This window comes from Monodelphis domestica, chromosome 5, assembly GCF_027887165.1.
Source record: "Monodelphis domestica isolate mMonDom1 chromosome 5, mMonDom1.pri, whole genome shotgun sequence".
Taxonomy (NCBI): Eukaryota; Metazoa; Chordata; class Mammalia; order Didelphimorphia; family Didelphidae; genus Monodelphis; species Monodelphis domestica.
In genome coordinates, this window is record NC_077231.1 from 31,115,713 (window position 1) to 31,176,660 (window position 60,948).

The 60,948-nt window shown below is 45.9% G+C and overlaps 1 protein-coding gene across 12 annotated transcripts; it reads left to right on the plus strand.

Moving 5' to 3' along the window:
* Positions 1-36,991: 36,991 nt before the first annotated feature.
* On the plus strand, positions 36,992-49,999 carry CALCOCO1 (calcium binding and coiled-coil domain 1). Of its 12 annotated transcripts, none has more exons than XM_056798039.1 (16): positions 36,992-37,110; positions 40,233-40,412; positions 40,629-40,731; positions 41,177-41,367; positions 42,231-42,389; positions 42,957-43,105; positions 45,637-45,727; positions 46,321-46,476; positions 46,904-47,158; positions 47,276-47,401; positions 47,614-47,709; positions 48,053-48,155; positions 48,284-48,486; positions 48,588-48,694; positions 48,820-48,891; positions 49,156-49,999. In XM_056798039.1, exons 2-16 carry the CDS (start codon positions 40,257-40,259, stop codon positions 49,187-49,189), a joined length of 2,001 nt encoding a protein of 666 aa, XP_056654017.1. In that variant the 5' UTR covers positions 36,992-37,110; positions 40,233-40,256; the 3' UTR covers positions 49,190-49,999. The 12 variants fall into 12 exon arrangements, with proteins under 12 accessions (XP_056654017.1, XP_056654010.1, XP_056654012.1 ...); XM_056798032.1 differs by having other exon boundaries at positions 49,220-49,999; XM_056798034.1 differs by having other exon boundaries at positions 48,591-48,694; positions 49,220-49,999.
* Positions 50,000-60,948: the final 10,949 nt, after the last annotated feature.

Sequence of the window (60,948 nt, forward strand, 5' to 3'; positions counted from 1 at the left end):
TGACTCTTTTCTCTGGGTGTGTGTCTCTGATTCTGACTCTTATCTCTATCTCTGTCTATCTCTCTCTCCCCTGTGATGAGTAATGACATTTGAGAGGGTTTGGACCTGGTCTCTCTTCCCATCAAGAAGAATTATGACTAAAAATGGTTACCAGAGCAGGGGCTCATCCAGGTGATCATAAACTGACATGTTGGACCTTGGATGACTTTTCTGCTTCTGGTGTTTTCTTTGTCTGAGCATAGATATCTCCTCTCTCCCTCCCTCCCTCCCTCTCTCTCTCTTTTCTTTGTTTCTCTCTCTTCTTTCTTTCTCTTTCTTTTGTCTTTCTTTTTTCCTCCCTCCCTCCCCTTTTCTCTTTCTCTCTTTCGTTCTTTCTTTCCTTCATTCCCTTCCATCTTGGAATCAATTCTAAGCATCAGTTCCAAAGCAGAAGAGCTATATTGGGATTAAGTGGCTTACCCAGGATCACACAGTCAAAAAGTATCTGAGACCAGATTTGAATCCAGGACCTCCATCTCCAGGCCTGGATCTCAGTCCACTGAGGCACCTCACTGCCCCAAGATGGGCATTTTCCTCCTTCAAGTCAAACCTGAGAATTTAAGGGTTGAGAACTCCCGAGCCTCTCAGTTGATGCTGGCTAACATATGGGAGATGCTGCCTACAACTATTATAAATACTTCTAGGTAGAGAAGACTTGCTAGAAGATATGGACCTTCAAGGGTACCATGCAGAGCCCAGGTGAAAGTAAATGCCTAGTTAGCAGATCTGCAAAAAGTTTCATGTTTTAACATCGGGGGTATCGACCTCCCTGGAGACTATAACGAAACAATTATGATGGCCAAGACTTTATTAAGCACCTACTATGTGCCAGGCACTGCTCTGGACAAAAAGAAATACCTGTACAAAGGATGAAATAATCCCTACTCCCAAGAATCTTCTATAATAATAGTTATTAGTTGTTACTTTGTGTTTAAGCCTTTATCGAGAATCTTATGCTTTAAACATTTCTTTTGTGTGGATGAAATAGTTGTCCTAGACTTGTCCATTGAATAACTCCCTATTTTTTCTATATTTCTTTTCTATTTTTAGGGGAGTCCCTGGACATGAGTCAAACCTAAGCTTTAAGTGCTTTCCCCCAGGCCTCTGGGCTGGGTGAATAAAGAACCAGAGAGTGTGATCTGAAAGATTCTTGTGTCCCTTTTTGGGGGGCCAGACACTCCCCCAGGACTGAACTACATATATTGGTGTGGCTCCCATTGCCTAGAGCTGGGGAACTCTTTGAAGGGGAAAGGCAGATCCCCCAGCCCCCTTGGGTCTAATAGTATGATTCTATTACCTGCAGGGATCCCAAGAGAATTACTCCTGAGGGAGGTCCCCTTCACCCAGCCCAGGGCAGATGGAAAGCTGATTTCTTAGAACAAGGCAATAAAAAAAATTGTTAGGAAATGCTAGTCAGGGAAGTAGATTTTTGCTCAGCCCTTTAAAAAATTCAATTTCCCAGTGTTCTGAAAGGAAATAAAATGTCATAAGGAATGGCTCTGGGTTCCCGATCCTGAGGCAAATATGTAAGCAAATGGTGAAATTTCTGGAAATTAGGTGCTAGCTACTGAAGAAATTCAACTCCATTCAACAAACATTTGTCAAGTTCTTGCTGGGTACCGAACATAGACAGTGCTGGACTCAGGGGAAGACACAGAGCTTATGTCATTGTCCATCAGGGGAACCTACCTGATCAACTTCATTAATTTATTAAGAGGGTTAGTGAGCCCTTGGGACTCAGATTATATCTTCCTATGCAGGACATTAGCATCTCCTTGAGAGGATTAAGGACATCTCCTTAAGTCTCAGTAATTGACCAATCAATAAATGGTCAAAGGATGAGCCGGCAATTTCCAATGGAAGAAGTCCAAGTTATCAATAGCCATCTGAAAAAATGCTCCAAACCACTAATAATTAGAGAAACATCAATTAGGAAAACTCTGAGGTACCACCTAACGCCCATCAGGTTGGCAAAGTTGACAAAAAAAGAAAATGACAAATGATGGAAGGGATGTGGGAAAACAGGCACATTAATGCACCATTGGTAGAGCTATGAATTGGTCTGGCCATTCTAGAAAGCAATTTGGAACTATGCCCAAATAGCTGTACATGCCCTATGACCCTGCAATAGCGCTACCAGCCTATATCCCAAAGAGATCAAAGAAAGAGGAGAAGGACCCATATGGACAAAAATATTTATAGCAGCTCTTTTTGTAGTATTTCTACAATAGCTTTCACATCCATCTTTCTCCCCACTTATACAGCTACTACCAGAGTTCAGGCCCCCATCACCTCTTGCCTGGACTATTATAATAACCTCCTAATTAAGTCTCTTTGCCTGAAATCTCTCCCCATTCCAATTCATCCTCTATATACCAGAGGCATCAAATTTGCTGCCCAATTGCAGCTGAACCAGATTAAAATATAACTGGGAAATGTTTAATGAAATAATTGAAAAATACAACATAGATAATGTTAATTTGTGGTTTTCTAACTTCATACAGTTGACACTTCTGTGGTCTACCTAGCTGCCAGAGCAAATTTTCCTAGGGTGTAGTTCTTTTTTTTTTTTTTCAGTTACATGTAGAAATAATTTTTGACAATTGTTTTCTGACGTTTTAGGAGTCAGATTTTCTGCCTTTTCCCCTTCCTCTTCTTCCCAAGGCAGTAAATAGTCTGATATAGGTTATACCAGCACTTTCAGGAAATACACATTTCCATATTGTTCATGTTATGACAGAAGACACGTGTCACACATACACTAAAAATCTCATGAATGAAATAAAGCTGAAGATGGAATGTTTTTAGGCATAGATTTCTAATCATGTTAATCTCGACTAAGTAAACTCCACTGGTTTCCTATTAACCTCAGGATAAGATAGAAACTTGTCTGTTAGGTATTTAAAGCTCTTTACAACTTGGCCCCAACTTACCTTTAAAAAAAAATAACTCTTACCTTCTGCCTTAGTATCAACGCTAAGATAGAAGGAATAAAAAGGCTTAGGCAATTGGGGTTAAGTGACTTGCCCAGGGTCACACAGCTAGGAAGTGTCCGAGATCACATTTGAACCCAGCACCTCCCATCTCTAAATCAGCCTACCTTTCTGGCCTTATTGATTCCCTTAAACACATTCTGAAGTCTGACCCATTTGGACTCTTTGCTGGTCCTCATATGAGGCTCCATCTCCTGCCTTCAAAGTGGCTCTCTTCCATGCTTGGAATGAACCCTTCCTGTCCTTTACCTCTTGGATTCTCTGGTTTCCTTTAAGACTTTGACTCATGGCAACTGGGTAGCTCAGTGGATTTAAAACCAGGCCATGGGTTCAAATTTGACCTCAGACACTTCCTAGCTGGGTGACCCTGGGCAAGTCACTTCACCCCCATTGCCTAGGTCTTACTGCTCTTCTGCCTTGGAACCAATACATAGCATTAATTCTAAGGTGGAAGGCAAGGATTTTTTTAATAAAAAAAAAAAAGACTTTAGATCCAGGGAGCAACTAGGTGGCTCAGTGGAGATGAGAAATCCAGGGAGGTCCTGGATTCAAATCCAACTTCGGATACTTCCTAGCTATGTGACCCTGGGCAAGTCATTTAACCACCATTACCTAGACCTTACCACTCTTCTGCCTTGGAACCAGTACTTGGTATTGATTCCAAGATGGAAGATAAAGGCTTAAAAAAAAAACAGCTTCAGTAGGGAGTAGTCTTTCCCAGAGAGCAGACAAGAATGGTGTAAATAGAGCAGAAAAAGAGAACCTGCAGGAAATTTGTCTACTGGCATGCAGACCCAGGTCAGCTGTTGGGCACAACAACAGTGATTCAACCAGCGAATGCTGCACAAACAGTATTCACTCCTTTGGGGCCTAAAAAAGGCAAAGCAGGAGTCACTCAATCTCCTTTTCCCCCCACAGAGAATCAGAGTTGGTGAAGACTCCCCTATGGAACATGATCGCCCCACCAAAGATGGCGGGGAGTCTGGTGGACTTATCCAATGTGGAATAGGTAGAAAGGCAGAATGCAAGCCCAAGATGATTGGAGGAGAAAGAGAGAGAGGGAAGGAGGGAGGGAAACAGAGAAAGAGAAAGGGAGAAAGAGAGAGAGGGGGAGAGAGAGGGGGAGGAAGGGAGAGAAACAGAGAGAGGGAGAAGGGGAGAGAGAGAGGGAGAGAGAAAGAGAGAGAAGGAGGGAGAGAAACAGAGAGAGAGAGGGAGGAAGGAAGAGAGAGAGGGAGAGAGCGAGAAAGAGAGAGGGAGAAAGGGAGAGAGAGAGGGAAAGAGAAAGAAAGAAAGGGAGGAGCAGAGTTTGACTTTGTCTTTGAATCCCCAGTGTTTGGCATAGAGTAAGTGTTTAATAGACACTTTTTGGTTGATTGATCTATTGATTGAATTCAGGGACTCGCCTAGAGAGGAAGTTCTTAGCTATTGCCAGACCCTTGGAGAGGAGAATAAATCAATTGATCCAACAGCAGAACAAATAAAAATGGCTGAACCATGGTCCTGAGAACAAAAAATTTTAGACTTTGCCCTTGGTAATCCCCACGAGTTGTTTGGACAGCCCAGGTCCAAACCCTGTCACTGGATTTGGGAGTGGAACTCCCCAAAGATCCAAAGGCAGAGCTAAAAAACTTGGGTTAGTCCTCTGAGAGGCCAGTAGGCACTCCTGGGATGAAGTAGGGTGCCACCAGCATCTTCGTTGTAGGTAAGGGAGAGCTGACTCTCTAGCAAGCTCAGGTTCACTTCTTTCTGGGAGAGTCTAAATTCTTAGGGGAGTACCATAAGGCTGGAGACTGGTGGATGTCCTTGGGCTGGAAAGGAATTTTATAACCCAATAAACAAATAAGAACCTGAGGCCAGAGAGCTTGAGATGGCAGAACGAGTTCGATTCAAAACACATAAAGGCTTACCTAACTGGTTATATGGGTCTGCTGCCCAGGGATGAAAAGCTAAGGGGGTGGGGGTGGAGGGGGAGTCCTTCCCCAAGGCCAAAGAAGACTGAAGACCAGCAGAGGGCAGCAGAAAGCAAAGCCACAGAAATGGGGGAAAGGAGGGATGAGAAACATCTGTGTAGACGTCCAGCATTGGTGGATGGATGGCTCAGAGGATGGATGGTCAGTCAACTGTGGGTGCCCTTGTACAGAACAGAGAGAGCTCTGCTCTGGGAGAGAGCAGCTATAATGACAGGAAAAAAAAAGTTTCTGCTTGGAAGGACCCCTGGCAAGGCATAGGAATGGGAGGAAATTTGCTCCCTTTGAACATTGGCACCCTGAACCAAATCCCTATTTGCCTCACCCCAGTTAGAGCTCTGGTTTGTTTCTTTTTGTTTTTTTTTAATTACTAAATTGCATGTTGAAGTCAATATCACAACATACATTTATTATTTGCGGTTATATTTAGAATGATTATTTTATCAGATTGTCACACCTCTGGATGGCAAAAATGTTATTAGAATAAGGGAGACTATCATGGTGCAGTTTCAGCCTAGACATGGAGGGATGGCTGAGATGGATGATTCCTGGAAGCCCCATCTGTGCAGCATCACAATACTAATTCACACATATGTGTCTTCTGTCACGGTAATATGGAATATGTATTTCATGAAAGCACTGGTATAACCTGTAATAGACCATTTACTTTCTGGAGGGGAGAGGGAAAGAGGTAGAGAATCCGAATCACCAAACGTCAGAAGACAATTGTGAAGAATTGTTGCTACATATAATTGAAAAAAATAAAAGAAAGTTCAAATGATAGTAATTCATATGCCAAACTTTCAGCTTTAGTTGAAATATTATTATTCCCATTTTACAGGTAGGAAAACTGAGGTTCTGAGAAGTTAATATTATTAGCAACCATTCAGATTTGCAAAGCACATTTTAAGTAATATCTCATTTGATCCTTACAACAACCCGTGGACATGGGTGTTATTATTTTTATAGATGAGGAAACTGAGGCAATCAGAGGCTAATTGACTTGCCCAAGACCACAACAATAATAACAATAATAATAATGCCTAAAATTCATATTGCACCTACTATGTGCCTGACACTGTGCTAAGTGCTTTACAATGATCTCATCTGATCTTTACAACAACCAGTGGAGGTAGGTGTTATTCAGTCCTTAGTTGTGTCCAACTCTTCTTGACTGCATTTGGGGTTTTCTTGGCAAATATCCTGGAGTAGTTTGTCATCTCCTTCAGCTCATTTTATAGGTGAGGAAACTGAGTCAAACAGGGTTACATGATTTGGCCAGGGTCACCCAGTTACAAATTATCCGAGACCAGATTTGAACACATGAAGATGAGTCTTCCTGACTCCAGGCCTGGCAATCTATCCACTGTACCACCTAGCTGCCCATGGGTGTTATTATCATCTCCATTTTATAGATAAAGAAACTGAGGCAAACAGATTAAGTGACTTATCCAAGGTCATACAACTAATACCAGATTTGAACTCAGAAAGGTGAGTCTTCCTGACTCCAAGCCTGACATTCTGTCCTCTGAACCACCCAACTGCCCTTTGCAAGTAGCAAAGTAGTCTCTAGTTATTTTGATATCCATGCCTGTCTTTCTTACACATTCCTGTCAGCAACACAATCTCCTGACATTAGAAATGGTTTTTAAATTTTATTTCACACAGCAGAAACTTCCCAACAAATACGCATCCCCCACAAGGTACATCCTGTGAAAATAAAACAAAGCTACCTAGAAGAATGATTGCAATTAATGTTTCATCACTTTCAGCTTTGGGAGTCCACGGTTTAACAGAAGAGGAGGCTGTGATGATTGGGATGTGGCCACATCTGTGTCTGGACCAGCCACACCACAAAGCATCATTCTGCTAAAACTCTGCCTCCTTCCTTCTAGGATTCTCCGAGGCATTGGGATGAAAAGGCATTTGGGAAGCATTTCCTGTGCTTCTGGAACTGTGCTAAGCCCTATGGGGAACAAATAAAAGATGGAAGACCGTGTCTGTCCTCCAGGAGTTTACATTCCGTTGGAGACAGAGCCTGGGAAAGAATGGCCAGGAATGGGTATGGAGATTTGGAGAATTACTCTTCAGTGCAATACCCAATCAAACGACTCCAACAAGATGTCGGAGAGCCAGAAAAAGCAGCAAGATTCATCTGGCAGAACAAAAGACCAAGAATATGAAGGGAATGAATGAAAAAAAATGAAGGGAGGAAGCCTAGCTCCACCAGATCGCAAAAGAGGCTCTAAGGCAACAGTCATGAAAACAACCTGCTACCGGCAGATCAGTGGAACAGATTTGGAGAACGAGGGAGAAGGTGAATGGAGAAATGGGAATACTGAGTTAATCGTAGAACCAGAACTGGAAAGCAGGTGGAGGAGGAGGCATAATGGAGCAATAATAATGATAATGATAGTTAACTTTTATATAGTGTTTTCTATGTGCCAGGCACTGCTAAACCCTTTACAATGGTTATCCTCTTTAATCTTCACCACAACCCTGTGCTATGATTACCCTTATTTTATAGAGGAGAAACTGGAGGTGACCAGAGGTCAAGGGACTTGCCCAGGGTCACATAGCTCTCTAAGGCTATATCTGAACTCAAATCTTCCTGACTCCAGGCTTTGTGATCTATGTACTAGAAGGAGAGAATCAAAGGATATTCTAACAATAGCAGGATGGTAGATCCCAGTAAATGGCCTTGGGGACATGTTTAAATATGCCCATGTGGGGCAGTTAGGTGGCTCAGTGGATGGAGAACCAGATCCAGAGTCAGGAGGTCCTGGGTTCAAATCTGACCTCAGACACTTCTTAGCTATGTGATCTTGGGGAATCACTTCATCCCCATTGCCAAGACCTCCCCCTCTTCTGCCTTGGAACCAATAATATCAATTCCAAAACAGAACTCATTATCTTTCCTGTCAAATCCATCCTTGTTCCAAATTTTCCTATTACCACTGAAGGTCCCACCCTCTTTCTTTTTTATTCATTCATTCATTTATTTTTAAAGACCTTAGAATCAGTATTGTGTATTGGTTCCAAGGCAAAAGAGTTGTAAGGGCTAGGCAATGGGGGTTAAGTGACTTGCCCAGGGTCACACAGCTAAGATGTATCTGAAGGTAAGGGAGTAAAAAATTTTTTATTTTAAATGTGCCCAGGTGAGGCACTGAGGAGGACCCCAGAGTGATGTTATTCTTGGTCCTAGAAGATGGCTGGAGAATAAAAGAACAAACCAAAATATCTTCCTCCTTCCACCCCAGGAGGCAAATGATAAATAGAAAAGTTCCACATTCACCAACATATAGAGCAGCCCTTTTGGTAGTAACAAAGAACTGGAAATAAGGTAGATGCCCATCCCCTGGGGAATCGTTTAGCAATCTTTTACTGTGCTAGAAGAAATGACAAATGGGAGGACTCCAGGGAAGCACAGGAAGTCTTAGGTGAACTGATAGGCAAGAAGCACTCAGAACCAGAAAAACGTGCTAGACAATAACCTCAGCCATCTCAATGGAAGGAAGAAAAAAAGATTAGAACAATAGAAAAGAAAGTATAATAACTAAGCTTGTCCCAGAAGAAAAGATATGAAAAGGAACCTTCTGCTCATTTTTTACAGAGGTGGTGCAGTGAGGGTGTGGGACACGGCACACCTCGTTAGGTATCTTCCATGTAGTTGTTAATTCAGCTGACCCCTTTTTAAAATTCTTTCTTCTATGATATAGTTTTCTGGGTTGGGTAGAAAGAAAGATGTATTGGGAATCATCAGTGATGTAAAAACAAAGGATTTCTATTTTTAAAAATTTCCCCCAAACCCTCTCTAATTTCCTTCATACTTGGCTTGATTTGTGTGTGTGTGACTATTTAATGCCCTCTTCCTTTATATTGCTGGATCCATGATGCAGATTCTTTCGGGGCTACTTCCTTCACTCGACACTGTTCACACAAGACTTTCTTTCTATGATTTCTTCATATTTGTCATTCCTTACGGCTCAACATTCCTCCATTATGTTCACATACTATAATTTGTTCAGTCAATCCACAGTCATGACAGCCCATTCAACTTATAAATCGTTCTAATTGTTAGGAAGTTTTTCCTTACAACAAATCTAAATCTCTCTCAGAAATTTCCACACTCATTGCTCCTAGTTGAACCCTCTGGGACCAAGCAGAACAGGTTTAATACATCTTCTACATGACAATTTTTCAAACACTCAAAGGCATCTATCATGTCCTCTGGCTTCTGTTCTCCAACTTAAACATCCCCCTTCAATCAAGTCAGTCCTTTTATGGCATGATCTTGAGCCCCTTTATCTCTCCTCTAGTCACTCTTTATGTACTTTCTAATGTAACACAGATGTGATATTAAACCATCACACCCACACACCAATGTCTCTCTCCCTCTCTCATCCCTCCACTTGGGACTTACTCACTCCTTCCCCTGCACCCAAAGGAGTGGTCATGCAGTTATAACTCCCTCTTAGGGCATTAGAGCAACACTGCCTTGGGGGCAATCTACATGCCTACTTCTGAGCCCCCATGGGTGTGTTTCTCAATTAAAAAAATCATTCAAGATGGTGCCGTTAACTCTTCATCATGAAATATTTATTAAACAATAAGGCAAATGAAAGAATAAACATAACACAATAGTCCACCCATTAATCTGGGTAATAATAATAATAATCTTCCAACAATGTATACAGTATCTATAGATATACACTTGCAGAAAATTATAACAAAGGCAAATAAATAGGGATACCCAAACAGCTAGAGTAACTCACAATTCAAGATTTTAATGTCTTTAGTCTCTCTCTTTTTTTTAACCCTTATCTTCTGTTTTAGAATCAATACTACATGGCAGAAGAGTGGTAAGGGCTTGGCAATTGGAGTTAAGTGACTTGCTCAGTATTATAGAGCTAGGAAGTATCTGAGGCTACATTTGAACCCAGGACCTCCTGTCTCCAGTCCTGGATTTCTATCTACTAAGTCACCTAGATGCCCCAATGTCCATAGTCTCTTAAAGAAACATTCTGAATCACAAATCCCCTACTAAGTGAGACTGATTTTCTGGGGATCTCTCTGCTCTCCTACTAGCTGAAGCCTCTTATTGTATGTTCTCAGGCCCATGAAACAATGTTAAACTTTTTTAGTGAAAGTAGAGAAATCTGGGGTCTTTATAGCTACTTAATTCTGCTCCCTTGGCTGAGCTCTAAGGCAGCATTTAGCTCTAGGAGCAAAACAATTCCCTGAAGTCTGGAATTCACAGAGCTGTTCAAGTGTATTCAGTTTCTCTCTCTCTCGAGATAGAAGTGGCAGTAAAGAGCAAGGCAGACAGACTTTTAGGGCTTCCTACCATTCTGGCTGTAGCTCTCTGTAAAAGGCAAAGCCACCCAGCCCCTCTTGCACAGCTAGCTATTCATCCAGAAAAGGATTCCTTCTCCTCCAACCAGCTTCCAGAGCAACGCTGCTCCTCTAATCAGCTCTTTCAAACAGAACAGCTTTCTTCCAATGAAGTCCTTTCCTAGCAGCCACTGTAAAGCCCATTTCCTCTCCTCTCCCCTCCCTTTCCCTCTTCTCTTCCTCTCTGGCCATTTTTGCCTTTAGTAAACACTTCAGATTTTTTCTGAAAAGCTATTTACTCCATCATCATTTCAGTGCTTCTAGCCGAAGGGCTGCCTTATTTTAAGGACCTCAGAACTGTCTGCATCTCTGCCCAAGAACTGAGAGGCTGCCTTTCCCAATACATGTCGCACAGGGGCCCGTCAATGAAAGACAATATCCAAATAAGAGAGGGATGCCAGCCTGCTCTAAAATGTGGATTCCAGAACTGAATACAATACTGTACCCATGAACTGATCAGAACACAGAGCAGTCAAAGCACCATACACACACCTGCCTCTCCCTTCTCTCTTCCTTCTGAAAAGGGTTTTGCAATGTATTTCACCAATTTTGGGCACGCACACACACACACACACACACACACACACACACACACACTGCACTGTTATCTCGGACTGACTTTGCAATCCATGAAGACCCCCAGATCATTTTCAGACAAATGGTTGTCATGCCAAAGTTGGGGTTTTACTGTGAGAGTAAAGATCTCGATTGTTTCTATTAAATTTCATTTGATTTTGTCTCTCTGAGATCTTTCTCGCTTTGTCTGGCTTCTTTGGGCTGCAGACTCCATAGAGATAGGACTGGTCCAAAGGATGCTTTCATAGCTCCAGCAACGGGGGTGTCGTCTCCTAGCCCTTCAGACGCTGGTTATTTCCACCTCTAACTGGTGCTGCTGAAACAATAACAAGCTATACAAAGCTCACGGCCCTGCTTGGCGTTGTCAACGGAAAAGCGGAATGGCATTCCTTCACTCACTCACTCACTCACAATGACTTTATTAACCTGTTGGGCAGTGCAGTACATACTGTGACCACCACGTGGCAATATTCTCAGACCTCCACGCCAATGCCTTTCCTCTATTTGGGAAGCAAAGGAGGGAAATCTCCATTCTTTCTGTCCTCCCTTTCATATGACTTCACAGAATCTATGTGCCCTGGTGAATGTTTGTCTTCGCTTTGTTTTCTCTGCCAAGGAGAATGCCATAGAGTGGACCTCTAGAAGGAATATGGCTAACAGGGAGGTAAACCAAAAAGAAACAAGATGCCCAGAGCCATGTCAGGGGGATCAGACATTCTGTCCAGGCCTTGGGTCCTCTCTTTTTTAATTTTCTTTTATTTTTCCCCCTTGGGTCCTTTCTGCGTGGCATTAGTGATTCAAGGTAGACATGTACAGAGGAAACCTTGAAAGGGAGTTTACCCAGCTCAAGAGATGGTAGCAAACAGGAGCCAATAGATTCCCCACAGAATACTACGTCAGAAGCAGCCACTTGTCCACAGGGTCGAAGAGAGAAGGGAAATACCCTGAATAGCATCCACTTGGAGGTTGCCCTAAAGGCAATCATCTCAAATTCAAGATATCCTAGGCTCAAAAGTTCAAGAATCCAGCAATAGCACTGCTGGGTTTGTAGCCCAAAGAGATAATAAGGAAAAAGACTTGTGCAAGAATATTCATAGCTGCACTCTTTGTGGTGGCCAAAAATTGGAAAACGAGGGGATGCCCATCAATTGGGGAATGGCTGAACAAATTGTGGTATATGTTGGTGATGGAGTACTATTGTGCTCAGAGGAATAATAAAGTGGAGGAATTCCATGGAGACTGGAACGACCTCCAGGAAGTGATGCAGAGCGAAAGGAGCAGAACCAGGAAAACACTGTACATAGAGACTGACACACTGTGGTACAAGAGAACGTAATGGACTTCTCCATTAGTGGCAATGCAGTGATCCTGAACAACTGGGAGGAATCTATGAGAAAGAACACTATCCACATTCAGAGGAAAAGCTGTGGGAGTAAAAACACAGAAGAAAAACAACTGCTTCAATACATGGATTGAAGGAATTTGGTTGGGATGTAGACTGTGAATGAACATCCTAGTGCAAACAACAACATGGAAATAGGTTCTGATCAAGGACACATGTAATACCTAATGAAATTGTGTGTTGGCTGCAGGAAGAGTGGGTGGAGGGGAAGGAGGGAAATAATGTGATTATTGTAACCAAAGAATAATGTTCTAAATTGACTAAATAAACTTATTCAAATGGGAAAAAAGTTCAAGAATCAAACCTTCTAGAGCAAGAGCTCCTGCTGCATCCTGCCTCTTAAATAAAGAAGTCCAATGCGGATAGCAAAACTCTCTAGTTCTTAGACAGTGCAAGTTCCATAGGGAGGAAATTGTTTATTTAGTGGTCTTGATGATGTTCTTGTCTTCCAGGAAAAAGTACCCTCTAGGGTAGTACTGTAAGTCTTTGAAGAAACTATGTTGTACTAGGAGGGAAAGACGAACCCACCAGAATGTCAAAGGGTGACCCTATAGCCACCCACAATCCAGGCTTCTGAATGGATCCGATAGGCTAAGTGTGTGAAATAATCTCGATATCTATTTAGGAGGTCTGGTGAGTCCTTTGTACCTTGCAGATGAGAGATGGATGTAAAGTAGGAGTGGGCAAGAAGGGGTGAAACTTAGCTTTTGCTGGCCAGTTTACACATATATGAACACACACGCATATGCACATACATGAGCATTCCTTAAATAGATTTTCTGTGTGACGAAATAAAGATATGCCCAATATCCATATTGGGCTTGAGTGCTCAGGCAGGAGCTAGGAATGCCATTATTCATATTTGGTGAAAATTAGACACAAACTATTTGTAAATTTTGCCAGAATAATCCTAGGTGGTGGCACCAAGCCAAAGTGGACCCAGGCCGTGTGAGCCTGGAACTTGGGGAGTTCCATGAATGGGTTATATGTGACTTTCATTCCTCAGTTTCCCATCCCTTTGGGGCTGACTTCCCTGTAGAATTTTAGGCGAGGGAATCTTCCCTATTGGATGCCAAGACATATTTAGGTCAGTCAAACCTCTCAGGTTCTAGACTAGAATGAAATGAGACACTCATAGACCAATGAACAACAGTTAACAAAAGGAAGTTGGCTTAGCTGTAGCATAGAAATAATGGCACTAGTTCGAATAGACTCTGCCCTGCCCTCTTCATCTCCATACAGAAATACTTCATGTCAATAGGGATGAGTAGAATGACTGAAAAAGTGGTGGGACATCCACCAAGTCTGAGAGACACTGACTCCTCATAGCCTTTTTATGGCTTATCCATGAGTCAACTACCCCAGCCTTAGCATTCAGGGTCAATTAAGTCTTTTTTCTGCATCTTTTAAGTAAAAACTAGCATAGCCAGGTATGGGGTTGAGCCCTATTAGGTGTCACAATGGACAGTGGGACTGGAGTCAGAAAGATCAAATCTGGTCTCAGACACTTATTATCTGTATGACCCTGGGCAAGTCACTTTACCTCATTTGCCTCAGTTTCTCATTAGTAAAATGATCTGGAAAAGGAAATGGCAAACCACTCCAGTATATTTGCCAAGAAAACCCCAAATGGAGAGTTGGACAAAACTGAGCAGCAATATCAGAGAAAAAACTATCTTGGCTCACATGGCAGGACCCCATTGCCACCACCCCATCATTTCTCCAATTCTTAGCAACCTTCCCTCCCCATATTTAGTATTTCCTCTCCTTCCTTATCATGAATTCTAAGATGCAATATCTATCTGTTTCCCACCAAGATTCCTTCTCTTTCTACATCAAAAGCCAGGCTCTCCTTGTCCTTCCAAATCAAGTACAGAATAGCACTTCATCCATCTTCTGAAGACCAAAATTATGATTAAGACAAACTAAAAAATTTGTTTACTGCTCTGCTTTTCTGCTCCCTAGAAAAATGTCAGATGACTGGTCTTGCTATACTATACTATACTACATATATATGCTATACTATAATATCAAAACTAAAGGCTCAATCAATAAGCTTTATAAACTCCTAATCTGTTTCTTCCTTCTGTCAGGGTGGTCTATAGCCTAGTCCTACAGTTTCTATCATCCTTTATCTTCACCGAAATGCTCTCCAAAATGTCCTTTCCACCATCTGGTTTCTAAATTTCCTCCAGTTATAACTTCTTGATATACTTTATCTACTCTGTTCCTTTTGCAGAAGACCTTCTAAATAGTATTCCTACAGAGGCACATTTCAAACAAGGCTCTCTACTCCCACCAAGTCTCAGTGATAAATACAAGGTCAAATCTGCCTCCTGACCTTGGGATTTCTTGCTCATGTTTGTTACCGGAGTTTTTTGGCATTTGTATAAACACAGCTGAGACTAAGGGTTTATTGCTTATTCCGTTCTTGGATTCTGTCTTCTGTAAGTTACTAAATATCTTAACTTCTATTCTTTCTACATTGTAACTAAACCCTTTATAGTATCTACCTTGGAAGACTAAAGCAAGACAATTTTTCCTTTTCTGTCTCTTTTAAGTTTAAAGCCTTTTTGATTAGATTTGGAAGATTCCAGACAAGTGTATTTTTATCAGCCCTCTGGTAAAGGTGGCACTACTTCCTTGCCCAAGAGGCCATAATTCCTATAATTTTAATGATGTTGCAGAAATTCAATTCCCATTCTCAGACACCAGCTTCTTAATCACTTCTTAAATCTACTTTTCTTTCCCTAAGCCCCTGCTTTCAGTAAAGAACTTGATGAAAACATCACCTGTACTCAAGGTGCCAGATGAGGCCTTTTCAGACACAGCCAATGTGTGGGAATTTGTTTTGCTATTTGTCACAAGGTCTTTGATTGAATTTTAATTTTTTCCAGCTGATGGGTGGAGGGAATGGAAGATGATAAAGAAATATATAGGCAGCGTGGCAAAAAGAAAGAAAAATAATAATCATTGAGGCTTTTTAATTCCAAGGATAAAAGAGAAAGGAAGCCAGAAAGAAGCACAGACAAGCAAAACATCTTTGAAAGCTATGTGAAGAAAAGCAAGCTACCCATATGAAGTTTCATATGCTAGCTTTTATTTTCAGGTTTTTAGGTTCCACTACATGTGTAGAAATGTGTGGGTGTGGGGGAGGGCATTAAGATTAAAAAGAAATTTATAAAAAAGAAAAGGGGTAAGCTAAGTTGCTCAATGGTTAGAGAGATATACTTTGTAGCTGCTCTTCTGCTTTAGAACCAATATTTAGTATTCATTCTAAAATAGATAGTAAAGATTTTCTTAAGAGAAAAGAAAAAAGTTTACCTAAGCCTTTAAGACTTTTATTGGCTTGCCAGTGTTTTCTAGAATTCTTCTAATAGTGGCATGCACCCTGTGTGAATCATGAGGCTTGCTAGACCTTGATTTTCAAAATCACCCTGGAAGGTAAGTGCTATAATTATCCCCATTTATAGATGAGGAAACTGAGGCAGAGGTTAAGTGATTTGCCTAAGGTCCCACAGCTAGTATGTGACTAAGTCTGGATTTCAATTTAGGTCTTCCTGATTTCAGATCTACTATTCTATCCACTGCACCACCTAATTCTAGAAAGGATCCTTAGTGATGATCAAATCCACTCCTTTCTTCATTTTCCAGACAAGGAAACTAAAGCTTATGGGGGAAGATTCTTGTCCCAGATTTTGCAATTGTTAGTGGCAGTTAAGTCTAGAAAAGATGTCTCCTAGTGCCACAGTTCCCCTCTTCTCATATATATTTATTTTATCTCAATTGGTCCTACCCTACAAACTGCCCGTTTTGTTCTTTGTACTTGTATCTACAGTGTCTAGCCCATAATGACACCTGAGAAATACCTATTGACTCATTGAGACAAAGGAACTGGTGCTGACCGATGAATGTGAGTTCAGTCAGACTCCTGAGGACCTAATAACCAGGGTACCAGCCAAGATGACCAATTTGATCTTTCTTCTTCTCTGGTATTTGAGAGAGAATAAACTACCATTGTGAGACTCAAAATTCCCGACCCTGGTCAAATGGTATTTCCCCATTCAATGGCTAGTAAATTCCTGCCTCTTCCTCTTCTCCTAAGCCTTGTGGTTCAAAGTTACTGGCTACTGGACTGAAATCTCTTTCCCTTGCTATCACTACCTATTCTCTCATCCCCCTTCACCCCATCACTACCTCCCCTGAGAGTTCCTGTCGTTCTCTGTCCCCTTTGTCTACTGTGTTCTCTAGAACTACTATTGTAGCTTTAACAGATTTTCCTTCTCTATAATGTCTTCTTTTCACACTCTTTCTATCTTACTGGACTTTGAGCTGGCTCCATTTCTAGAAGGTACTTCATCCCTGACCACCCTCTCCAGTACTCAGTGCACATTATTTCCTATCCCCAAATGCCCTGGACCATGCAGGAGTAAAAATGAATAAATATTCCTAGTACCTAAAAATATATAGGATTTTTAATAATAAATCAAAAGAGAGGGGAAAGAAAAAAGGTTCTTTCAGTCAAGTGAGCAGAGCAAAGAGAGAGCCAGAGACTCCCACCTGCAGCATTTACCAAAAGCACAAGCTCCGAAAAAAGAGCCCCGAAGTGTGGATCTCCCACAAATTTATCTCCCAAGCATCCTTACATGCAATGAGGATGTAACTTAAAAGGATGCTGGGAATGTGGCTCAGGTGTGGCAAATTTTCCATCTGCACAACCAGGAGAACAGTTAGGCAACCTGCTCATCACTTGTTAAGGTCCTGGATTTCACTCACCACCATGGAAGACCGAGGACAATGCAAACAGGCAGAGAAAGGCCATTTATTGAACTGATACACACATCAGTGGGAACCTCTGTCATCAGAATTCCAAGTTGCTTCTGACAGGCTGGGCTTTAAATACTTTTCAGCATTTCATTCATTCATTCATTCATTCATTCATTCATAAATACAATTCAGCATTCATCAGTCTTCCAGCCCCTTATCTACTACATACGATTCTTGGAACGTTGCCGGCATATTTGGCTCCCCTCAGCCCTTATCAGTTACATACTATTCTTGGGACCTTGACGATCTTATGTTACTGGGGTCTTTCTGGCCTTTATCTGGTACCTACTGCAGCTGGGGTTTGGCATGTTTATTGGGGTCTTCCTAATTTCCAAGGCCAGCCAGCTTGTTAAGGTTTTCCTGTATTTTCAAGGCTGGTCATTTTGGCCTCCCTCACACTCAGTAACCTCTCTCCCTTTTAGGTTCACTTCACCTATCTACATTGCCCAAACTAGATCCTTTGGTATTCATTTTTTCACTTTGATACTTAATATTTATTAGGTGCTTAATAAATGTTAGTGGACTGACTAACCTTCAGTCCATCTCAGTCACACTAAGGAATGAGCTCACTATGGCACCGAATTCCTCTAAGCTCTTTGATCTAAAACTCCAAAATCTTCCTTTGAATCTTTCATCCCTTTCTCTGCCTCACTTCTTCTAAATTTGTTATTTATCCTTACCATGATTTCTAGTGACCATCCTCCCTGCTCTATCTCTTCTTTTTTTCTTTTTATAGTCTTGATTCTCTAGTTAAGCAGTTAAACTGTGTAGGGGAAGACAAATTATTTTAATGCCTGCAGAAAGGGGAAGCCAGTGTTTGCCATTTTACCCTGCTACTCCAGTCTAGCCAAGTGAAGTTCTCAAGATGATCCAGACTAATGATCCGGAGGATTGTATCTGGGGCAGCTTCCGCAGGACCCCCATTTGAGATGGGCTAGCCTGCATGTTTAATGTCCTCCATCCTGAGTTTCTAGCCTTCATGTGCTGTTGCTGCTCATGACTCGTCCAACCTGCGCCTTATATTAATCCCACCAACTGCCTTCTCTGCTCCTATCTATGTGTTGCTGAATGTTTCTCCAGTAAATGCCACAAAGAAGAGATCCAGGACAGTGTCACCGCCTCAAGCCAATCCTTTGATTCTTTCTACCCAGAATCTCTATCTCCCTTTTTAAATCTTCTCCCTGTAAGCCTCCTACATTATCTCTTCTTTCCTCTCAACAGAGGTTCTCACCCCCTACTTTACAGAGAAAATAGAGGCCTTTCCGTTTCTGTTTTATACTCCAAAATCCCTCTGTATCATCCCCTCATTCTCTTCTCCTTTGCTTTAACCTCAGAGAAAGAGATGGCCTTTCTTCTTGTCAAAGCCAAATCCTCCACTTATACTTTTGATCTCATTCTCTCCTCTTTCTTTTTTTTAAATGCCTCACCTTCCATTTTAGAATCAATACAGTGCATTGGTTCCAAGACAGAAGGGAAGTAAGGGCTAGGCAATGGGGGTTCAGTGACTTGCCCAGGGTCACACAGCTGGGAAGTGTCTGAGGCCAGATTTGAATGTAGGACCTCCCATCTTTGGGCTTGTCTCTCAATCCACTGAGTCACTCAGCTACCCCACCTACCTTCCATTTTAAAATCAATACTGTGTATTAGTTCCAAGACAGAAGGGAAGTAAGGTCTAGGCAATGGGGGTTAAGGGACTTACCCAGGGTCACACAGCTGGGAAGTGTCTGAGGCCAGATTTGAAACCCAGGATCTCCCACCTGTAGACCTGGCTCTCAATCCACTGAACCACCTAATTGTTCCCCTCTACCCCAGCCCCCTTTTTCTTTTCAAAGCATGCTTCTTCATTATCCCTTCTCGTTCATCTTCTACCTATTCTTACATACTGTTTCTTCCCTGCTATATATACAAATGTCTAGGTCTCTCTGATCCTTAAAAATAAATAAGTAAAATTCCCTTGACCCTCCCACTCAAGCCATCATAGTCTATTGCTTCTCCCTTTCCCAGCCAAAGAGAGGAAAAACCCATCTGCATTTATCATCTCCACTTCCTCGGTTCTCGTCCATGTCATGACCCTGCAATCCAGCTTCTAATTCCAATATTCTACCAACCTCTTCTCTCCGAATTATCAGCAATCTAACAGTCCTGAGGAAGTCTTCTTCCTTCTGGAACTCTCTGCATTTCTGTATACTGTTAATGACTCCTGTCCTTTCTCAGGCTTCCTGCCACTGCTGTCTCCTGTTTCTCCTTCCACCTGTCTGGCACAAGCTTCCTTCCATCTCTGTGTACCCTATCTATGGTCCAGGGCTGCCCAAAGCTCTGAGCTCACACGGACGAGGTCTAGTCTCTGGGGCCCACTCAAGAAGGGTCATTTGCTCTTTTTGGCTCATTGCCTAGCCACCTGGAGTTTACTGGAGAAAATCTCTAGCTCTAGCTCATGGCTTAAGTTTTCCACAGATGTAGGTAAAAAGGGTCCTGAGCTTCCATATAAATGGTGGAGATAAAAAATGCAAATCAGATATGGGACAGCGTTTAATTCATCCCATAGAAAATGCAGAAGATTCAAAGGACTCACAGGAGCCTGTAAACAGATACTGGAAATACATAAGGCACTCAGAGGACTCACAAGATGCCATAAACACATACTAAAAGTACATAAAGAACGCTAGTAGTTACCCTCCGAAGAAACTCAAGTTGGGGTTGCCATCAGGGCAACCCTTTGGCATTCCACTGGATCCTTAGCTCTCCTGCGGGATCTCCCACAGTTCTCAGGTTCACAAGGCCATCCTGTGCTATGGGGAAGAGTTTGCAAAGCAATTCATGCTCCTACCTAAAAGTCATGCACATCACAGGCCTGTTGGAGCATCTCCCTTTCCATTAGGCCTAAAGTGTTTGAATAGGCTCGTTGTAATATAGAGGTTAAGTGGAGATTGCTAAGGAAACATCCTATTTCTCTCTGTCTCTCTACCTCTCAATCTGTCTCTCTCTGACGTTGTCTCTCTCTCAGTCTCTCTCTGCCCGTCTGTCTGTCTCTCTCTCTCCTCTCTCTCTCTCTCTCCTCTCTCTCTCTCTCTGTCTCTCTCTGTCTCTGTCTCTCTCCCTCCCTCTCTCTCTCTCTTCATCTCTCCCTCTCCCTCCTTCTCTCTCTCTGTCCTTGTCTTTCTTCCTCTCTTTCAAACTCTCTATCTCTCTTCCTCTCTCCCTGTCTCTCTGTCTCTCTCTCTCTCCCTGTCTCTCTGTCTCTCTATCTCTCTCTCCCTCTCTCTCAATCTCTCTCTCTGACTCTTTTTGTCTGTCTGTCTGTCTCTCCCTCTCTCTCTCTCTGTCTCTCTCTGTCTCTGTCTCTCTCCCTCCCTCCCTCTCTCTCTTCATCTCTCCCTCTCCCTCCCTCTCTCTCTCTGTCCTTGTCTTTCTTCCTCTCTTTCAAACTCTCTATCTCTCTTCCTCTCTCCCTGTCTCTCTGTCTCTCTCTCCCTGTCTCTCTGTCTCTCTATCTCTCTCTCTGACTCTGTCTGTCTGTTTCTCTCTCTCTCTCTCTCTCTCTCTCTCTCTCTCTCTCTCTCTCTCTCTCTCTCTCAGGCCTGATACCTGAAATCTTGAATTTGGGGCTCTAGAAGAGACAAGGGATTCTTGAAACAATGATGCTACCTTGAAGGCTCATGCTACCTAGTAAATCTTCCTTCTTGACATAGAAGACTAGATTCTAGAATGGTGCTGCCTAGAAAATCTGGCTAGAAGACCAAAGGCTCTCAAATTTCAGTTAACTCAACCTCTGTAGTTGGCAGCAAAATGGAGCTGGACTAGGGCTCTGGTCCTTTGCTAAAATACATGTTGTCATGTGAGCCATTAATTCCTGATTGACCCTTTGATCCTTTATCCATAGGGAGTGATTGTGAGGGACGAAGGTAGGTTCAGTGGATTGAGAGCCAGACCTAGAGATGGGAGGTCCTGGGTTCAAATATAGCCTCAAACCCTTCCTAGCTGTGTGGCCCTGGGCAAGTCACTGAATTCCTATTGCTTAGCCCTTACTACTCTTTTATCTTGGAACCAATACATAGTATTAAAGATAAAAGGGGTTTTTTTTTGTTTGTTTTTTAAATGCTTGACACATGAGTCAGGAAAAGCTGACCACTTAATAAGTTGCAGAAATATTGAGGAGAAAGGCCCTATTCCTTACCTGAGATAGTCAGTCCAGAGAGAGAGAGAAAAGATTCTTTCCCACTATCTCCAACCTACTAACCACAAAATTGCCTTCAGTAATGGCAGCAAGGGTCAGCTAGGTGGTGGGGGTATAGTGGATAGAGTGCCAGGCCTGGAATCAGGAATACTCATCTACTTGAATTCAAATCTGGCCTCAGATACTTCCCAGCTGGACAAGTCACTTAACCCTATTTGCTTCTTTTTTCTCACCTATAAAATGAGCTAGAGAAGGGGGCAGCAGGGTAGCTAAGTGGATTGAGAGCTAGGCCTAGAGATGGGATGTCCTGGGTTCAAATCTGGCCTCTGACACTTCCCAGCTGTGTGACCCTGGGCAAGTCACTTGACCCCCATTGCCTAGCCCTTACCACTCTTCTGCCTTGGAGCCATACACAGTATTGATTCCAAGACAGAAAGGAAGGGTTAAAAAAATGACCTGGAGAAGAAAATGGCCAAGTACTCCAGTATCTTTGCCAAGAAGACCTCAAATGGGGTCACAGAGAGGGGGACACAACTGAAACAGCAACAGCAGCAATGGCAGCAAGAGCATATGTTTGCCTAGATGAGCCTGAGTCCTGGCCTCTCTACTTCTTCTGCCTTTGTGTTTCTTCTCTGGGCAGATGTCTGAGAACAACAAACAGTGATCCTGAGAGGTGGCTATTTGAAGCCTTCATGGTCCTTTGGGGAGTTATTGAGTCAAAGGTGACTTCATGCTTATAAATCTTAGTGACTAGGAATAGGGTCATTGACATGCAGAAAAGATGGACAAAGTGGAAGTTTGGGTGAAAGATAACAAGGTCTGATTTAGAAATGCTATGTTTGGGGTTCCAGCCATCTATTTAGACAGAGATAGAGACAGAGACACAGAGACAGAGAGAACTAGAGGCCAAATCAATCTCCTTATTTTACAGATGAAGAAACCGAGGTTCAGAGAAAGAAACTTAGCCAAGATTAGAGAGAGAGAGAGAGAGAGAGAGAGAGAGAGAGAGAGAGAGAGAGAGAGACAGAGAGAGAGACAGAGACAGAGAGAAAGAGTAACTAGTGGGGCTGGGATTCAAATCAGTTCTCCATTCTAATAGGCTACTTCCAAACAAGTCACTAGAAATGTAGTTGAAGTTCTGGATAAGAAATAGGGGTGACGATCCAGACTGGAGAATCATCTGCACCGAGATGATGATGGAAACCATGGGAAGAGTCAATGTCACCAAGGAATGAAAGATAAAACAAGAGACGAGAAAGAGCACCCAGAATAGAGTCTTTGGAAACTCCCATGTTCAGGAGGAAGGAGGAAGATGAGCCAGCAAAGGAGACAGAAAGGTAGGAGAACCAGAAGTGTGGAGAGTCCCAAGAGAATGGAGGGGCTGGCAAGAAGAAAGGGGAGAGGGTGATCCCCAGAGAAGGCAAGGAATAGGTGGACAGGAGAAAGGATGATTCCTCTTGGTGAGGTCACCAGTGATGGTGAACAGAGCTGTTTCTGTAGAGGGGTGGGAGTACAAAAGGCTGAGGAATGAGTGGGTGCTGAGAAAATGGAGACTACTTTTTCTAAGAGCTTGGCATGGGAGAGGATTGATTTGAGGGCATGACGAGGTTAAGGGAAGGTTGGTAGCTTTGATTGTTTTGTGTGCTTTTTAGGATAGGGGAGATTTGAGCATGTTTATAGGTTGAGGTGGCTCCAAGGAGAGGAAGAGATTAAAGATGTGTGATAGGAAAAGGGAATGATTGATTTCATGAGGCCAAAGAGGAGAAGGGAGGGAATGAGATCTAAAGTACCACTGGAGGGGTTAGCTTGAATCAGAAGGAGGGGCCATTTCTTCCTGGGAGATGGAAGGAGAGGCTGAGGACACTGCAAGGATTCGAGAAGTGGAGGAGAGTGGAGGCCGGCCGTTCAGGTCAGATGGCCTCAATCTTCCTGGGAAAGGAGGAGGCAAGGTCGTTGGCTATGAGTGAGAGGGGAGGAGGGTGGAGTTAGGGGCCCAGAGAGCAGCATGGTGGGAACAATGACAGTGGCGGGGGGGTGATGGAGCATCAATAACTGTGAAAGAATTTCTCTGCAGCAGTGAAGGGTGCAGTTGGGGTTAGGGAACATAAATCTGGAGAAAACCCTGTCAACATGATTTGGTGATTTCCTCCACCATCACTGGACAGCTCTACTGGGTAGCAGTTAGGCAGGATTGAAGACGAGCAGTTTGGGAATGGAAGAAGGTCAAGAGGGTGAAGAGTTTTAAAGGTGAAGGGGAAAGGCATTGCTGAAATACCTGACCATGGAGACTCAGACTGAGAAGAAACTGAAGCTAAACAGAGGTCATGCTGAATCTAAAGAATATGAGAGGAGGAAAACTGGAAGAAAAGCCATTTAGGAACCGGAATGGGCAGCCTAGTAACTCTGTAGACAGACAGAGCCTTGGAGTCAAGAAGAACCAAGTTCAAATCCTACCTCAGCTATTTACTAGCCATGGGATGCTAGACAAGTGACTTAATGCCTCTGAGCCAAATGAGAGGGTTGTATCTGATGGCCTCTAAATTCCCTCCTGGCTCTAAATCCCATGATTTTAGAGTTTGAGATCTTTCTTTTTTTAAAAAAAACCTTACCTCCTGGCTTAGAATCAATACTGGGCATTAGTTCCAAGGCAGAAGAGTGGTAAGGGCTAGGCAATGGGGGTCAAGTGACTTGCCCAGGGTCACACAGCTGGGAAGTGTCTGAGGTCAGATTTGAACCTAGGACCTCCCATATCGAGGTCTGACTCTCAATCCACTGAGCTACCCAGCTTCCCCCTAGAGTTTGAGATCTTGAGGAATGAATTACTTATGGTCATGATGAAGTTTACTGAGCTGGGTTTATGGAAGCCATGTTCATAAGCTCACCTCCTAAATCGTATTGAGATTTTTTTTAAACCCTTATTTTCAGGCTTAGAATCAATACTATATATTGGTTCCAAGGCAGGAGAGTGGTAAAGGTGAGGCAACAGGGGTTATGTGACTTGCCCAGGGTCCCACAGCTAGGGAGCATCTGAGGTCACATTTGAACCCAGGATCTTGGCCTGGCTCTCAATCCACCGAGCCACCCCGCTTAGTGAAATTTGCACAACATGCTATTTAATCTGATTCTTGAAACATCTCTGGGAGGTAGGTGCCATTATTATCCCCATTTTATAGATGAGGAAACTGAAGCAAATAAGAGTTAAGTGACTTTCCTAGGATTACACACAGTCAATGGTTAAGGCAGGATTTAAACACAGGTTTTCTTGACTCTGCACTCTATCTTCTATGCCACCTAGTTGATATGTAAATTGAGAGAATTCAAGAAACTGTGAGCATGAGATACCAGAAGGACCATTTCTATGAATAATTGCTGAGGATGATGCTGAGAGGAAGGCTAAGTCAAGTGCTAAAACCAAGGGAAAAGGTAGGGAAGGTGACAGCACCAAGAATCAGATGAGAGTATGGTGTGGTGGTGAGAACTTCGATGGAGATGTTGTTGGATGATGGTGATGGTTAGAGCAATGGGAAGAAAGAATCAGAGTCATAAAGGCAAGGCAAGTAAGACACTTGGCCTTAAGCACATCCATTTTAGGGGCTCAGAAAAAATAAAGAAAATATGCATCTACTGTTCCGAACAAGACAACATTAGAAGAGGTGCTTGGAATTGTACAGTGACAGTCCTAGCACAGTAGGACCACTGTACTCTACTCCAGAGAGTGACCATGAAGAGGGGCCGAGTGAGTGAAAAGAAAAGACTTCCAGAGCCTTGTGGTCTCTCCCTTATCCCTAACCTCCCCTCTGCCTCAGCAGATGACCTCTTTTCGTACTTACTGCAGAAGATAAGAGGCCAACAAGGGGCAGTGTGGTACAAGTGGAACCATTTTTACACCGGAACTCAACAAGAAAAGATAGAGGAAGAAATTTCATTCCAGATAACTGTAAAATGTAAAAATGTCCGGAAATCTAACTAAAAGACACATAGTAATTCTATAATTATAGCTACAAAACATTCTTTACCGAGATAGCGAGATTTAAATATTGAAGAGATAATTAATCATGGTTTAGCCGACCAGATATAATAAAAATGCCAATAACAAATAAGCATACAGTTTCAGTTCCATGATAAACTACCAAATTGTTATTTCATAACAAAAAAATAATAACAGGATTCATCTGGAGGAACAAAAGGTCAAGTATTTCAAAGAAAATAATGAGGAAAAAAGGAGAACGGAGGCAGTGTAGCAAGACCAGATCTTAAGCTAGACTTCAAAACAGTAATCATCAAAATTAGTTGGTACTTAAAAAAATTTTTTTAAGTTGATCAGGAGAACAGCTTAGGGGTTAGTTTAGTTCAGGTTACAGATTAGGACCCAGAAGCAATCAAATGTTGCAGCGTTGCACTTGATAAACCTGAATTTTTCAATTATTGAGGTTAAGATTCATTATTCAGCACAAATTGCTAGAAAGTTGGAAAGCAGTGTGGCAGAAATTCTATTTACACCAATATCTCAGAGTTCAATGGGAATATTCACTTAGTGACATCAGGACCTACATGGCTCGGTGAGTAGGAGTTGTTCTTTTGGGGGGTTTTCCATAGTGTTCATTTTTGTAACTGGATAATCTTATAAAACCCAAACTCCAAAACATAAGCCCAAATAAATTAAGTGGCAAATCGTCTGCTTTCATCTGCATTCTGACTCCAACAGTCCTTTCTCTGGAGGTGGAGAGCATTCTTTGCCATTGTAGTAGCTCAGTCTATCACATTTGATCATTCCACAATTTTCTTGTTACTATACACAATGTTTTCCTGGTTCTGCTTATTTCACTCCACATCACTTCACATAGGTCTTTCCAACTCTTTCTGAAGCCATCCTCTTCCTCATTCCTTACAACATCATATATTAGGTCCCTTTCTATTCTTCTCTTTTGGGAACACCCTGAACATGAGTCAAACCTAAGTGATTGTGTCCCCCAGGACTTTGGGGTGTTTAGCCATTCTCTAATCCATAAGTGTCCACTATACTACAACAAAAAGCCTAGAAGGAAGGCCAGAAAGAATAGGAGATGAGCAGGAGACCTTTAAAAGTCACACCCTGCATTGATTTATATGTATATGCTGTCAATTGGGTTTTGGGGAACCCCCAAATTTGCCCCAGTCCCTTGAAAACTTGCCTTGGGGTAAGTCCCAGACTGACCTCGTCTCTGACTGAACACTAAACCTAAAAGTACTTAACAATCCCAATTTAGGTGCGATTAGAAGATGGTCAAGTCTTAGATACCCTTTTTATCTTAGAAGTCCTCTCCTAGGTAGCACAGCCCCTGACTGGAATCTTCCATTGTAAAGCATCAGCCTCTCCCTGATAATCCAGTCCTGGTCTCCCCATTTCCTTGTAACCATTGGAAAGTTAATCAATCATATTTCCCTGTCCTTGGTTCCCCCTATGTTCTATTATTCTTTGGAAAAATCTTTGATGGCGAATTTCCCAGAGACATTGTTGCCAGAGTCCCAGAGCTTTGGCTCTGAGTGGTATTAAGCACACTTGACTCTGTGGTAACAGAATACTCTATCCTGATTAAAGATTTGGTTTCTATGACTACTTTAGTGGTTCTGTGTTTTTCCAAGTTGACAATGCATATTATGCACATAACTCCTTGAGAGACTAGATCTCCCAGTCTCACTCAGACTTGAGTTCAGCAGTCACTCACTAGCCCAGACCCACTACCGTACCCATCAGCACAAAAGCTTTGATCTGCTCTGTGGTTCTGAACTGAGCTGTTCCTGTAAGTTCAATTTATTAATGCTCGACTTATTGGAGATAGCCAATTGACTAAGCTCAATACAGCAGAGAATTCCTGAATCAGACAATCCACCAGACTCAGCCTGCCCTGGAGCAGGAATTCCCTCATGTTTAACTGTCATTTCTTAGGTAACCAAGAGATCACACCAGGTCTTTAAATTAAAAAAACAAATGCTGTCCAGAATATTCACCATTTGGTGCACAATCTTCCTTTTCCGTGCTACTCTGAATCTGGGAGTCCCATTTTATTGGATGTTTATTAAATTCAGACTAAAAAGCAAATTAATTTTGAAAGTGTTGCTATAAATATTGTTATCCAGATGGGACCACTTGCTTTGTTTTCTACCTTCTTGTTATATATGCCTAGCAGTTGTATTTGTTGGGTTGAAATATATATAATCTAATGAATCTTTTAGTATAATTGCAAATTATTTACCAGAGGAGTTAGACCAATTCAGAGCTCTACCAAGAGTGCATTTAGTGTGCCTACTTCCCCAAAGCCCCTCCAACATTTCCATTACATCTTTAGTCATTTTTGCCAATCTGATGGGTATATGGTAAAACTTCAGTTGTTTTCATTTATATTTTCCTTTCTATTTAATGATTTGTAGCATTTTTTTTCTTAAACTGATGCCTTCAGTCTCAGAATTGATACTAAGTTTTAAGACAGAAGAGAAGGAAGGGCTAAGTAATCGGAGTTAAACGAGCTGCTCAGGGTCACACAAGTAGGAAATGTCCGAGATCAAATTTGAACCCAGGTCCTCATGTCTCAGACTTTATAACCACAGAGTCATGTAGCTGCCCTGACTTTTTTTCCCCAAGCTTACCTTCTGTCTTAGTATCAATTCAAAGAGAGAAGAGAGGGTTCTGCAATTGGGGTTAAGTGACTTGCCCAGGACAGCAAGGAAGTATCTGAGGACAAATTTGAACCCAGGTCCTTCCACTCCAGGTCTGGAGCTCCATCCACTGTGCCACCTACCTTTCATGTGAGTGTTTCTAATGTGCAATTCTTTTGAAATCACCTGTTGATAAACTTGTGAATTTATCTATTGGGAGTGGGCTCCTGTTCTAATATGCTATCACCTCCCTCGTGTTTTTTTTATTTGTTTGTTTTTATACAATATTGATTTAATAAATGTTTGTTGAATCTAATTAGGTTGACTTGTGTTGAGTAGCATGAGATTGTGTTTGTAATTCACCTCCATTTTATCACAGAGTCTTAATTAAGATCTCAAAGTCCACAGAGTCCAACTTACACAAGCATTTCCTTAGCAGCCTTCTTAATGCGTTGGTAATTCAGACTTATTTGAAAACAAGCCATAAAGAGCTAGATGGTACAATGAATAGATCGCCAGGCCCAAAGGCAATAAAATTCCTTTTCCTGAGTTCAAATCCAGCCTCAGACATTCACTAGCTAGGTGACTTTGTGTCATCTCTCTTGCTATCAAATCATCTTGGCAATCAAACTTCCATCAAAGATATTTTCCCAGTTAAGTGCTTCTCTTCTGATTTTTTGCTGCATTTATTGTGTTTATACTGTTAACTTGGAAAAAAAAAACATAGAACTTCTAAAGTAGTCAGAAAAACCAAATCTTTAATCAGGAGAGGGATAGGTCCAATAATCAGTTGCTACAGAGGGCCTAGCATGCCAAAGACTACACAGGGCCTGGGACTCTGGGAACATATCCCTGGGAGTACCACCACGCTAAATGATACTCTGAAGAACAATAAAATTTGGGGAACTTATATACCTTTTGGGAAACTGAGAACAGGAAGTATGATTGATTGACATTACCAGGACTACAAGGAAATGAGAGGTTCAAGCCTATATTGACAGGATACAAACAGGCTTGGGAAAGAAACCTCAGCCAGAGGCTGGGGTTTCAGGGAGAAGCTGATGCTTTACAATGGATACAAGAGAGAAGGGTCTGGACTGGGCTTCCTGGGGAGAGGACTTTGATACAATGGGAGAAACCACTAAGACAGGGGTCCCCAAACTTTTTACACAGGGGGTCAGTTCACTGTCCCTCAGACCACTGGAGGGCCAGACTATTAAAAAAAAAAACAACAACCTATGAACAAATCCCTATGTACACTGCACATAAATTATTTTAAAGTAAAAAAACAAAATGGGAACAAATACAATATTTAAAATAAAGAACAAGTAAATTTAAATCAACAAACTGACCAGTATTTCAATGGGAACTATGGGCCTACTTTTGGCTAATGAGATGGTCAATGTCCAGCTCTATATTTGTCACTGCTAGCCATAACAAGTGATGCAAGTGTGCATCAGTTAGTCTAGATCTGGTTGGAGATTTCAGATGTTTCATTCTGGAAAAAGTCTGTTCACAGACATAAGTGCTGCCAAAGATGGTTGCCATTTTGAGTACATAGTTCCTGAGATTAGGGTATGTCTCAGAGGGGAGAGATGCATAGAATTTAGGCAAGCTAGCAGTCCAGTCGACTATAGATATGTATGAATAGCTCTTACAGTTGTCAGATGACTTTATGGTCATCTTATTAAAGAGAAAATAAACCAAGTATGGGCATCATGAAAACAAGGAATGTTACCCAACCTGACTCGTCAAAAATCTGTGCATTTCCATGATGGCTGACCTACTTGTGAAATAATTTGTTAGTGTTTGCCAAGGACCATTACAAAAGATCTGAATTTGCAATGCTCAGAAGTGAAAAAGATAATGCATTGGAGGCTGTTCAAATACTGCTAGTTACTGAATTTTGTACTTTGCTTTTTATGTTTTAATTTCAATATATATTGTTTGATGATGTGTTTGAAAATGGTGCAAAAATATAAATACACCCCTGTAAATGGAAAAAAGTATGTAAGACATTTTAACATTACTTCACAGTTTTACAGTGATTGTGTTAAATGCCTTTTAATAGGTTTTCATTTGCTCACTATTTGGGACAACACTTCTTTTATCTAAAATATTTTTTCAGATTAAAATTGCTAAACGTGTGGACTTTAAGTTAAGTGGTGCATGCTAACTGTCCCATTCCAAAAAAAGGAAAAGCAACCATCTTGAATACTAATATGCTTAATTTTTTTTCTTCCCAAAGTGAGCATATATTTTAACCTTTGTTGTTAATATTTTGAAGTTTATTTTTGTGTCTGGTCAGCTGCAAATGGCATAGGTGTTCTTAACATGAGGAAACCTAGTTTTCAAAACAGGCTATGGGAGCACAAGCTGAAGCTTTAGTGCCTTCTAGTGTTTTCTAGTATTTTATATGTGCTAGTCATTCTCAGTTCATACTGAACCTAGATAGCTATTCCACCCACCCCCATAGAGGAATGTGTAAGTAGTGTGGAAGAACAGCTTCTTAGTTCACCTAATACAAGAAAAAGAGGTTAGGTCTTTAAGGACAGGTTTATCGCATGAAGCAGAAATATAGTTTGGGGACCATCAGTTTTGTACTCTTGTAGCTGAAAGTGAAGCATGTTCTTATTTTGCCTAAATCAAAGGAAGCCCTTTAATTCTCTACATTGGATGGCCTTAATCATTACCTCGCAATCATTTTCTCTAATGCTGGTTATATGATGTGCAAAAACTGTACCTGAAAGGGATAGAGGTATGTATGGCTTTTGTTCCTACCCACTCCTTAACCCCTACCCCCAAAGGGTTAAATTTATATGAGTTTAAACTATAAGTGATTAGTCATTCTTGGGGTCAGCTTTTTGTAAGAAAGCACTTACTTAGGAGAATGACATTTAAGAAGATTTTTTCCAAAAAGCTCAACTCATGCTTTCAGGATTCCTTACATCATTGTTAGATTTTCCCCAAGAAGTCATACCTTTTAATTAGCTCTTAATAATAAATCAAGTATAATTATTTTAATGCAACATAATACAATCAAATTTACTCGGTTGCCTTACCTCATGGGAAGTTACTTCTGTAAATTTAGAAAGCTGAATAGTGTGCTCCTTACCTGCTTTTCATTCGATTTTCCTCGTATGGTTATTACAATTGAAACTACAGTTTTGTGGAGAATGGAGAATTTCCCATATTTCAAGTAAAGAATCCTGGTTTGATTATGAAGCTGCTTAATCACTCTTCACATGTTCAGAATTATATTTTTTTTTGCCACTGTGTACATTAAAAACTTTGTAAAATGCTTTACTATGTAAAGTATAGATGGTCATTTTTAATGCTTCAGCCACATTCAGTTGGCTGGTAAAACAGCTTATTCTCATAAAAGAGTAACTTGTGTGGATGGAAAGACCAGAGGGTTGTGTGTCTTGCAACAACTGTCTTATTTATGATATGTAAGTAGTGTAGAGCAAACATTGTTTGAATCCTTGTTATCCTTAATACCATTTCACTAATAAAACCAAGTGTTTTAGAGGGAAAAAAAAAAAAAAGAATTTAGGCAAGCTGCTTGACTTGAATGCATAGAATGCAGAGAGTCACAATTCTGCAGTTCAGCCAGTTCCATTTGGTAAATTGTATCTACATTTTCAATGTCAATAGAAAATGAGTTACGGAAAAGCTGTATGTCCTGTTTGTGTAAATGAAGCTCTTTAAATCTGAATTGGAACTCTTTTTGTAACTTTTCCAGTGAATCCACACATGTTTCTTTTGGGAATGCAATCAAGGGTTTTTCTGCTAACAGATTTTGAATTAAGGGGAGATGGCAGAAATTTTCCTCCTTTACTTGTTTGATAAGGAGGCCTAATTGCTTTCACATGTGATTGCATATAGCAGATGAGCTTCCCTTTTCCTTGAAGTTGCACATTGAAACTGCTGAGTAGCTCTGTTACATCTGTCAGAAAGGCGAGGTGCCATTTCCATTCTGCATCATTGAGCTCTGGTACTTCTTTGTTTTTTGAAAGCATAAAAGCTGTAATCTGTGGAAGTAAATTATAGAAATGTCTCAAAACTCTCCCTTGACTCAGCCAATGGATTTCTGTGTAGTACAGAACATCTTCATAGGCAACATTTAGCTCAGACAGAAATTCCTGAAATTATCTATGGTTTAGTGCATTAGCTCTAATGAAGTTAACACAAGATACCACAATTTTCATAAGAGTCCCACTTCAATGATTTACTACATAGTAGAGCTTGTTGGTGGATGAGGCAATGTATGGCTGTTGGATGAGAATGGTTACATTTGTCCATCTCTTGATTAATGAGAGCAATTACTCCTTTCTTAGACCCCACCATGCTAGGAGTACCATCAATTGTCACAGTTTAGCCCAGTCCAGCTCCAAATCTTTCACAGTTTGGGAAACCTTTTCATAGATATTCTCTCCTGTAGTTGTTCCTTTGATGCTTTGCAGTGCAACAAGCTCTTCTTGACTTCAAAATTGTTATTTGTCCCAGGAAAAAAAAATAGAAGTTGTGCAGAATCACGAACATCATTGCTTTCACTGAGTACCAAGGAAAAATAGGAAAGTTTTCTTGAGGAGTTTTGCAAAGGTTGATGCAGATTATCTCCCATCTCTTCAATCCTTTGTGTAATTGTAGATCCTGAAAGACTAACTGTACTAAATAAGTCTGCCTTTTCTGGACACATCTCTTTGGCAACGGAACAAATTCTCCCTCCACAAATGGTCTACCAGTGCACGTTATTAGCTTGGCAACTTGAAAACTTGCTCACAGTGATGAAATATTTAGCTGCTTCTGCTTCACAAAAGTATTTTGCTGAGTTGTCAATGTATTTTTCGGTTTTAATATTTTATCTTTTCTCACATCTCCGACCAAACAATTATATTTATCTTTATGTTGATTTTGAACATGTCAACGCAAATTATATTCTTTGAACATAGTGTAAAGATTAAAATTTAGGGGAGACTGAGGCAGGTAGAAATTAGTTTCTCTCTGCAAGGAGTATTATATTTTTAGAGGTTTATTAAAGGTTAAGGATTAAAGAAAATACAGGATAAGGAAAACGTGCCTAGGCCAGAGAAGCCTAGACAAGACCTCACCTACATTATGAAAAGAGCCATGTCTGCCCCAAAACGGAAGTCCAAAAGAGAGAGAGAGACCCGCCTACGGGGAAGACCCTTTAAATAAAATTTTGTTCTCGTCCCAGGTGAGAATTCAGTGAGATTAGAGGGCATTCTGGGAGCTAGCAAGGACTCCTGGGGAATGGAGTCCAGAGTTCAAATCTCAATTTTACAACAGACACTATATTCTGGCATATCCAACACACAGCTCTTTCCTTGTACTGCATGAAAAAGTAATAATAAATCCACTGTTCTTTGAATAGCCTACACTCTGAGTCAATTTTTCTCTTTCTTGACGTCATTGTTTCCCCTAGGATTCCATATTAGTAAAAATATCTATATATATTTATACATCCCTACAAAAACAATATGCCAACAATAATTTTGCCCACACAAAGGCATACAGACTGCACTGCCCATCAATGCAATCTGATCTGTGTCCATCAATGAAGCCTTCCCAGTCCACATCATTTCAGCCTCACCAGTGGCTATATTGGTGGAACTCCACTTTTACCTCAGGCTCACACTGGTGCAGTGCGGGAAACAGCATGATTACAGAGCTGGTTCCTCCATCACCTTTCCAGTTCACACTGCCCTGTTCGAACCGCACTGCAATCTGTGAACTCACACAGGAATCTGATCACATGGGTAAGATTCCAAGGCAGGAAAAAAAAGGTACGACACTAGTGTGTGTCCTCTTGCAGTCCGTTTTTATGGATCTGTAATTATAGACCATAATATGAAAAACACATGCCTCACTTCCCCCACATAGTACAATGGCAACCATACTCCCCCAGATGCATAACATAATGGCTCTATAACCTCCCTTTGCCCAAAAGCCTTTCCCCACATTACTACAATAGCCCCCATATTCCTCCAGATGCACAATATAATGGCCCCTACAATAGGGCTTTGCTGAGCTCCTCTCACTGGCCACCAATGAAAGAGGTGCCTCTTCCAGAAGTGCCGTAAAGGCTGGATAAATGGCCTCAGGGGGCTGCATGTGGCCCTCTGGCCCTAGTTTGGAGACTCCTGCACTAAGACAAAAGGGTACTTTGGTTTAGATCTACTAGTTCTACTCAACTAGGGCCATTAAGAACCTTAAGGTCTATTATTCAATCTGAAATAGCTAAATCTAAAACTTCCCTTGGGGTGAATTCTCACAGAACAGGGTCAATCTTGGGGTCTCCAGATTTCAAGTTGACAATACAAAAGTTTTCAGTTTGGTGAAATCTAAATTTGACCTCTCCATTCTCTTAGTTCCTAAATTATTTATTGTCCTTCCCCCTCATTTTTTGTTGTGTACTGCTCATTACCATTTTTTCATGATAGGTTGCAAGCAATTTGAGTATAGTACCTAACATAGCACACATAGATACATGTTTGAATGCATTTACCATTTTTTTACCATTTACTGTCATTAAAAACAATAGCTAACATTCATATGATTCACTGTTTATGAGGCACATTGCTCATGGCAATTCTACTACAAGTATTATTATCCCGATTTTATAGATGAGGAAATGGGCTCCTGGAGATTGTCAGAGTTTGGATTTGATTTAGATCTCCTGACTGAATCCAGTGGTCTTTATATCTTACCACACTGAATTGAATGTGGCCTTCTTTTCTTCTCATAGGTTGTACACCCTTAGAAGAAGACAGGAACTGTTTCTAATAACATATCCCCCTTCACAGTTCCTAGTGTCTTATACATAACAGGAAATAATAATAATAATAGCTAGTATGTACATAGCTCTCTACAAATATTATCTCATAACAACCTCGGGAGGTAGGTGCTATTATTATCCCCATTTTACATATCAGGCAGAAGTTAAATGACTTGATCAGGATAACTGAACTAGTAAATATCTGAGCCCATATTTGAACTCAGGTCTTTTTTACTTCATGCAGTACTCTATCCTGCCTCAAGCAGAGGAAGACGTTGTCTCATTCTACCCTGCCTCATGGCCATGAAGGAAACTCAAACAGGCACAATGGAGGCTTAGAGCTTGGCCAGACATCAAGGACCCCAAAGTCATACTCCACATCCCTGAACATCGCCAATTGTCTTGACTTTTGTCTTGCTGCTGGACTTCCAGGACTCTGGAAGAGACTGAGGCTAACCATTTTGGGCAGTTCTTCCTCACTTCCACCCAAATCACAAGCAAGTCAAGACATTAGCTCATGTCATAGGTCCACTTGAAAAGAAAGCCAAACTACAATTCCAAATGCTCTGGATGAGTATTTGTTGATCTTTGAAGCTTCTTTCTTTGAATACCCACTTCTTAAGGCCATCCTGTTTCTTCTCTCCCAGGTCTCCCAGTTAAAGAGAGCAAAACATCTCTCTGGGACTAGTCACCTTGCTTCCAACTGAGGCTGAGTTTCTGCTAGAAGTTTGCTTACCCTTTGCCCATAGCAGAAGGGATGCCAAGACAACTGCATCCTTGAACCAGTTCTGCCCTTGAGTCACCCTGTGACACCAAGACAATCCATCCAAACCCATAACAGAAGAAATAACTCAGTGTTTTTATGGACTCATGGCTTATTGCTGGAGGTCATTCAGATGAAAGGTATCCAGGGCAGGTAACAGGATCTTCCAGTCCCAGCCACAAGAGAATGAAGGTCCTGGAACTCAAGCCAGTCCCAGTAGGTAACAAAGAACAGAAGGATGTCCCAACTAGGAAGTCAAAAGAAAACATTTGACCATCAGGACTAGCTCAGACGTCCCTTGTGTCTCCCATCCTTCCTGGCTCTCTGTTCACAAAATAGCCGGATATAGGCAAGATATATTCAATGTAAACAGAAGGGTGGAAAGTAAGGAATCTCAGAGGTAAATGGGGTTGAGAATAAGGCTACCGCTGCAGAGGATGGATTTTAAGCAGAAGAAAACCAGAGAAGCTGAGGTCTAAACTTATTAAGTTAGTCCTTATTAAGCACCTATTATGTGCCAGGCAGTGGGCTAAGCAAAGAGGGTACAAAGAAAGGGGGTGGGGTATGTGTGTGTGGGAGGGGGGTCAGCCAGCCCCTGCCCTCAAGGAGCTCCCAGTCAATGCAAAGAACTCTGAACAATTAAGATCAATGGGGGTGAGGGAGGTAGGGTGCTGCAGGTAGGTGGCTCAGAGGATAGGGCCAGGATGTCTTTGGGTTCAAATGTGGCCCCAGACACTTAACCCCCATGGCCCAGCCTTTACTGCTCTTCTGCCTTGGGACTCATACACAGTACTGATTCTATGACAGAAGGCAAGGATTTAAAAAAAAATAAAATAAGATCGGTTTAGGGTAAACTGCAGACAATTCCCAGGAGGCACCCACTGGCAGACATAAGCCCTCTTCGCCAGCCACAGCCCAAACAGAGCATGCGCTTTGGTCCCCCCCCCCCCCCAGGACGGCCCCACCCCCTGCTTTTCGCTGCGGGGGAAGAAGGGATCTTTTGCAAACACTGGAGGAGGAAAAGGAAACTCGAATGGAAGGTGTAGGGCCCCGGAGTGGCCTGCTCCATCGGGTCAAGGCTATTGCTGCTGCCAGTTTCCTGTTCTGTCAAAAGCACGTGGTTTCAGTAAACCCCCCCCTCCCCACCTCGGGAAGCTTCCGGCCCACACTCAACCCCACCTCCCTAAAAAAAAAAAAGGTCGCAAATAACAACCCAATTAGCTTAGGCTGCCTGCCCTCTTGGAATTCTGGGAGATGTAGTCTTTCTGGGGCAGCAACTTCATTGGCCGCTGTGGAAGAATGGACTACAACTCCCAAATTACCCTAGTCCCTACAACCCTCTTTCCTACCATCTGCTTCGCATAGCCTCCTGGGATTGGTAGTTCCATAGTCCATCCAACCTCTAAGCCTTGAAGGGAAAAAAACTACAAGCACCGAAAGGACTTGCGCCCAACACGATTCCCCCTCCCCTCTCTCAGACAGAGTGGTGTTTTTGTTGTTGGTGAAAGGTGAGGGGAACAGCTGATCTTCTGGTGGGGTAAGAGACCTGGTTCTAATTTTTATTTTTTTTTAGTGGGGGGGAGAGGGGAAATTTATGAAGTGTCACCTCAACTTTGCAGTGCTTAAGAAGGATCGCTAGGGAAACGGGACTTTTTAAGGTTAACCCTTTAATGGCAAGAAAGGTACCCCTCTAGTGTTTGGGGTCGCGTGGATTTGAGGGATCTCCTGGACTTTGAGAGGAACTCTCCGCCTGCCCTCTCCCCTTCTTCCCTTAAATAATTCACTTTGAACGACTGGGTAGGCTGGGGGGGTGAGCGAAGAGCAAGCGGGGGTGCTGAAATCAGGGTGAACCCCCTTTTTGATCCTCTCCCAAACCAACCATCTCCTTCCATCAAATCTGAGGGCTTTCCCTGCCTTCCCTTGGCGGGGCACTGGAGAGCTCTGGGCTCCTGCAACAAGAGTGAGGTCTTAGGACCTCCCCGCTCCCCCCATATGGCTGCCTCTTAACCTTAGGATGGTGCAATCCAGAATTTTCTAATTTTCTCCGAACCCTGGAGGAAAAATCCAGCTGAAATGGAATTTTGTTGGTGAACTAGAGAATTTTATAGACTTCTCCCCAGTTTAGACCTTTGGGAATGACCCCCCACTCCACACACCCTACTTTATCGAATAGTAGAAAGAACTGACCTGGTTGAAAGTAATGCAGAGTATCAGTAGGGCTTAAGGGTCTTTGAGCAGAAGAAAGATTAAAGAGGGTTTGCATTGCAATTAATTTTCTGCTTGGTTTCCAGGAAGAATGTATAGTACCATATGTATTTCTAGCTACCTTCTTCCCCCGGGTTTATTTGGGGATTTTCTCCTTTGTTTTTTAACTTTGAAAGTCTCTGCCCCATCTTCCCCCTCCTAGCACTAACCAGTATGAGTCTATGATGTTTTGGGGCCTGCACATGACTAGTGGCGTTTCCTGATTGGACACGCTGTGAACTGCGTTTCAGATGTAGATGGGAGGGAGCAGGCAAAAAAGGGAGAACTTTCTCAGTCCTGGGTAGTAGTTTCTCTTTTCTAACCTTCATATTCCATCTTTTCCTACCTACCCTTCTGCCCCAAAGCAAACCAGAACACCCTTACCTTTAACCCCTACTCTGTAGCTATCAGTCTCAGAAGAATAACTTCAATATTTAAGACTGCAAACAGGCAGAAACTGAGAAGGAAAAGGTTGGTCTACTTTCTGTAACTGAATTTGGTTTATTCTGGTTGAAGAAATCAAGAGATCAAGCATCCCAGTGGGATGGTGGGTCAGAGGTCCAGGAAGCAGGAGATGTCAGTTTAGTTCCATCTCCTAATAATGGAAATGAATCTTTACCTTCCCACCACCACACCAGTCTCATCTGTGCCCAAGGGTGGGGTGTTCCTGGCTTCTGGCCCCTGCATTCCATCTCCCTGATCCCCCACGTTCCTATCTGGTGTTTCACTCCACCCCTTGAAGCAGCCGCCTCCAGGATTCCTGGCTTCATGGGGTAATATTTAGGGAGTTCCAACATACAGCCAATCCTTGCCTACCTTTTCTCTGTCTGATGCCTCAAATGGGAGTGAGGAGAGTGGGTTCCCAAGAATTTATAAGCGAAGGGGGACCCCTGGATCAGGGGCATGATGATTTGTATTTGGACACTCTGGCCAGTTCCTAGCCCTGGAGATGAAGCTGTTCTTTTCTGATGGTTAGTTTTTATTATCAATTGACCTCAGAGTATTACAACTGCTTATAACTGCAGCTGTGTCAACAGCCTCAGGAATTGAGTGAAGGGGTCAGTTTGACTTCTAACTGGGTTGTTGGGCGGAAGGAGGGTGCCCCTTTTTGCAATTTAATTTTGAATTCAACAGCTTTGGAATTAAGGACCTAAAGGGGGGGGGGGGGGTGAGATTAGCAGGACATGGAGTGGTGATGTCAATTAAAAGAAAAGTATGAGTGGGGCAATGGAATTGGAGACCTGGAGCAGAAGGGTAGGGTTGTTTGGGGTTTGGAGCACACTGGGCTTCTGTAGGTCAGAGATTTAAATTATGGAAAGTGCTTGTGAGCCCAGGGCTGGCAGGGGCAAATGGAAGGTTGAATGCCTTAATTCTTAGATCCAAAGGGGAGAATACTTGGGTTCTGTACTCAGGGCTATGGTAACCAAGACTCTTTGGGCCTAGGTTTGGTGTTTATATTATATTTGAGGAAGAGGTTGGTTTTGAAGCATTGAACCCCTCATTATCACCTGATTACCAGACATCTCTACCTGATGGCTCATGGGCATCACAAACACAACTTATCCAAACCAGAACTCATTATCTTTCCCCACAAAGACAAGTCATCTTCTTAACTTCTTTAGTTCTGTCGCCATCACTGCTATCTTTCCAGTTACTTGGGTTCAGCTTTGGAGTTATTTTCTCTCTCCTTCTTGTCCCCCATCCGATCAATTAGAATTTTGTCAATCCTACCTCAGCAGTACTTCTAGCATGTGTCCTCTTTGGATTTTCTCAGCCACCCCCTATTCCAGGCCCTCATTACCTCTGGCTTGATTTATTGCAAAAGTCCCCTAAGTGGTCTCCCTGCTAACAGCCTCCTTTTTCTCCAGCCCTTCCTCCTGCCAAATCAATATTCCTAAAACACAGTTCTGACCTCATTACTCCTCTGCTCAAGAAGTTTCAGTGGTTCTTCATCGCCTGTAGCAAAAAATACAAACTCTCATTTGGCATTTGAAACCTTTCCCAAGCTGGTTTTAGACTTTTTTCCTAGACACAGCACATTACTTCTAACCAAACTGATCTTGCTTTTTCCTCTGTGACATTCTAGTCTTTGCCCAGACCGTCCCTCCTCTGTGCCTAGAACATTCTTCAGCACTTTTACCTCTTGGAATCCCTGGCTTCATTCAGAGCTCAGTTCCAAGGCTACCCCCTTCTTGGGGCCCTTCCTTCATCTCCCTCAACTATCATCCATCCCCTCGCCCCACCCCCAAATATTTTATTCAGATTTCCTGTTTCCTTGACTGTGTACCACCCATTTCTGCCTAGTAGAAAGTAAGTTCCTTGAGGGAAGGGACTGTTACATTTCTGGCTTTCTACTCTCAGAAACTACCATAGGAGCTGATGCATGGCTTGAATAAGCCCTTTCCTCCCTGGCAGGACAGAGATATCTGAGCAGGCACCATGGAGGAGTCATTGCTAAGCCGAGCCCCACCCCGGGGTGGGGTCACTTTTCTGAACGTGGCCAGGACCTATATCCCCAACACCAAGGTGGAATGTCACTACACCCTCCCCCCAGGCACTGTGGCCAATGCCAGTGACTGGATTGGCATCTTCAAGGTACCCGCCCCAGACAGATGGCTGTTCTAGGGTAGGGGGTCAGGGGGCCTAGACCGCTTCATTTCCCCGCGGGAGGGAGGTGACCCTTCCCCAATTTTCCACAAGCACCCCTTGGCCCCTCCAGGCCCCACCTCGCCCGCCCCAGAGCCTTCTCTAGTCCTCTAGGCAGGAACGATTCTAACCTAAAAGATACCCTCCGCCGTGGGGCTCTTACAGACAGAGGCCTCCTCAGTCCGAGATTATCACACCTTTGTCTGGTGTGTGGTGCCTGAAGGAGCAGCAGAGGGCTCTGCTGTCCACTCCAGCGTCCAGTTCCAAGGTAAGTGTGGCGGAGGGGGCCGGAGGTGGGGGGCCGGAGGACTTAGAGCCAGGACAAATGGGCACGACTAAGCGCTCCCCTTGCACTGGGGCCATGCTGAGGGTCAGGCCCGCCGCCACAGGAGCCAAGCTTAGCCTTTAGGGCTGGGAGGATGCGTTAGGGACCGCTTCTGCAGGAGGAGCCTGGGAGCAGGGTTAGGGAGGAGAAGGGGCAGGCGGGGACAGCCTGGGAGGAGGGAGAGGGCCAACCTGAGGCCCAACGGAGAGAAGATGCGTGAAGCGAGCTGGCCCAGGGACCAGAGTGCCCAGCCTCGAGGCGGGAGGACCTGGGTTCGAGGCTGGCTTCCGCTGGCCACTCTTCTGCCCTAGAGCTGAGACCGAGCGGAGGGTAGGAGGAAGGTGCGGAGGCCTGGGGTGAGCCCTCACACAGCCCGCTCTTCCCGCAGCCAGCTACCTGCCCAAGCCAGGCGCGCAGTTCTACCAGTTCCGCTACGTGAACCGCCAAGGCCGAGTGTGTGGCCAGAGCTCCTCGTTCCAGTTCCGGGAACCCCGGCCCATGGACGAGCTGGTGATGCTGGAGGAGCCCGAGAGCGGCTCCGACATCCTGCTCGTCGTCCCCAAGGCTACCGTGCTGCAGGTACAGGAGAGGCCCGGATGAGGAGGGGCCACCCCCTCGAGGAGCCTGGTAGGGGCGGGAGACCAGGAGCAGCTGGACGGAGCTCAGTGCGTCCCTAGAGGGTGGGCTCGAGGCCAGCCACGCAGGAGGCCTTCCAGGACAGAGCCCAGCCTGGAGGTGGGAGGTCCTGGGTTCAAGTGTGACCTAGACCCTTCCTCGCTGGGGGCCTGGGCAAGTAGCCCCATTGCCTGCCCTTACTGCTCTGGTGCCTTGGAAGCCATACGTAGATCTCTTCTAAGAGAGAAGGGAAGGGTTGTCTTCTCAGAAAGACCCAAAGTAGGGATCAGAAGCCGATGCGGAAAGGCTCGAGAGGAGGGAAGTCCCCAGATGTCAGCACTAGATCTGCGTTAGCTGCAGCCCTTAGAACCTCAAGGCCAAGGCAGACACGGTGGGGGATGGGGCCTTGTGCCCAGTGGGGTGACCCGGGGAGCCCCTTCTTCCGTTTGGATGAAGCATGGAGGGAGAATTCGGGCCTTGCTGGGCCAGGCCTGGAGTGGTTACAAACAAGTTACAGACGGCTAAGGTGGAGAGCTTTCCAGGCCTGGGTGCCCCCTGGGCGGGCTTTCCAGCCCAGAGCCACGACCAGTGCTTGCTAACCCTGCTGTCTGGGAAGCCAGGCCAAGTGCCCGTCCGAGGCAGAAGAGCAGCCAGGGCTAGGCAGTGGAGCTAAGGGACTTGTCCGGAGTCCCACAGCTAAAAGGCCTCAGACCAGACTTGAACCCAGGATCTCCCCTCTCGGGGCCACCTCGCTGCCCCCCACAACCAGCTCTGGGGAGAAGGGGGAGAAGGGGGGGTGGCTCCTAATGGTGCCCCGGCGTCTCTAGAATCAACTGGAAGAAAGCCAGCAGGAGCGCAACGACCTGATGAGACTGAAGCTGCAGCTGGAGGGGGAGGTTAGCGAGCTCAAGAGCAGGGTCCAGGAGCTGCAGGCCACCGTCCAGCTCACCAAGGCGGAGCAGGCCAAGCTGATGGAGCAGTACAAGGTGCGAGGGCCTTCCGGAGGGAATGGGGGGCCGGGGCTGCTGCAGGGGGCCAAAGGAGCCTCTGGCCTCCCCCGTGGAAATGATGGTCAGAAGCCCCGAGTTCCAGTCCAGGCTCTCGCATTTGCGAGTCATTCAGACAGGCCCTGTCTAAGCTTCATCCCCGTGCAGTGGGTGTTGGGTTTGCACATTGCAAATTACATGGGAGCTATGCATTATTGTATGGAGTAGAAAAGGCCGGCACAGAGGCCAAGAGGCAGCTGAGAACGCCATGCAGGGAGGATGTGCCATGGGGACAAACACTGGAGACTGGGCCCAAATCCCGGCTCTGCCATTCTTGCGGGTGGCCTTAGGCAAGTCTCCGTGCCTCGGGACCCTCATCTGTAAAAGGGGGGGCCAGCTAGCAGGCTCTGAGGGATCCCTTTCAGCTCTCGGGTCCAAGTTCTCGGGTGGCAGTGGGAATTGAGGAGGAGGGGGCATTGGAAATGTCTGCACCCCTCTCTCCTCTGGCCTCTGGTTCCCTCTCAACGAGGGGAGGCTCAGCCTCCTCCTCCTTCCGGGGTGACCCAGGGACTGTCACGTGCTCATGGGGAGCTTCAAGAAGAGCGGGATGTCCTAAGCAGACAACAAGGAGACCATGTTGCCCGGATCCTGGAGCTGGAGGACGACATCCATACCATCAGTGACAAGGTGCTGGAGAAGGAGGTGGAGCTGGACAGGTAAGGAAACAGCCCCCCCCCCCCCCAGGCTAGAACCCAGGCTCGAGGGGGAGATCCCATCCTGGGAAAGTAGGGGAGCCCCCTCACCAAAAGGCACCCAAGGGCCAGAAAGGAATGCGCCACGCGGCGTTGGGCACGGGGAGGGAATAAGGTTCCTGACACCCAGGATTACAAACCATTAGAACCGGGTCCCCGAGAGCCGTCGCCTCTCTCATCCTGAGACTGCAAGCCAGAATCTTAGCGCTAGGAAAGCCCGGTGGTTCATCTGGCCCAAGCTCCCATTCAGGACAGAGAGCCCTCCTGGGAAGGCTCGGACATGGAGTCAGCTGGCTTTTTGCGTGAACACGTTGAGTTGTGCCGTTTCTCTGGTTGGTCTCGGAGTGACTTCTGGAGCTGGGGTGGAAGAAGTCTTGTCCCTCTTCCCCACGAGACACATCTTCCCTTTCCTGGCTAAATAGTTTCAGTTCCTTGCAGTGTTTCTCCATAACAGAATTTCTGGATCTCCTAGGCCAGGGTTTCTCAACTTTCTTTTGGCATCCTGGCTCCCTTGGCTCTAGCTCGGGAAGCGGATGGGGCCCTTCTCAGTCATGTTTGCGCCCCTTTCTCTGTTTCACATGCTTGTTTTCTGACATTCTGCAGTCCAGGTTCTCTCTCTCCCTCGTCGGCTCGACATTATCCCAGGGCTTTCATCTCCATTTTCAGAAAGGAAATAAAGGCCCATATTCATTAGAGATCAGGGAAAAGAAGTCTGGCACCGTTTGCCCTCCTCCCCGTAGGCAGGCCCCTCGGAAGTCTCCCTTCCTTGAGCCGTCCATATCCTTACAAGGAGGCCCCAGAGGAGTCGACATGGTCCTCCGATTTGGGCTGATGCGATTGTCCAGTGCAGCCAACAATTGTCGTGTCGTGCTCTGGATTCTGATGGACCTTGCAGTAAGACTGGGTCTTTTCCCGTGACCCACGGCTAAAGCAGGGCCCCCGCGCCTCGTATGTGGGCAGCTGCTCTTTTGAACTCTGCTTCTCCCTAGCAGCGGAGGGATAAATCAGCAGACCTTTCTGTCTCCTCTGGGCTGTGGCACCCATAAACTTTGGGTTCAGGAAAGTGGGGACAGGCAGAGCCAAGGGGAGGGGAGGCCCCTGGGACCTGAGGCTCAGGGTAGGGAAAGCAGGAGCTGATGGGGGTTCCCCAGAGCCACCCTGGCTTTATGTCTGCACCATCCAGAAGCAGGTAGGAAGACGGTAAGGGCTAAGTCAGGAGGGTGAACTTCCCATCCCAGGAAACCAGTGAGGCTTGGGGTTGGGAAAGACTTCTGACCCTGCCATTTACTAAGCACCTACTATGTGTGCTAGGTGACAGAGAAGGGTGAAAAACAGCCCCTGGTCTCAAGGAGTTCACTCTCCACTGAGAGAGACTATGGACACTGCGGACAAACAAGATACATACAGGCTAACCTGGAGGAGAGCCCTAGAAAGGATTAAGTGACTGGCCTGGAGTTGGGAGGTCCTGGGTTCAAATGTGACCTCACACACTTCCTGGCCAAGTCACCCTGGGCCAGTCACTTACCCCCCATTAGCCAGTTCTTGCTGCTCTTCCATCTTGAAATGGATACTAAGACAAAAAGTAAGGGTTTAAAAAAAGAAAAGATGAGACTTCTTGTAGAAGGTGGGATTTTTGGTGAATCTGGAGGGAAATAAGGGAAGCCAAAAGGTCAAGGGGAAGTGAGAGCATCCCAGCCATGCAGAGTGACCAGGGAAAAGGCCTGGAGATGGGAAATGGAGCATCTAAGCAGAGAACAGCAAGGAGGCCAACACCCTGAGGACTGAGCGTGAGGGGGAGGAAGGAGACGAAGGTGGAAGAAGCCTAGACAGCTGGGAAGGGCCAGGATAGGAAGCTCCTTGAATCCTGAGTGACTGGAAGCCTTTGGAGTTTATGGGATGAGGGGCAGATCTTCACTTTAGGAGAATCACTTGGGGGCTGGGGGATAGCTAGGGGCTCGGTGGATGGAGAGCCAGCACTGAGACAAAGAGGTCCTGGGTTCAAATGTGGCCTCAGACACTTCCCAGCTGGGTGACCCTGCGCAAGTCACTTGACCCCCGTTGCCTAGCCGTTATGCTCTTCTGCCTTGGCACCAATACCCGGTATTGATTCTAAGCCGGAAGGTGAGGGTTTAAAAACAAATCACTTTGCTCACTGAGTAGAGGATGAGACGGAGTGAAAGGGCTTGAAGCAGGAAGAGCCGAGGCGGGCATGAGCCCAAGTCAGAGGAGAGGAGGGGACGTGGGTGAGAGGGCTTAGCAGTCCGGTGGGGGTGGGGGAGAGTCATCTGCTTAGAGGGCCTACCAGATCCCCAAGCCAAAAGGCCTCCGGGAGGAGGGGAGAAGAGCCTTGGGGGCGCCCCAGTGCCAAGGGTCACGGCTGGTCCGGGTGGCTGGCTTTCGTTCTCACTCTGTCTCCGTTTGCTGGGCTATAAGAGAAAGCAGTCAGACATGCTGGCCTCCAAGATCCCCCATAACGGCCTGTCGTTGGCCCGCAGGGTCAAGGACAGTGTGAAGGCCTTGACTCGAGAGCAGGAGCAGCTTCTGGGGCAGCTGAAGGAAGAGCAGGCGGACAAGGAGCAGAGCCAGGTGAGGGGCTTCCGGGGGACTAGAGGCGGGGGGCCTCCTGCCCTGTGCAGACAGGAGTGGTCGGGGGCTGCCCTGATTACGGGGGGGGGGGGGGGGGGGGGCGGATCTCTCTGTTCCAGCTGCTGGTGCCAGCCCTAGCAGGCCCCTCAGACAATGCGGAGACCCTGAACACTAGTGGGCTTTATTAGGGCTAAGTGGGGGAGGTCAGCCGTCCCGGGCGGCAGCGGGACACCCCGACCCTGGTCAGGCCAGGGATGGCCTAGGGTCGCTGGGAGGCAGAGGGCACTGCTGGGAAGCCGGAGGGCCACGTCCGCTGGGCCGAGCTGCCTGGGCACCAGCGCCCCTTGTGCCACGATGCCGGGTCCCATCAAGGCTGGGATTCTGACCTGTTCTGGTTTGGCTTATCAGCCCACAGGACAGCCCCGTGCTCTGTCGTCCAGAGGCCTCCTTTACAAACATTTCTCCCCAGTAGAGGTTGATAGTGGATAATGTATCGGACTGGGAATCAGAGGTTTGAGTTCAAATTCTGCCACAGGCACATACTATTTGTTGGGGAAGCGCCACAAGGTCTCAGCCCTGTGATTCCCCCCCAGGCTGAGCTACAGGCCTCACAACGGGAATGCTGTCGCCTGAGTACGGAGCTGCAGAAAGCCAAAAGCCACCAGGGGCAGCAGGCCTCCCAGCTGCAGAGACTGCAGGACGAGGTGACCCGCATCCAGAGTTTGCTGGACGAGGCTCAGCGGCGGCTCGTGAGTGAGGGCCAGGCGGGGAAGCGAGACTCAGTGTAGAGGGCGTGGAGTGCATTCCTAGCTGAGGACCCGGCTCAGGCCCTGAAGCCCATGGCCTAGCCCTAGGACAAGGCAGGGGCAGCCAGGTGGCCCCGGGGCTCAAGCTCCAGATCCAGGGGACCCTGGGCCAGTCACTTAGCCCCATGGCCCGGCCTCCCCTGCTTTTGTCCCTCATCTCTCCTAAGCCAGAGGGTCGGGCTCATAGACCGAATAAAAGCCAAGTCAGCGGGCAGCCCGAGGAGCTCCGTCTGCCCCTCCTGGTGCAGAGGAAGCCTGGGAGACCCCAAAAAAGGAGAGAGAGAAGGGCAGGGAGACAGGCCGGCAGGGCCCTGAGCGGATGAGGGCTCGAGTCTCATGGGAAACCCTGGGCCCATCTTCTCCCCTGAAGGCTGAGCTGGAACCCCTGAGAGAGCAGCTTCGGGGGACCCAGGAGCTCGCCGTCTCAAGCCAGCAGAAGGCCGCCCTGCTGGGGGAGGAGCTGGCCAGTGCGGCCAGCGCCAGGGACCGCACCGTGGCCGAGCTCCACCGGAGTCGGCTCGAGGTGGCCAACACCAACAACAGGCTGGTGGAGCTCAGTCTGCACTGGAGGGAGGACAAGAGCGCCTGGAGCAAAGAGCGGGCGGGGCTCCTGCAGAGCATGGAGGTACCTGGCCTGGCGGGCGGAGGGAGCCGCAGGGAGGGAGGCCGCAGGGAGGAAGGCCGTGGCAAGGCCGCGGGCCAGAGAGTAAGGTGGCCGCCGCCTCCTTCCCGCTTGCGCCAGGCAGAGAAGGACAAGATCCTGAAGCTGAGCGCCGAGGTGCTGAGGCTGGAGAAGGCCGTGCAGGAGGAGAGGCTGCACAGCCAAGGGCTCAAGGCCGACCTGGCTCGGGAGAAGGACTCCAGTGTGGTAAGGCCCCAGGGAGGGGCGCGGGCACAAGGCTGAGGGAGGGCGCATGGCCTGCCCAGAGCCGGGCTAGCCTGGGGTGGCCACCTCCCTCCACGAGTCCCAAAGGCCCCAGGCCGAGCCGAGCGGGTCAGGGGAGGGGCTGGAGAGGCTGGCTTGGGGCCTGCGTCCCCCGAGTCCTGGCTTCTGCCTTCTCCACTTCCCTCATCCCCCAGGTGCAGCTGTCAGAGAGCAAGAGGGAACTGACGGAGCTCCGGGCCGCCCTGCGCGTGTTCCAGAAGGAAAAGCAGCAGCTGCAGGAGGAGAAGCAGGTAAGAAAGCCGAGAGCTCGGGAGGCCCTGCCTGGGCACTGGGGGGGGAGCGGGGAGCCAGTACCCACTGGGGGCCTTCCAGGCCTCGGGCTCCTCTTCTACAGTGCAGAGATCCCCTTAGGCCTGGGACCTCTGCCACCGCCCCCTTAGAGCATCGTGATGATTACATCATTTATCCGTGAGGCCTGCTGGCCTCCGTGGAGGAGGGATACAGCCCCCTAGCAGCAAGACTGAGGGGAGCCTGGGACAGGAGCCCCCATCTCCCCCAGACATCCTCATTCCTCTGAGCCCTACGGACCAGGGAATCCTCCCGGCCCGCCCTCACCACGCTCCTCCACCCCAGGAACTGCTGGAGTACATGAGGAAGCTGGAGGCCCGCCTGGAGAAAGTGGCCGACGAGAAGTGGAGCGAGGACGCTGCCACCGAGGATGAAGAGGCCACCCCTGGTCTGAGTCCTTTCGTCCCTTCCCCTCCACGACCCCCCCTTCCAGGGTCCCTTGGGCTTCCAGGCCCTCCGGAGAGCGGCGGAGCCTCTTCGAAGGCCTTGACCACCCCTCCTCTTCCTCACGCCCAGGCTGTCCCGCTGCAGTCCTGACAGACTCCGAGGACGAGTCCCCGGAAGACATGAGGCTCCCCTCCTACGGCCCCTGTGAGCGAGGGGGCCCCGGCTCCGACCCCGCGGGACCCCGGGATGCCCCTGCCCGTGTGGTCATCAGCCAGCCATGCCCCATCGCCGCTCACCTGACGGGGCCCCCCGATGACAGCAGCTCGGACTCGGTGAGTCTTTGGGCCGGAGAGGGTCGGGGCCAAGAGGCCCCTCTGCTCCCCCACTCCCTGGCCTCTAAAGCGCTGCCCCCCTGCCCTGTCCGGGTGCCTAGGAGGCCGAGGATGAGAAGGCGGTGCTGATGGCGGCCGTGCAGAACGGAGGGGAGGAGGCCAGCCTGCTGCTTCCTGAGCTGGGCAGCACCTTCTATGACGTGGCCAGGTGAGGCCCCCCCAAACCCCCTCGAAGCCCCTGGAGGAAGGGCCCCGGCTCTGGGTTCTAGCTTGGCTCGGCCTCAGGACGTCCATCAGAGGCTCCCCTTGGGATGGGCTTCTGTGTCGTTTTAGCACCCTCTTCCGCGGAGCCCAAACCGCCCTGCACCCCCTCTCTCCTGCCCTCCCCCCTCCCCTCGCTGGCAGGTAGGTGGCCGGGCCTCTGGATGGAGGGGAGCCATCGGGGATCGTGGGGCAGCCGGGGGAGAGCCGGGGCCCGGCCCAGGCGCCCAGACCTGGGGAGAAGGGAGAAGGCTGGCCCCGGAGGACGGCCTCATTAGGCAGCAGATGGAGACAAGGGAGGAGGGCAAAGGGCTTTGGAAGCCGGAGGGAGCCCCGGAGACCTGGGGGGGTCAGCCCGCCGAGGAGGAGAGCACCTGGGAGCCTGGGCCTCTGGATTTCTGCTCCTAGGATCCGGGAGGAAGGGCTGGGCCAGCCAGACTAAACCGCCTCCCCACCACTCTGCCTCCCCTAGTGGCTTTGTCGGGGGCCCCCTCCCCGAGGCCGGCCCCGCCGCCCCCGCCTGGAAGGAGTGTCCCATCTGTAAGGAGCAGTTCCCCGAGAGCGACAAGGACGCGCTGGAGGAGCACGTGGACGGACACTTCTTCTTCAGCACCCAGGACCCTTTCACGTTTGAGTGACGCGCACGCACGCACGCACACACACACGCAGGCACGCACGTTTGTGGCAGGCGAGCAGGCCCCCCAGGGCCCGGGAGGCAGCCCCGTCCCGGCCGGCCGCGTGAGAGAAGAGCGGGAAGGGGCCTCCGGGCAGGGCCTGCCCAGAGGAGCTGATGCGCTCCCAGCACCCACCTCTGCCCTGCCAGTGCCCCAGAGCTGGCTCCCCCCCCCCCCCAAGGTTTCTGTCTGTCCTTGTCTGGGTTTGCATGGAAGCCAGCAGGCCTCACGACTCCTTCCGGACCCCCAGCCCGGGTTTCTTCTCTTTCTGCCCCCTCCCCCGTTGCCCTTTAGATGTTGAGCTCTGTGGTAAAGAGGCCCCCCTCGGCCCTGGCAGCCCTCCTACCCCAGAGGGAAAAGAAAACTCATTTGTGCCTTTTGTGGTGGGGGGAGAGGGGACAGCGGAGCCACATCTCCTGCCCCTGGCCTGCCCTCGTCCCCCGACAGCAATAAGACGAGGCTTCCCTAACTTCCGCCACCCCCACTCACTCCCCAACCCCACCGAGCTGTGTGTAGCATGGGCAGATATTTATATGACGTGGATCCTAACTATTCTAATAAAACCTGTTCTTACCTAAGCCGTGACTGCGGGGGACCCGGGGCCCTCCAGGACTCTGGTCTCTGCCCTCGGGGCAAAGGGGAACGGAGCTGAGTGAGAGCCAGGCGTGTGCAGAGAAAGGGAGACTGAGGCAGAGCGGAGCCCGGAGGGGCTCCAGATAACGTTCCCGGATGTCACAGCGAGCAAGGAGGAGCTTGGACATCCCAAAGTCCCTTCCAGCCCTATCCATCTTCCCTGGGAGCCCCAGGGGGGCCTAACTTGGATACTGTTCCCCACTGGGCCTAGCACAGTGCTTAGGCGCACAGTAGATGGTCAATAAATACTTAGCATTGCAAAAAATATCTAGATATAGATTCCTCTCTCAGAAGGAGGGCTTTCCTTGTGGATGGGGAAGGGCCCACCCAATCCTTACCAGGCACCGGCTTCCTTTAGCGGCCTTTAGAGCATCCGGGGTGAGGAACCTGGAAGTGGGCAATGGCAAAGGGGCTGGGTTTGGAAGATGCCATCCTCGCCTGTCGTTTGACCAAATGACCCCGAAGCCCCTTCCCTAAGAGATCCCCTCATTCTCCTTTTGAAAAAACGGAATAAATCTCCCTGCCAAAGTGGCTCTCCTGGACCAATAATTCCCTAACACACTTCCTCCAGGGTTCCGCCACCCTCATTTCTTCAGCCGGCCAGAGGCCCATACCTCCCCCATCACTGTGGCCCCCGGGCCCAGGCCCTCTTCCCCCCAGGGGCTTAGACCCCGACTTCTGCAGCTCCACGGAGATGCCCAGCAGAAGTGTAGACATCAGCACCAAGCGGAGAGTGCATCCTGGGTGGCACACACCTCTCTGCATTTACGGTGCACCCGCCTGCTCAGAGGAGCACAGAAGGTTCCAAACATTCAGATACAGCCATGAAAATGCCCAGGCCTGCAGAACCTGATGGTCCCCAGAGGAGGACATGATGTTACCCTGACCCCTACCACGGTCACATCCACACTGGCCCTTCGGCCCATCCCCACAGTCCCACCAACCCCTGAAAGTCTCCTGAACCTCCTCATCTCCCAGCTTCACCTGGACGTCTATCCTCCCCCACCTCGTGGTACTCTGGTCTCCTAGCAACCTCGCCTCCCTCCCTGAATCCCTTCCAAGGAAATTAGCGATAATGGATCTCTTCTCTCTCCATCTCAGCCCCTCTTTATTGATCCCCCTTTAATGAAAGTTAATTATAACAATGATTTAATTAATAGAATCCCTCTCTTCCTTTATTGCTTCCCGTATTAAAACTATTAATAAATACGAGCCAGGCTGACAGAGGCATCCATCACCCGGTTGGGATTTCCCCCCTCATCGTTCCTTCCCCCCCCCCCAGCCCCTACTGTCACTCTCCCTTGGCCTATAAACTTGCTGGGGTAGTAGGGGTTAATCAGAGAGGAATTATGAGCCCAAACCAGTATGAGGTCTGTTTAGGAAGTAATCACTTAGTGAGTCTAGAGAGGGAGGGAGCAGAAACCCAGTCATCCTGTCCCTTAAATCCATGGCCTTCTCAACACGGGAAGAGGAAGAAAAATCGAGGAGGAAGGGACCCAGAAACCCTAAAAAGCCACTATTTCCAAAATCGTGCCATGACACACGGAACTGGATAAAGTGGCTGGTGGAGATGGAGCCTCCCAGCCTCCCTCAGACGAGTCAGCACAGACCCCCCCACACACACACTAGAAGCAGGGAACAGAGACCCAGACACCCACTCTAGGAGAACTGGGACCACTCTAAAAGGAGGGGAGCTCAGAGCGGAGTTGGGTGACCCCCAGTCTGAGGGGAACACCCAGACATAAGTAGACTATGCCCATCTTAAAGGTTCATCTCCTAATTACTGGCTGCCCTCACCTCCAGGGCCTTCCATTCCCATCCCTCTGACCCTCACCCACCCCCAAGGCTTGGAACAGATATTTCTTCCTGCCAGAGAGCCTTTCTCTTCCTCTTCCCCAGCGCTGTTCCTCCCCTCCTTCCCAGCCCTGCTCCAAGCTCTCCTCCAGGAAACCTCTAACCCACCCTCGGCTCCTCTTCCCAACTGTACCCATTATATATGTGCAGCAGCTCCCACTTCTGTCCTCATCCTGTCTTCCCCAAGCCTGGGAGTTCCAGAGCTGTAGATCTCTTTCCTCCTAACCTCCCCAAAGCATCAAGGACAAAAACCAATATGCCATTCGAGGCAAATGAATGGCCTTGGAATTGATGCTTGTGGATTTGGCAACTCACTCCTTTGGGGTCCATTTTTTGTTTTTTTCGAGATGTTTTAATGCTTTTTATATTATATAAATTCAATAATAACTATCAGTTCCAAGACAGAAGAGTGGTAAGGGCTAGACAATCAGGGTTAAATGACTTACTCAGGGTCACACAGCTAGGAAGTATCTGAGGTCAGATTTTGAACCTGGGTCCTCCAGACTCAAGATCTGGTCTCTATCCACTGTGCTACCTAGCTGTCCCTTAATCCTTTAGGGAAGGGAAAACCTGCTTTCACTTTCCAATAACTTCCCCCCCCCCAAAAAAAGTAGGATCCTTTCTTGTAACAAAGAAATACAATAAAACAAACTGATACATTGACCACATTTGACAGTGTATGCCTAATTTTGCAGCTCTAAGTCACCTCCTCTCTAAACAATCAGTTTCTTGGCCTATCTTACCATCTCTAAACTGGAAATAATACTTTATTCTTCCCCTCCTTCACTCTACTGCCTCCAAAGATAACAGACATGAAATCACTTAAAGATTCTAAAATGGTAAAGGCTTCATCTTAGATCGGAGAAATTCTCACAATTGAACAATAGATACATGCTGAGATAATATGGCAATATTGTTACAGGAAGAAGGCTGGAATCTTAGAGAACATCTCTTCCAACCTTCCCATTTTACAGATTAAGAAACTGTTCCCCTAGGGAGGTTAAGTGACGTGCCAAAGTCACCGTGGGAGTGAACAGCAGAATTAGAACTCTAAACCCAGGCTTCCTGATGCCAAGGCTGGCAATCTTGCCTTAATGACAAAATGTTTCCCAGTAACTGTCAGGTGAATAAAAACAAATTTGGGGAAGACCATCAAGACACTGACCCTTCAAGAAATTACCCTTGCTGTCACTGTCCCCAGGGGTCATTGTTGTTGAGTTAATCCCCACACTCAGACTAAGGGAGATTGACTTTAAAAGACAAAGGACCAAGGGCAGCTGGGTAGCACAGTGGATAGAGCCCCAGGTCTGGAGTCAAAAGTACGTGAGTTTGAATCTGGCCTCTAACACTTCCTAGCTGTGTGACCCTGGGCAAGTCACTTAACCTCCTCCTGCCTAGCCCTTGTTCCTCTTCTGCCTTAGAATTGATTAATTCTAAAGTAAAAGGTAAGGGTGTTTTGGAGTTTTTATAAAATAAAAGAGAAGACCATTAGTCTCTCTCCCAAGGAAGACTCTATTATACCTTCTGTCTAAGGCAGTGCTTCTCTGCTTGAAATAATTGACATTCCCATTGTGCTTGAAAGTGTGCTCATTGATAATACATGTATAACCCAGTGGAATTACTTATCAGCTCCGGAAAGGGGGAGGGAAGAGAGGAGGAAGAAAACAAGAATCATGTAACCTTGGAAAACTTATGTGTAAATTTGTTACCAGAATAAAATAAAGAAAAAAATTGTTTAAAAAAAGTTGATACTTTTGATTGATAAATGACAGAAAGTAAGGATTTAAAAGGGGGAAGCTATTTAAGAGTCAAAGGTAAGATTCAAGTCTCAGATCCATCCCTCTTTCCACTCTCCCACTCAGAAGCTCTTTATCTCATGGGGTTCTTTCCCAGAGATCTGGTTGCTCTCCCAGAACCTTGATCCCCTCTGTCATAATATTACATGCAAATAAATTCTACCCCAGTCACGGAGTTCTTTTGGTTAATGGGAATTGAAAGAACTATCTGAGAAAACACATGCACTCAAGTGGACAGACCTCTGGCCTCCACGATCGGGCTACCCTCTGAAGAAGCCTAAAGAATCTAAAGACTGGAATATTTTCCAAAAAGAGGAAACTGGTGGGCTCTGATTATCTAAAGTCTTCCAGTGACTCACCCCCACCAAATTCCCCAGCATTCGCTGTTGCCTTCTGTAGTCTGAGAGTCCAAAATAATTTATTCAAAAAATTTTGGTCAGATCATAGTATCTCATAATTAGAGAAAGACCTCAGAAGCCACTTCATCCAACCCATCCCTGAACCAAAATTCCATCCATTGACATCTTGGACAAGTGATCACCCAGGCCCTTCAAGATCAAGGAAAAGATGCCTGGAAACTCACTACCAACCAAACCAGCCACTGATACTTTCAAATCCCTCTAATTGCTAGAATTTTGTTTTTCTTCACAGAGAACCTAAATCTGCCTCAGAACAACTTTCAACCACTCACCATCCCTCATTCTGCCCTGGGGGTGGGGGGCCCCTTTTCCACATGATAGCCCTTCAGCTCTTTGAAGGCTCCTCTAGCTAACCACCTCTGGTTCCTTGGGCTAAGCATCATTTTCCAATCTTTTCTCCCCATTGATTTGATTCCCCCATTTTCGGCGTCCTTCCTGAAATCTGGCACCCACCACTAGACAGTTCTTCAGAGGCAGCCTGACCAGAACAAAATGAAAATCAGACCAACGAGCATTTATTAAACCCTCCTGTCCTAGAACTGATACTAAGACAAAGAGGAGGAATTTAAAATTAAAACAACAACAACAACAAAAAAACCAATTTCTGTATTACCCACCTGGAAGGATTATTATAGAGAATATACGCTATAACAAGTCAACATATAAATGTCTTCTGAATCATGACAATAGCACTGCTGCCTAAGATTATCTATTTTGTGGCCGTTATGTTGTTATTGACTCATATGGAGTTTACAGTCCACTGAAATGCCCAGATCTCCTTCACATGAATGGTGGTTAGACTCCCATTCCCCCAGCCTTTTCTTGGGCAGGTGAATTTTGGGGTTTTAACCCCTTACCTTTGAAAGAAAGCCCCTGCGATGCTGGCCTGTTCCCAGGAGCCCAGCCCTGGATTTCTTCATCCCCAGGTTCTTACTAACATTGCAGGTGGCAAATTAAAGTTTGCCAAGGGCTTGGTTTCCACAGCAACCCCATGAGGTAGTGGCCCCAAGTATTGTTCCCCCCATTTTAAAGATGAGGAAGCATCAGCCCATCCAAACATGGTTATTAAATGTTGAGGCCAATAGTCAAACCCACGGTCTTCTAGCCTGGGAGGCTGATGCTTTTGAAGTGAGCCATAAAGAACCGAAATAGAGACTTGATCTGTGGACTTTAGTGGTCCAACAAGGACATGCTGGAAAGCAGGCAAAGCCTAGGGTCAAGAAAAACCTGGGTTTGACTCTTCTTATCACAGGCAGCTAGGTGGCACAGTGAATAGAATTCTGGCTTTGAGTCAGGAAGGCTCGTCTTCCTGAATTCAAATCTGGCCTCAGACACTTATTAGCTATGTCGCCCTGGGCAAGTCACTTTACTCTGCCAGCCTCAGTTTCCTCATTTGTAAAATAAGCTGGAAAAGGAAATGGCAAACCACTCTATATGTTAGCTCTATGACTCTGGGCAAGTCACTTAATCCTGCTTGCCTCAGTTTTCTCATCTGTAAAATGAGCTTCCAAGAAAACCCCAAATGGGGTTACAAAGAGTCAGACCCCACCAAACAACAATAAAAACTCGGTAGCAATGATTACTGAGATTATAGATGAATCACTTAAACCTCATTAAATCTCGGTTGCATGGTTTGTAAAATGGAAATGCTATCATTGCAAATGATAATTATATCTACATTACCTATATTATAGGGTTCTTGGGAGAATCAGATAAAAGAATGTCTGTAAAGGGTTTTATAAACCTTAAAGTGTTATAGAAATCTTAATTATTTATTTCCCAACTCCCTTCTGACTGGAAGTATGGGCACAGAATCTCCTGCCTAAGAAGAGAGAGTAGTGATAGGAATAGGCTTAGGGACAGTTTCTTCCCCCAGGTCATGATGTCCTCTTCTCAGATGGATGGTACCCAAGCTCTCCCCCAGCTAGGTTCAAAGAGGAGAACTTAGATGTTCTCTTAGTTCCTAAAGAATTTATTCTACCATTTTTCTTCATGGAGAGGTGGGGATCTGGAAGAAGCTGGGTTGGAGAAAAGGTAGAGGAAGACCTGGGATCCCTGGGAAATTCCTCCAGCCTTTTCTTTGCTCCGGACAGCTCCTCTCACTCAACAGAAGGAACACTTAGTCCCTCTCACTCTTTATCCAAAGCCTTTATCGTGTTTGTATTGGCCCTTTTATTCCCTCTCTTCCCTTCCTCGATTTCCCTTTCTGTTTCTGTGCCTCTGCTCTGCTTGCTTTGTATCCATTTCTTTATCAGCCCTCTCCCCTCCTCGTTCTCTGACTCCATAGCCCTGCTCTTCCCAGCCAGTCTTGGTCTCCCTCTGGCTCTCCATCTCTCATCTCTCCCATCAGTCTCTGTTTCTGAATCTTGGCTGGTCTCCATCTCTCTCTTTTGGCCTCACTCTCCCCAGCTGCCGCAAAGCCATAAACCCAGCCCAGCCGGCCCTGCAGCAGGCAGCCGCCAATCACTGGGCATGGGGAATGTGTGTGCTGTTGGGGGAGGGGGCGGACAGGGAGTGAATTGAAAGCTTTAAAGCCGTCGCTATAGTCATGGAGGGCAGGAGAGTGAAGGGCCAATGGCAGCCCCTCTCAGATGGCAGCCACAGCTGTTTCCCCCTGCCAGGTGCCCATTCCAGCTAGAAAGCCCTTTAGATGCCTGGGTCCCCTTTAGAAGTGTGAGCTTCATTCTTGTTTGGAAGGCAGCTACACCTGGATCCCTCCTTCCTCCCAGCAGACTGTGGACCCCCAAATGATAGCCACCCTAAAAAAAGTTGGGGTCCCCTCAGCAAGAGTTTTACATTTTCCTTCACCCTTCTGCCCCATGGGAGGAAGGATCTAGAAGCTCTGGACCCCAGGAGAGTCTGGGAGCAAATTCTTTGTAGGGTAGAAGGCTAGGAAAGGGTGGTCAAAGACTGGGCTCTGCAGGAGTGGAGGAGGTTGTGGGACAGTGGTAAGTCTTGGGGGAAGAAAGAAGGGGAAAATCAGAAGAGGGCCAAAGGGAGAGAGAAAGACTCCAGAGTGGCCTCCCCCCTGACCTGAGATTTTGGATGCCCCCTCACCTCCATCCCAAACTGAGGGGACTGGAAGCCAGGATTCCTGGGTCCCTGCTCTCGTCCCCTGTAAGGAGCGGGGGGGGGGGGGGGGGGCATCTTCAGGGATGCTACCTGGTTCCCAGGGAGAGAGTTCTAGAGTCCAAAGAGAAAGAGGAAAAGAGAAGGGAGGAGGGCAAGAAGGAGGAGTTTCTAAGGAGTAACCCAAGGAGCCTTAAGAGATAAGCGCAGCTCAGGAGTAATTCCTGGTGTGCTGGCGACCCCTGCCGGTTACCTGAGGCCAGGTTGGAAAGGTGTGTGTTGTGGAGGAGGTACAGGGACAGTCTGGGTAACCCAACATGGCTATGAGGCTGGCACTGCTCATGTGGATATCAGCTTATGAAAGCAGAAAGGGAGTGGAATATAGCCAGGACCAGGGACTCTGCCTCCTTGACCTCCTCTAGGATCACCAGGGCTATTTCTATGCTCCCAAAAGCCCTCTCAGGACCAGATCTTAGACTGTATTAATAGAAATCATGACATTCAGAAGCCAGGAGTGCTCATCCTCTAGTCCTGGGCACACCAGACCTGAACTACTTCTGAGATCAGTTCTGAGCACTGGGTTTAAGGACACTGATCAAATGGACTTTCTAGGATGATGAGAGGGACTCAAAACCCTGTCATGGGAGGAATGGTTCCAGGAACTCCAGGAAAATGTGATAGAGGTCCTCAAGTATTTTTTAAAACCACCACGTGGGAAAGGAATTAGACTAGATTTTGTGTGGCTCCCATTGGAAGAACTAGGGCCAAATGGGCCACAGTTACAGAGAAGGGGATCCCAGTTAAACATAAGGTTCACCATGGAACCATCCTCTCAAATAAAGAGAAGGCTTAGTCAAGGGTATATGATATTTTATCTGTCCAATAGAAATCTCCTGATCTATCAGGTACCCAGATCGTAATTTTATTGTTTGAACAGAGTTTTGCTGTTACTTGTCAGATCAAACTGGGCATTAGATCAGCACAGATAAGAGCCAAGAGCAGAAGAATAAACTCCTGGTCAGATGGAATAGGTTCTTCCTCTCTTCTTTGTAGTAGCAAAGGACTGGGATCCCTCAAATGGGGAATGGCTAAATAAGTTATGGTAGACAAATGCGATAGGATAATATACAGCCATAAGAAGTGGCTTCAGAGAATCCTCAGAAGATTTGTATAAACTGATGCACAGAGAAGGGAGTAGAACCAGAACAATTTATAGAATTGTAACAATATAATAAAGATGAGCCCCTTCAAAGGTCTCAAGAAATTTGATCAAGTAGATGGTACAGCAGACATAAAGCATATTTTAAATCAAAGTGCTAGATAAATGTCTAACATTGTTTTCTGTGAAAATGCAGAAATATTTGACATTGAAGAAAAAGAAATTTGATCAAGAGTATAACTAACCACAATTCCAAAGACCTCATGATGAAAGGTTTCCCACCTCCTAACAGAAATGATACATTTCAAATGCAGATGAAAATATGTATATATATGCATGTACATATGTGTGCATATGTGTATATATACATACGCACACACACACACATATATATATATATATATGGGCATGGCCAATATGGAGATTCTTTTTCTTTTTCTTTTTTTTTAACCCTTACCTTCTGTCTTGGAGTCAATACTGTGTATTGGCTCCAAGGCAGAAGAGTGGTAAGGGCTAGGCAATGGGGGTCAAGTGACTTGCCCAGGGTCATACAGCTAGGAAGTGTCTGAGACCAGATTTGAACCCAGGACCTCCCGTCTCTAGAGCTGACTCTCAATCCACTGAGCTACCCAGCTGCCCCCGAGATTATTTTTCTTGAGTATATAAATCTGTTACAAGTTATTTCATTTTCAATGGCAGAGTAAGTCAAGAGAGATAGATGGCAGAATTTCATTACTTGAAAAAAATTTCAATTGAATAAAAACAATAAGGTTGCCAAGTGGCAAATTTAAGTTCAATATCATCTAACACTTCTGAGCCCAAGCATATGGTCTATACTGTCTTCAGTCCTCTAATCAAAAGAAGAGGGGCTAGACTCCTCTTTTTTTTTAACATTCTTTGACTCATTAAGTCTCTACTTCTGTGACCCAGGGGCAAGTTATTTAAAATTTAGGTTAAAAGTTTCCTCCAGAATGGAAGCAGGTTTAGAAAGGGCCTCAATGTACAATATAAATCAGGTATATGACAATTATTCTACACACAAAACATTAGTCAAGCACAAAATACCAAGAAGCTCACAATTGACAAAAACACATTTAAAATAGAATTCAGTAACTTAAGTGATTGATTCTGTCACAGTCTTCCAGGAGGCTTATACTTAAATCTCATCAGAACAGAAAATAATTTCTGGGATTTCAAACTGGGCATTTTATGTCTCACCTGGACTCTGAACTTCCAGCACAAATTTGCTGCTTAAAACAGAGCCAGATGCTCTCCCAGTAGACCTCTCAGACTCATAAGATTCCTTCCACATTCACTTCAAGGCTGGGATTTGATCACAAATTCAGGAAAGGGAACACAAATCAGGACTCAAATGCAAGTTCATCTAGTTGAATCTATGTTTTGTTCATGTTCAAGAAAAAGCCCTTACCATTCCCATCATCCCCCTTACCGTGGGGAGTCTAGGGATGGAGCCCTCTGCTGGACCCATAGAATTCTGAAGCAGTCTGTCCTAAAAAAAGCTTCACTGAGCCCTCTGTTCCTTTGGCTAGCTACCAACAAGAGGGTTGCTTCATCCTTTCAAAGGACTCACATCCTTCAGTGTTGAACCACCAGAAGCAGTCAGAAAATGTATCATCTTCAATACATCCAAATATTGAGTTACTGTGTCCTGGACGTTTCCAGGTGAGCTCTATGGAATTGTCCCCTTAAGCCAGTCCTATCTCCTCTACAAGCAACTAGAATTTTCTCAAAAACTAGAACTATCTAACAGTGGAAAAGAGTTAATGAGCTCTCTGTCTCTGGAAGTGTTCAGAGTTATCATGGCTATGGCAGAAGCAACATCTATTCCATCTCTCTGCTAGTTTTTCCCCCCAAAAGACTTAATCAAACTAGAAAACTAAAACATAACGACCTGGTCACTTAAGCATAAAAGTTCAGCACCCTATGAGTCAGGGTTCCTCTGTCTTGACATAATTTGTTGATAAAGGATGCCAGATATGGAGGCAGAAGGGAGTTAATGCTGTGTCCTTGCCAAATATCCTTTCCATGCTATGGTAAACTTAAGTAAACTTCTTTTGTTACTTATTGGATGGTCTATATGTGCTTGTTTCATTATAATGCCAAACCTGAACCCCCAGACTGAGCTGAGCCATACCTGGCCCAGAATATTTAGCACAGTAGGCTGGATTGGATATAATAACCTTGTGATTGACCTCATGGTTGAACTGGGGAAAGAGCTACTAGGAGGAAGAGGAGTCCCAGGAGATCAAAGTCTCTGAAATGAGAGACTTGCACCTGGTGGCCACCATATTCCTGGTCCCATACCATGAATGCTCTCAACTAGACAGAGAAGGGATCCTTACTGACCTTGTAGGATTAAGAAGGAAACTAGCCTCAAGAACTCAGCAACCAGGCTCTGAATCTTTAAGAACCGTGTCCTGAAGACATAAAATGTTTTTATTTCTGGAATTTGCATAGCTTTGAATTTGGTGATTATTATGATTTCCAGGTCCACCAGTTGTGGTAGGCCTGGGTCTTCCCTGAAGACTGTTAATTTCTGTATTATTATCTAAGAATTTATGCTGAATCAACTGCTT

What these genes read in the sequence shown, in the direction of transcription:
- CALCOCO1 (XM_056798032.1), top strand. Translation starts at nt 40,257, where the DNA reads ATGGAGGAGTCATTGCTAAGCCGAGCCCCACCCCGGGGTGGGGTCACT. An exon ending in ACTGGATTGGCATCTTCAAG is followed by an intron (nt 40,413 to 40,628) that starts GTACCCGCCCCA and finishes GGGCTCTTACAG; the next exon opens with ACAGAGGCCTCCTCAGTCCG. An exon ending in CGGACAAGGAGCAGAGCCAG is followed by an intron (nt 45,728 to 46,320) that starts GTGAGGGGCTTC and finishes ATTCCCCCCCAG; the next exon opens with GCTGAGCTACAGGCCTCACA.